Source organism: Ambystoma mexicanum, chromosome 10 (assembly GCF_040938575.1).
Source record: "Ambystoma mexicanum isolate Mex_15411 chromosome 10, UKY_AmexF1_1, whole genome shotgun sequence".
In the NCBI taxonomy this organism is placed as follows: Eukaryota; Metazoa; Chordata; class Amphibia; order Caudata; family Ambystomatidae; genus Ambystoma; species Ambystoma mexicanum.
In genome coordinates, this window is record NC_090932.1 from 1614771278 (window position 1) to 1614843366 (window position 72089).

Below are 72089 nucleotides of genomic sequence, written 5' to 3' on the forward strand. Positions count from 1 at the left end.
GGGTACTCACAATATATTTTTGAAATAGAATGGGCCTCGCCACGGATCTGGTCAGGTTTTAGACTGGACTCTGGTCTGGTCTCGGCACTTCACAGTGATCTGGGTCAGCTCTCTGGTTCTGCTAACAGTGGTGTGGGTCAGCTCTGCTCTCTCTCTGGTTCTGGATATTGATAGATTTGAAGTCTGGATCTCTGGATGTGGATAGATTGAAGTCTCTATGTTGGCTCTCTGAAGGTTGAGGAGGTAAAGTATGGATTTTCCCGGCAGAGCGTCCCGCAGCAAATGGATTTGAATGTCTCTATCTGTCCTGACTGTCTGCTTTTATGTGTTTTGAAAGTGGGTGTGTGTGCAGCATCACTAAGCTCTACCCCTCTCCACTTGTCATTGGCCACTTCATCCTCTTCCCCTTGATTGGGGGAATGAAATGAAGTGTCATCATGATCTGTTTATGGTACAGAGAACCCACCCCTGTCAAATTACACACAATCTATATTTTGACCCAAAAGACATATTTGCACAGGTACACATTTGTTTAAAATTACATGCACCCATCACATATCACAGGACGTATACCCTGTCCAAATCTGCTCTTCCTGGGAGCTTGCATTCAGAAATGGCGACATTTGCACTTTTTAACTGGTTTCGCAATATCGGACATTACCCCAAATTTACACACATGTGCGCAAGGAGTATGGACATTACTTGATGAAGTGTCAGATTTTTAACATGCATACATTTTAAGTAATACCCTCTTAACTGCTAGCTTGCCCCCAGATCATGCCACCGGTTCTAAAAAACCTCTTAAAATGTGGGCAGAAAAATCACAAGAATTATGGTATCATTTAAATAATTATGACAAGTCCGTACTATGAGTTATTCATCTTTTTCTAAAACCATATTCTGGCTACAGGGGTGTGGTTTCCCCCCAGCACAAGGTTGAATTTCTGGTTTTTCCAGTTCTGCCAAGCCAGCTTGCTCTCACAGGCAGTGCTCCTCCCCTTTGCTTCCAGGAGGAAGCCACTTTTTACGGCCCCCATAATAAAACATTTGCCTGAGTCAGGACAGGGCTTTGTTCAATTTCCTGCAGAGCCCAGGTAATTCAATCAGGGAAGTGTCATATCCCTTTTGGTGGGAGCAGCAAAAGGGCAGCTAGGCCTGGGAACACAACTGTTGTGCAAGTCTCACCTCCTGTCGGGGGTAGCTGGTGGGAAGAATTCAGTTCCTTAAGCCAGGCCCCAGCTAATGTCACTTTTAGTTACCCAGTCTTCTGCATTCAAATAAAATTAACCATTTTTACATATGCAGCTAGAATGCTGATTCTAAGTTTACAACTATGACATTTAAACAATTGCAACCTATGTGACACTCAAACGTAGGTCACTCATTTCTTTTAAACATTTAGATTTTTAGTGTCTTTCAGTCCAAATTTACTTAAACTGCTGAAATCCACAGCTCAGCCAGTCTTGTTATAAACCTTCAAGTCACTTCAGAATGTAACTTTACATTGTATCCACCTCTCAGTAAGTCTTTCTTTGGCATGCTCTGGGTTCATTTATTCAGTTTTACACAAAGTCTGGTGGTTTTAAAACACCGGCTTTCTGATAGTGGTGAGTACTGGTAATGCAACCATTTTTGGGATTTAAGAAAATGAATTCCCCACAATTCTAGGTTGCTTTTGGCAATCAGCATTGCCATTCCCAATGGTTTCAGACTACTGTGTGGGTAGTCCAATGGTGGTTTTAGGCAGTGCCCTTCTGTGCCCATAACATCAGCAAAAATGAGTGGCAGCCTATTCTTCATGCACTTCCCTGTGCATTTTCTGGGAAGCTCTGGCCATCATGATGTTTTCCATGTCAGTACTGTACAGTTTTGAGGTAGGGCTCGGATGCATGGGTAAGAACATCCTACAAGCCCCCCTCTTGCGATGGCCATTCTGTTTCACTGATGGGACTCGCAAGACCTGGGATGTTTCCTCTTCTTCCAATAGATGGCACAGTTCAGCATCTTTTCCTCCATCCGGTACTGATCGATCGGTTCTCCTCGCCGGTCCTGATGGGAATATTGGGCGGTACACTGGGCCCTCTTGCGTCTCTGCTCCCGGTCTCCGGATCGTCCTCCTTGGCCCGTCTCCAGGTTTTCTTTCTCCTAGGACGACAAAGGAAGAGCGGCAATACCTATACATAGACATTTTTCCCCCACCATTGATATAGTGGGGTGGCATATAAATTTATAGTCAAAACATATGAACATGCACATTTCTTTTTGCATTCAAAAACGAAAACACCCACATTGAGAAACTCAGAATTTGATAGGCGATAAGTAGGATATTTTAAGTTAGAACTGAATTAATCTGAGACAGTACCCTCTAGGATTCCAGAGGATTCCTCCAGTTGTTGCAGAGTGTGCCTGGGATGGCAACACTTCAACTGTTTAATGTGGACCCACTTGTCTTCCCCCTCTGCCAAACCGCCTTTGGGGATGCGGATCTTGTAGGCCACGGGGGAGATTTTGTCTATAATCTCAAAGGGTCCCTTCCATGTAGGCAAAAATTTTCGCTGTTTGGCCTGGTTCCTTTGGAAATTGTATAGATAGACCCGGTCCCCCACCTGATATTCCTTCCTGGAAGTCTTCAGGTCATAGTGGGTCTTCATGCTATCAGCTGATCTTTCTAGATTCCGCTGAGCATAAGCAAAAGCATGTTGAAGGTGTTTCCTTAAATTCACCACATACTCATGAGTTGTGGAGGCATTTATTAGTGTCTGCTCTTGGGTCCTGTAGAGCAAATGCTGCAGAAGCACCATCTTGTGCCCAGTCATCAACTCAAATGGTGACATTTTGGTTGCAGATGAAGGGGTAGATCTGATGGCCATTAGGACCAGAGGTAATCGGATATCCCAACTTGGCCCAGAATCTGCCACAAACTTCTTTAATATGCTCACAATGGTTTGGTTATATCTCTCTACTGCCCCAGAAGAAGCTGGCCTGTAAGCAATATGCAACTTCCTTTTGACCCCCAGTATCTCCCACATCTTTGTCATTACTTCACTGGTGAAGTGGCTACCCCTGTCTGACTCAATCCTTTGAGGTAGACCGAAACGGGAAAAGATGTGGTTAATCATCAGGGCAGCTGCAGTTTCTGCCTTGCAATTTGGGGCTGGGAGACATTCCACCCACTTGGTAAACAAGCATGTCACAGTCAACATGTACTTATTCCCCCTAGCAGAGCGAATCACGGGGCCTACAAAGTCGATTTGTAAATCTGACCATGGCAGTGTCATCCCCCTCTTTTGGAGAGGCGCACAGTGTGTGAGGGATGATGGCTGAAATTGTGCACACACAAGACACCCCTTCAAGTATTGGTCGAGGTCCTGCCCCATGTGTGGCCAGTATGCAACCTCTCTTAAGATTTCCAATGTTGTGTGAAACCCCCTATAACCGGCGGTGGCCGCATCATGGGCGTGACTTAACATCAGGCTTCGGAATGAGGTAGGAACCACCCACTGATCGTGGCCAGCTTTGGGTTTCCTTACCAACAAACCGTCTTGGATTCGGAACGTTTTTGGACATTTCATCAACACTCTTAGGTCCTCTTTCCCAATGTAATCGGTATCCGTCAGGGGAAAGTTCTCAGGGTCCTCAAGGTGTTGGTAAAACTTACCAATAATTGGATCCCCCTTCTGAGCTGTAATCAAATCAGCATCAGGGGTCTCCTTGCTCCATTGGGCAGTTGAAAGATCACTGCGAGCATTTGTCTGGGACCTAGTGATAGCAGTGACCTGGATTTCCCCCAACAGGGACTCAATCTCAATTAGATCCCCTTGGATGGCCCCGGTTTTGGCCAGCTGATCAGCTAAGTCATTTTCAGTTTTGTCTGGTCCCTCTACTTTGGAATGACCCTTGATCTTTTTCCAATAGATGGTCATCTCATTCGAGGTGACCAGATCATCAATGTTTTGGATCAACTTCCCATGTTTCAAGGGTTTGTTGTTAGCACATAACATGCCTCTGGCTTTCCAATTAACCAGGTGCTCCACGAACCCGTTCCGTACATAATCTGAATCTGTGATTATGACCAGTTCGTGGAGTTGATGCTGGACAGCAGTGAGGATGGCCTGATGCACAGCCATCAATTCTGCCACCTGACTACTTCGGGGACCAATTTTGTATCCAGCGGAGGGTTCTGGGGACTCATTCACCCATGCATTCCCTACGCCGGCCACCAGTTCTTTCTCCCCGTGGTTGTCAACATGGTACGAGCATCCATCCACATAGACAGTGGGCATCCCCTCACACTTGTCTTCTTCAAAGACTTTGTGTGGGGAATTAAGGTATGCCTCCGTGTTGTCCTTGATTTTTAGACTTTCGTCCTCGAGACAGTTTTCTCTGGCACAATCATGCAAGCCAGCCAGACCTTGCGCGAGGCGACTCTTCTTGTTTTGGCCATATCTGACCTCCACAGGAAAGCCTTGCATTGACAGAATCCAGGAAGTAATTCGGGAATTACTCACATTTCCGGCCCGGATTCTATCACTTTGGAGATATTGCAGAGGCTGGTGTGGAGTCTCCACTATGATGTGTTCCCCCTGGATAAACGGGCGGTAATTCTTCAAAGCCCACACCGTTGCCAGGAGTGCCTTATCACAATCGTTGAATTTTTCCTCCACAGAGGATAAAGTTTTGCTCGCATAGGAGATTACTTTATTGACCTTGTCATGCTTTTGGTATAATACTGTCGTCAAGCACGTATTAGAGAACCCCGCCTCCTTGTTTCTGACAGGGTAAGCTAGGCAGGGCGCTTGTGAGAGGCTTCTTTTGAGTTGTCTTACTGCCTCGGCTTGTTCTGGACCCCATTCCCACTTGACCCCCCCTTTCAAGAGATGAATCAGGGGTCTGGTGATCTCTGCGTAGCCCTCAATGAACTTTCTGCTGTAATTAGTCAGTCCAAGGAGGCTCCTTAGTTCCCGCAGAGTTGTGGGGTCTTTCAGTTTCTGAAGTGCTTCCACTTTCTTTTCCTGGGGACAGAGACCCTGAGGAGTAATCTCATGCCCCAAGAAATTAACACGGGTTCTACACCACTGTGCTTTCTGAAAGGAAAGTTTTGCTCCGGCGGCCCTCAACTGCGTCAGAACATAACGGATCTCCGCTATGTGTTCCTCCACAGATGAACTTTTGATGAGGACATCATCTACATAAGCCAGGTTACCCCTCGCACCCAGGTCGGGCATGGCCTTATGTAGGAAAATATTGAACTCATTACCGGAGTTAAGGTATCCGAAGGGAGTCCGGGTCCATGTATACTGCTGGCCCCCAAAGGTAAAAGCCAGTTTGTATTGGTCCTCCGTACTGACAGGCACAGTCCAGTATCCATTGGTCTGGTCTATTGCAGTGAATACCTGTGACCCCTGAATCTGGGCCAGCCCTTGGTCAATGTAGGGAAGAGGCCATCGGGAAGTATGGACCCGTTTGTTGAGCTCCCTAAGGTCAGCGCAGAGTCTCCACTGGCCGTTTGGCTTCAATATTCCCAGCACCAGATTATTGAAGGTGCTGTGGACTGGACGGATTATTCCCCGGGACTCAAGGTTCTTAATTATTTCAGTAAGGGACGCCATTGATGCGAGAGGCAAGCGATATTGCTTCACAAACACAGGAGTCATGCCAGGGTCCGTGGGGATTGTTGTTGTGTGGATGTCAGTGCGACCACAGTCATATGAGTCTACCGCAAAGAGATCTTGGAAATCTAAGAAAACTTGTTTCAACTTTTGCTTTTGTTCCAGAGTCACACAGGGATCAGCTAGGTTGACTCTCTCTTCCACCATCTGCCTGAAGCCTGGAAAGACTTCTGGTTTGGCTATTTCAACGGCCTCCTCCAGCTGGGTGGAGAAGTCCCTGGTCAGAGTGCTGATTTGTACTGGAGGCTTCAGGTGGGAAAGGCAGCCCTCATGGACCTGGAAAATCACCTCATCCCTCCTGAAGTCACAAGTCACATCTTCCTTACCATAGGGGCAGGAAGTGTACACCAGGAAGTTCCCCCCATGCCGGGTAAAAATCCTGTCTGGTGTCGTATTGTCATCACTGTCACTGTCAAAGCAGTCCTTGGTGATTGGCCCTAACAGTTCCTTACCTAAATCAATGGAAAAATGTCGGTCATCAACCGCCATTCCAATAATGGTGCCTGCGGCTAGAGTAATACTCTTCAAGTCGCTGTTATCCACCTCTATTAGAATGGTGTCATGTTCTATGTTGACTAATGGAGTTGGGTTTACCCCCAACCCTTGCTGTTGGAGAGAAGCATTTAGATGTATATAAGCATCAGGGTTTTGCAAATATTGTCCTCTTTTAACTTTCACTTCCAGGGAGAATTGTCGGGTCCTTTCTGGGATGGTGACTTCCTCTTTAATCTGAATTTCAACTGCATAAGGTAGCAATTGAGCTGACCTAAGTGCTTTTTCTGGATCATCAAAACCCATGGGATTATCCGCTAATCGGGACCAAGCTTTGAAGTTTATTAGGTCCAAACTAATGGCAAAGCGATTGAGAATGTCACTGCCTAGGTAAAAGGCGGCAGTGACGTCTCGCACGACCCAACAATTATGGACTATGCTCTTGTTGCCAATGGAGATTTTGAGCATACACCTGCTTGGCAGGAGATGTTTGGAATTGGGTGCTTCCAGGTCCATTTTCCATTTGTCTATCAGTTTGAAGGTGGGAATGGCTGGATCTTTTGGGAGTTGGCGAAACATGGCTTCGCTGATGAAGCTCTTACCGTTGTTCACACACACTCGAGCGAGAACAGATTCCTTCCCATCATTTAATTGGACAGGGATGGACAACTGCTCTCCAATTTGCTGAATATCAGCCAGGCTCTGAGCTGATTTCACATCTTTCTGGACTATAGGAGTGGGAGTTTCTGATTGTGGATTAGTATAGAATCTCAGAGTGTTTCCTTCCAGCGTGGAGTAGCACTTTAGACTGGAAGGAAGGTTGATTTTCAGAAATAGAGAGGACCCTCCATCACCAGTCTGTTGTCCTACTGCTATTACTGTCACGTCTGGAATTTGGCTATTCTGGAAGTGAAATTCTACTTGGTCAGATTTTTGTTCAACCATGTGGCAGGTGCCGTTTAAACTAACATGGTTGACACTCTGTTTTAATTTTATTGGTCGGCTAGTCTGGGTCCAGAGGACCTTGTTTACGCAATATAGTAAGGGTGACAACCTCCTCAGGAGGTCATTCCCCAGTAAACAAGGGTTGCCCTCTGGAGTCACTACTATGACCGGGTGTTTCACCTTGTGTCGCCCGATCTTAATGTCCAAGTCTGCAGTCCCCTCAACGGGAATTTCCTTCCCGTCAAAGTTCTGCAGTTGTCCAGGAAGAGAGGTGAGAGTAATTTGGTAATTCTCTCCCCTTCCTGCATTCAGTTCGTCAAAGGCCCTTCTGGACAGAAGGGTAGCTTGAGATCCAGTGTCCACCAGTGCCAAAATTGTACCCTGCCCCTGTACTTGTACCGGGGCATAGTATCTTCCCTCCTTCTCCTCAAGGGGGCACAGATAATGCACATTTTTGGACAACTGGTGGGCTAACTTTCTGGTTTTGGACAACGCTAGCGAAGAGATTTGGGCAGAATTCTGTGGAGAGCCTTGGGAATCTGAAAGAAAAAGTTGGCAACTGGAGATCAGAGCCATTGTGGGTTCCCCTGGCTCCGGTTCATGGCCGCCCCCCCCCTTTTTGGAGGCAGTCACCAGGATGGGTTTGAACCAGGGGCTTTTCTTGCTGTTGGTTCTGGGATGAGATGGTGGGTGGCGGTAGCTCAGTCTCCACATCTCCCCAGTCTGGATTTGCATCCCTAGGGACCCATTTTTCTTTGGGAGGAGTTCCCCCCTCTGTGAAGGAGAAGATCCTTTTCCCAGGACCCTCTGAGGATCCCTCTCCCTCAAATTGGAAGATCTGTACCTCCTCCTCAAACTGAGTCTGTTTGGGTCCTTTGTTTCTCCTACCCCCCTCTGCTCCTTCGGAGGCAGACTTTCAGGGGCAAGAGATTTTGTTTCCGGTTCCTGGGTTTCCAGGGGCTGTTTACAAGTGAGGGAGGAAGCTTCCTCCAAGGCTTTACACCCCCTTCCCTTTGTGCCTCTTCCCTGGGAACCGGTGAGTTATCGGGCTGCTGCCCCCGTCATTGTTCTGGGGCACCAGGTCCAGAGTTGGGTGCGTTCTGCGCCGGCATGCCGATCTGAGGGTTCTGCTGAGCCCTCAGTACGTGACCCAGATCCCGCGCCATGTTTTGAACCTGGCGCTCTAACTGGGAAACCCGCTCAGGCTGATACGGGGCCCTGTTTTCTCCCCTGGGCTGATCCCGGGAAGGGTAGCTATCCCTTCTTTGGTAGTACCCCTGGTTGGGAAGATTTGGATACCCCTCCACCCTTGGCCTCCCCTCTCCCGGATTAGGTTGTCTGGGCTCAGGGAATTGGGGAAAGAAGGATGGATGATTTTGGGGTTGGAAGTTGGGTGGATACCTGGGGAAAAAGTTCTGCCCAGGATTTGGAGAATTTCTGCCCTCCGGTGGGAAGTTAGGAGGGAAGTTCTCTGGGTTAGGTGCTTGGCTGGATCCCCCCCTTGGGCTGGAGGAGTCCACACATAACCCAGGATGGGTCGATTTCCCTTGTAACGGGGACTTACATAATCAGGAGAGCGAGGGACCCCATTTGTGGGGCTGCCTCCCTGGCTCCCTGTCTGTGACTGGCCCGAGGACCTTCTGGGCCTAGCATTATTAGGTGCAGGTAGGTTTTTAGGCCCCCCCATCTCCAACTCTAAAACGGGGGTGACCTTTACCTCTGCCACCTTGGCAGCAGCATGGGTGTTGTTGACTTTGGGGTTTTTGGGCGCATTTTTTTTATTTTCTATTGGCTTCTGCACCTCATAGATCCGGGTCGCCTGTTCAATGACCCAGTCTAAAGATCTTTTCTCGTGAAAATCCCTCACGATCTGGGTCATTATGTATTTGGGCAAGGCATGGAAAAACGTATGAATAAATTCTCTGCTATCCGTGCGCACCCTTCTTGTGGTCTGTGCAAAAGCATGCTTTAACTCCTGCACAAATTCTTGTGGGGCCTGATCCTCCCCACATTGTAAATTGTAGGCTGCCTTGCGAGCCTCTTGAGGATTTCTATGAACAGAAAAATGTTTTAATATGGCCGCTCTTTAGGTGGACCACCTGGAATGATTTTGGTCCTCCAGCCCTGCAAAGAAACTGGAGTACTCTGGGGAGAATGTCCACTTTACATATTGGATACAGCTTTAGCTGTCCTTCAAATGAAGAGTCTCCATCATTTGCTCATAGAGCTCCAAGTGCTCCCAAACAGGGTACTTGGCGTTCTTATGATAAGGCGTGATGACATTCCTGATTGCCTTAATCTGTTTCAATGGGTCCTTAATCAAGGCCCTTTTTTGCCTTATTGGCCTTTTTGGTTCGGGTAACCCTTGTCCATTCGTCCTCTGACTCAGAGGCACTGCTCCCAGAGGTTCCTGTCTGATCTTCCAGGTTTTCCCGGATTCTGCGAGCCTGGGAATGGCTGGCAGAATGTGGGGACCTGGTCTCCTGTGTCCTGTACCGCTCAGAGGAGTCTTCAGATCCCTCCTTGCTGCCAGGATTTGATGGGTACCCCCCCTACTGACCTAACTGGGCAGAGGTTTTCAGGATGCCCTTAATGGGCCTACTCTCCTGGGGTTCCCCATCAAATTGCACTGTGCTTGGGTGCCCATACCCGGATGCCCGCCCCTCCATTCCTGGGTGGTACTGGCCTATGAGCCCCATGCTTCTAGCTGGATAGTAATCTGCCATCCCTGTGGCCCTGTGCTCATGTGCACCAGGGGACATGGGGGTGGCAGATTCCAGGGACTGAGAGAGATAAAGGCCTCTGGTACTAGGACTCCTGGTGTTATGCTCAGGAGTTTCTCTTTCCCAGCGAACCTCATCTCTATCCGCCCATGCTCCCTGTTGCAATGCAAGAGCCTGCGCCTTCAGTTCCTCAGTTAAGGCCTTACTAGACTCTATCAGTCTTTCCTGCATCGCTACCTGTTGTTGGAGTCTATCATTGTGCTGGCAGAGAGCCTCATTCTCTCTCTGTGCATCCTGATTGGTCCTGGAGCACTGGGCCAGTCTTTGCTGCAGGAGGGTTACCTCCTGAGCTGTCTCCCTATTGGCCTGCTCCTTTCTTGCTAGAGCATCCTCCACCCTCCTGGTGTGCTCTAACAAGTTCTGGTGTTCTTTTTGGAGGTCACCCAGTCCCTGGTGGGCCAGGTGATTTTCTTCCATTTTTCTTTTTAAGTGGCAGACTTCCTGGGTTAAGGTGTCCCTTTCCTGACTAAGAGTCTGCATCTGTGCCACCAGGTCGTCCCTTTGCCTTTGGAAGGCACCAGATTTCTGGCGCTCCTGATCAAACTCTGCCTGGGTATCCAGGTCTTTCAGAATCAGTTTATTGCTCTCTGCCTTCTCCCTATCTAGGTGGCTTTGCAGGGTGACTACCTGCTCAGCACATACCCTATTGAAGTCTAACTGTTGCTCCAGCTTTTTCTGGCTCTGCAGTAGGGAGTCCAAACCTTCTTGGTACTCCCTCTGCAAGGCCAGAAATCTGGTATCCTGGTCAGCCTTTTCCTGTTGCAGGATGTCCATATCCTTCTTTATTTTAATGATGTGCTGTCTACTCTCATTTTCTGACTCCTGGCTCCCCTGCAGCCTCTGCTCAGAAGAGACCAGGTCAGATTGGACCTTCTCTAATGCCATCTGTCGCTTATTCGCCAGATCTTGGCTTTCAGTACATTTATCCTGCATGTCTCCCATATATAGGTACAGGTACGCCGCTATCCTAACCATCTTGTCTTGTTCATCCTTAGCTTTAGGAGCCATGTATAGTTCACTCAGGGCCACATGTAAGGGACCCTGATCTCTCCATTTATCTGACCCTGTTTCCGTGACCTGCTGCGTGATGGCCTGCAACCAGACAATGCGGTCCTGGTGAGTCCAATGACCTCTCACAAATAACTTGTGTAAGAAGTACTCTCTGGCTATTTTCATGTCTACTAAGGTCGTCATTCTGGAATTTGAGTTCCTTCCTGACTTACAGAAGTTTGTGTTTTATTTTTGCAAAACAGACCTTTTCCTTAGAGCGTTCCTTTGAGGAGTGCTTTACAGCGTAACACAGCGTGGTGATCCGACCGGATATGTGTATCTGGTCAGCTGGCACACTGTATTAATCTGCACAAGTGATAGATCTAACCCAAACGTCCCGGACGAGCCCCCAATTTGTAAGAAGATTCAATTCAACACTACAGCTAAATCAATGCCTAGTCTGGGATACTGAATGGAAACCCTTATTGATATATCTTTATGTCTAGTTCATGCGTTCTGGATGACTACCACTATATAACACCCCTCTCTTGGAATCCCCCTGACCCCACTGAGCCAAGAAGTAGTTCTGTTTTGCAAGTTAAAAGGTTTATTTGATAATTTAAACAACAGATATATATATCACACTTTATAATAATTTAATAATTGAATATGACATTTAATATGAGCAGTAATCAATAATGGATAGTCTGGCACTGGCACACTTGTGAATAGGAACAGAAGAATAAGGTGGTAGAGAATGCTTTATATAAGTTCAGATGGATGTAATGTTGAATGAAAATGCAATACAGAAAATACTCAATATGATTCAACAAAACAATGTAATCACTTTTCTCTGGCAATCCCCTCCCCCCTTTATGCAATGCAAGGAAATGGAAGGAAAGCACACAGTTCTCAGAAATGCAATCAAATGTAATTCAGTTCACCCCAGCAAGCTTAGACTACAGAAGTTTGAAACACAGGCCCAAAATGCTTTTATATGTGCTGGCAATGAAGTGAAAAATATGCTAAAATGCTTTTAATTCCCTCTTGAGGTTCAGGGTGAGTGGTATCAAGTTAATATTAGTCCAGGCTCACTCTAGCAATGATTCAGGGATGGTTCTTAAGAGGCAAACACATTTTTAGCAAGGAAACTAAGGAAGCTTCTGTTTTCACACGTGGAGAAATTTGCAAATCGCGGCAAATTCGCGAGTGTGTTTTTTTCACGATTGCGGCAAAACTATAGGGAATCGGAATGCGGTTCTAGGTTCAGAGGAAAGTTACTGCAAGTTCCTAGCACAAACGGTTACAGAATTATGAACGATTTTGTGAAGGTTGTTTTTCGGATTTGAAAAACGTGCAGCTAAAAAATGACAGGTGACAGCTTTGCAAATGACAGGTGACAGTTAGCAGGCAGTTCTGGTTAGATTAAAATAGATTGAATTATATTATTTTAACTAAGAGATTGGTTCTGCACAGTTCTGCTGGGTATTCACAATATATTTTTGAAATAGAATGGGCCTCGCCACGGATCTGGTCAGGTTTTAGACTGGACTCTGGTCTGGTCTCGGCACTTCACAGTGATCTGGGTCAGCTCTCTGGTTCTGCTAACAGTGGTCTGGGTCAGCTCTGCTCTCTCTCTGGTTCTGGATATTGATAGATTTGAAGTCTGGATCTCTGGATGTGGATAGATTGAAGTCTCTATGTTGGCTCTCTGAAGGTTGAGGAGGTAAAGTATGGATTTTCCCGGCAGAGCGTCCCGCAGCAAATGGATTTGAATGTCTCTATCTGTCCTGACTGTCTGCTTTTATGTGTTTTGAAAGTGGGTGTGTGTGCAGCATCACTAAGCTCTACCCCTCTCCACTTGTCATTGGCCACTTCATCCTCTTCCCCTTGATCGGGGGAATGAAATGAAGTGTCATCATGATGAGGTCTGTTTATGGTACAGAGAACGCACCCCTGTCAAATTACACACAATCTATATTTTGACCCAAAAGACATATTTGCACAGGTACACATTTGTTTAAAATTACATGCACCCATCACATATCACAGGAGGTATACCCTGTCCAAATCTGCTCTTCCTGGGAGCTTGCATTCAGAAATGGCAACATTTGCACTTTTTAACTGGTTTCGCAATATCGGACATTACCCCAAATTTACACACATGTGCGCAAGGAGTATGGACATTACTTGATGAAGTGTCAGATTTTTAACATGCATACATTTTAAGTAATACCCTCTTAACTGCTAGCTTGCCCCCAGATCATGCCACCGGTTCTAAAAACCTCTTAAAATGTGGGCAGAAACATCACAAGAATTATGGTATCATTTAAATAATTATGACAAGTCCGTATTATGAGTTATTCATCTTTTTCTAAAACCATATTCTGGCTACAGGGGTGTGGTTTCCCCCCAGCACAAGGTTGAATTTCTGGTTTTTCCAGTTCTGCCAAGCCAGCTTGCTCTCACAGGCAGTGCTCCTCCCCTTTGCTTCCAGGAGGAAACCACTTTTTACGGCCCCCATAATAAAACATTTGCCTGAGTCAGGACAGGGCTTTGTTCAATTTCCTGCAGAGCCCAGGTAATTCAATCAGGGAAGTGTCATATCCCTTTTGGTGGGAGCAGCAAAAGGGCAGCTAGGCCTGCGAACGCAGCTGTTGTGCAAGTCTCATCTCCTATCGTGGGTAGCTGGTGGGCAGAATTCAGTTCCTTAAGCCAGGCCCCAGCTAATGTCACTTTTAGTTACCCAGTCTTCTGCATTCAAATAAAATTAACCATTTTACATATGCAGCTAGAATGCTGATTCTAAGTTTAAAACTATGACATTTAAACAATTGCAACCTATGTGACACTCAAAAGTAGTTCACTCATTTCTTTTAAACATTTAGATTTTTAGTGTCTTTCAGTCCAAATTTACTTAAACTGCTGAAATCCACAGCTCAGCCAGTCTTGTTATAAACCTTCAAGTCACTTCAGAGTGTAACTTTACATTGTATTCACCTCTCAGTAAGTCTTTCTTTGGCATGCTCTGGGTTCATTTATTCAGTTTTACACAAAGTCTGGTGGTTTTAAAACGCCGGTTTTCTGATAGTGGTGAGTACTGGTAATGCAACCATTGTTGGGATTTAAGAAAATGAATTCCCCACAATTCTAGGTTGCTTTTGGCAATCAGCATTGCCATTCCCAATGGTTTCAGACTACTGTGTGGGTAGTCCAATGGTGGTTTTAGGCAGTGCCCTTCTGTGCCCATAACATCGGCAAAAATGAGTGGCAGCCTATTCTTCATGCACTTCCCTGTGCATTTTCTGGGAAGCTCTGGCCAGAATGATGTTTTCCATGTCAGTACTGTACAGTTTTGAGGTAGGGCTCGGATGCATGGGTAAGAACATCCTACATCGCATACACGGATTTCCGTCCATATTGGTCTCTGACCGGGGCAGCCAATTCATTTCACATTTTTGGAAAAAATGCTGTCAATTGGTGCTAATCGATGTGAGGTTATCGACCAGTCACCACCCCCAGACCGGTGGTGAAACGGAGAGGACCAACCAGACTCTCGAACAATACCTGCGTTGTATGTTACATCAGACTGAGAGTAATTGGAAAGACATTCTATGGATCGCTGAATATGCATACAATAATTCAGTACACTCTGGAACTGGACAAAGCCCCTTTTATACCTTCTATGGGCACCATCCTCGAACCTCAGACCTTGACTCACCCCTACACTTAGAAATGCCCGCAGTGGACCATCTGCACGCTACGATTACACAAGCCTTTAAGGAAGCAACTACACATTTAAAACAGGCGAAAGAAAAATACAAGAAAGATGCTGATCGGCATAGAAGTGATACTCGACAATACCAGATAGGGGACCAAGTATGGTTAGCCACAAAACATATACCTCTAAAGGGAACACTGACCTTTAACCCCAGATATTTGGGACCTTACTCTATTAAGGCCATTGTCAACCCGGTGGCTGTCAAGTTGGATTTACCTGCTAATATGCAAATTCACCCTGTCTTTCATGTGTCACTTTTGAAGCCAGTGCAACCAGGGACAAGACTAACCAAGCCACCAGACCCTATCCTTGTAGACGGAGAACCCGAATTTGAAGTTAAGAACATCCTGGACTCCAAGCTGATAAAGTCAAAACTCTTTTATTTAATCGACTGGAAAGGTTACGGACAACAGGAAAGGTCATGGGAACCTAGTGACCATGTTCATGCACCATGAAAAAATTCCACCGAAATTTCCCAGACAAACCGAAACCACAGGGAAGAACGACTTTAGGAGGGGCCTTGGGGGGGAGTGCTGTCATGATGCCTACCCCCTGGGACCAAGACCTAGTCCACCAACCCCGGAACAGGCATCAAGTAATCCTAAGCAAGCCCAACAACCCCTGCTAGGGGCTATTTGGGTCCAGTCCTGGCGCCTATGGCGCCAGGCTCATATGGAGAGTCAGTCCTGGCACCATAGGCGCCAGGCTCATAGATTAAAACTTACCTGATGCAGACCATGCTGCAAGAGCTCCAAGCCAAAGGAGGCTTGGAAGGGACTACTTTACCGTGGGACTATTTATTTACTCGGGCGGGGCTGGGAAGGAATAATTACCTGGGACTACTTTGGAGGCTATTTAAACCACGCACGAAGAGCAGCACACGCTTCGCATTATTCTGCATCCAGTAGCGTAACACTTACCGTGCCTGCAAGTCTGCATCCAGCCTTCTGCCACGCCCGCCTCGAGTTTGGAGCTCCTAGAAAAAGGGAGAAAGAAGGAAAAAAGGTTAGAGCAATACCTTTGATCCTTACCTGAATTCCCGATCCATCGCGCCTTCGAGCTGGAAGAAAGAAGTTATTTTATGCGCATCGCCTCGCCTGCTGCAGCGCCGCGCTGAACTCACCGGCCTTCGCAGCATCTTCACATTCCACCGCATCCTCCTGCATGTTCCCGCCGCACTCAGGCACCTAAGGAGAAGACAAGAACCGCAAGGTGAGTCAAGGGAATACACAGAGGAATATAAGTTATCCCCCATAGACTTACCTGATTTTACCACCGAGGGTACTATTCCTCTTCATGGGTCGGCGCAGCTTCCACTGCATCTTCGCCGAACCCAGGCCCCTAAGAGGAAACAAAAGGACAGCAAGGTGAAACAAAGGGACTAACAAGTGGAACCCTCCTCACCACAATAGACTTACCTGAGTTTACCGCCGGAGGTATTATTCCCCGAGACTTCATACTTTCTCTCAGCGCCTGAATAAGGGAGAAAGCAACAGGTTACATATTGACATTATTTTATCGAACTGTGTTTGAAAATACAAATCCTTACCAGAATACTACCGGGTGCCACGAGGAACTCTTCATTGGGGTCAAGCTGCAACCTGCAAGGAATCGGAGAAGAGTAAAACTCAGGCATTTGAACTCTTACGAACTTTATACTTACGGCGTCTTACCGGGAATCTCGGAGTCAATAATGTTCTGGAACTCACCAATTCCTTCAAGCCAGTGAAGCAACTGGTTATTAATGCGCCCCTGCGCTCAAAGCAGGATGGAGAGCTCATCTTTTCAAACCATCATGTGAGACTATAAGAGGGGACTTCAAAGGTGATCTGTGGGGAGAACCGAGAGAGTGGGGGTTTTACGCTCAACTCCACAGGTGGTTAATTCCCTTTCTCCATTTTCAGAAGAATATTCCTACGGGCCAAGCAAACGAAGCTAGGTGGGCCAGTCCAGTCCATCATCTTGGCCCTATGCTTCACATTGGTGGAGACCGCAGCTGTCCAGTTCCGATCGACGGCTCTGTGGGAGCCAGGTGAGCGTAACAGTAAAGCAGATGCAACCAAAACAGATTCTGCACTTAAAAGAAATGAAATAGCCTCTCTGTAATGGCGAATCTTAGTTTCCCTAAGGACTGGAATTATTGTCGCTCTCCGTATCCCTATGCACCCCAGGCAAAATAGTAACAAAGGCACCACATTTTCAGTAATATACCCACACAACGGACAAACAGCAGTATCTGGATATCCTTTCCAGTTCACTGTGTTCCCCCGCAAACTGAGACAATCGAACCTTGCCCTAGTGATTAGCCACCGATCTTTTTTATACGAACCCCAAATTAAGTAGGGTTGAATGAACAAAGGCCGACTAATCATTGCGTGCAATTTAACAGTGTTATTTTCGTACTCTAAAAGTATTCTCTTCCTGGCAAACACTTGGCCCAAACAGGTTTATAACCATTCACCTCTGTTTTATTTAAAAGGGCAGCTGGAGGAAAATAAATACTTAAATTGGCCTCTTCTAGGGCTTTATCTATATAATCAAGCCATGGAATTCTTTGCCACCTCGTCCTCCCTAATATGAAATGGCAAAGAGAGGCATGTACATTCGCCCACATCTGGACCCCGAAGAATATTGGGGCCAACGCCCACTGATCCTCCCAAAATTCCAGACCCATGTCCCAGAAGTATCATGAAAAATTGGTTGTCCTTTACTTGTACCTCATCCGCCTTCTGGAAACCCCACAAAGGTGCCCAATATAGTGTAACTGCCTTTGCTTGTGCTACATATATCTTGGCTACCACATCAAGCGGTTGACCCTCACAGCGGGACATAAAATGAAAAATGCCCCCTATTTGTTGGCTTAATTTAGCCAATTGTTTGATAAGATGAGACTTCCCAGTGAGAGCTTCTGAAAATCTAATCCCTAGGTAATTAAAACCTTCACCCTGGGGATGACTTCTCCATCACATATCATGGGTTGCATTAATGCCAGCCTCTTTCTACCCACCAGGGCTCAAGTCAAGTGTACACGAGGGGGGACGGAGTCCATCCACTTTTTTCAGAGGGTGGACTCAGTCCCCTAGAGCTGAATTGAGAAACATTGAATGTCGTCTGTGACATGCATTAAAGCCAACCATGGGGATCGAACCACAGTTGTCAGATTTGTATGCTTAACACTTCACCATTGCACTATATGACTTGACTAAAAATAACAAACAACTAAAGGTAAAATGTCCCAATTCGGTACTGCAAGTCCCAGGGAAAACATTTGTATTGGTTCTTGGAGTTTCAAAACATGCACACCTTTTAACATTTTCAAAAACACTATTAGAGGAAAATATCCTTGTGTGTGCGTGTGTGTATGTGTGTGTTGATTTTATGAAAGGAAAATGCCATTCATCCTGGACAATTTGGGTGGTTATGCAAAGCCAATGTAATGAAATGTGTACATTTCACCTTGATATGAAATGATTGTTTATTTATAACGCGCTCAATACCCAGAGGTTTCTAAGCGCGGACACGGGGATCGAACCTGTGTTGCTCCACGTCATCTTGCTTCCGAGGCGAGCCTGTTGCCCCTGAGCTATTCTACCTAATATGCTCATTTCTGGTGACGTCACATCCCATTGCATTTGTTGATGAGTGGCCCCACTTTAATTTTTAGAACTTGACCCCTGCTACCCACACAGGTCATTACAGCCCCAAAAAATACCCCAGTATGAAGGGTGTGCCTCGTTTTGCTTCTTAAAGCGTGTACAGTCCATTGAGCTCTCATTGGATAGGAAAAAGCACTAAAAGTGCCAGAGTTTACCTTCAATAATGGGATATAATATCACTGCTGCATACAGCTTCAAAGACGTACCGCGTAGTCTGTTTGTGGTCACCATTTTGCAATCATTTAAATAGTGCTCATAGCATCATACATATTACGTATGATGTCATAATTCTTACGCTAATGTTTACATTGTGATTGCAGTGAGTATGCAATGCCCCAATCATGTTAGATATGATGTCATCAATACCAAGCTGTTATTTGCATAAGGGTTATAGTAACTGCATAGTGCTTCATGTCTCCATGTGTATTCAATTTTACTAATCATTCTCCAGATATATGAACATTTAGCTTATAGCAACTTCAATACTCTGCCGATAATAACTTAGTGTTGCTTCTTTTTTCTTTCTTGTAATATGGTAATGATAATGATGTGTTATTTATATAGCGCCTTAATTCAAAGCGCTTTACAGAGCATATGTATATTGGATATCATGTTTTATCTGGATATATGTGTAATACGAATAATAATGGTGTTCAGAGTTTTACAGATTGTGAATTATGTATAAATGTTTAATTAAGTGTGTTAAAGTTTGTATAAACTAAGTACACAATTTTGAAAAAATAACTTAGTATTTATATTTGAAATCAAAGTTTGTTAAATGTTGTTGGTATGGAGGTCACTTGTATTAGTATCAATTGAAATAAAAGCACACATTTCATTATCGAGAATTCCATGGTATATATTACATATAACTAGACAGCCCTGTTTGAAATACAGTTACGAACATCAATTACTGAAATTGCATTTTCAAATGCTGTACGTATTGTCACAATATAGGCCATGTGGTGCTCTATGATGTCATGTGTGCTTTTTCTATTTTAATTGATAATAATATGCAGGTATATTTTCCCTAAGGTAGAAAGAACCTTCATACCACCATATTTAATACATTTCGATTCCATATCAAAACATTAACAGGGTAATTCATAGAATTTCGCAGAAAAGTGTCGCAAGCGGCTGGCGCAGAGTGTCCGCGTGCGATTGACTGCGCCAGGCACGTGCGCTAAAACCGATTTCCGTGCACAGCGTATTCATGGATTTCAGGCTCCCAAACCAGCCGTGGCGCAGAGTATCGCAGCGACCCTGCAGCAGCGCCAGTAACGCCCCCAAGAACGCCCTCGCGCAAGGAAAAGCCATCAAAATCGCTAAATCATCGCAAAGGGCAGCGCTAACCCTGGACCAGTCCACAGGGCTGGCAAACAAGGAACGCAAAGCGGGTAACGTGCATATCAGGGGTACGCGTGAAGTTTTACACGCGATTAGCCAGGGCACGTGTATCACAGGGGTACGCAGGAATTATCACACGCGATTTGGCTGGGTACGTATATTACAGGGGTGCGCGGGAATGATCACACGCGATTTGGCTGGGTACGTGTATTCCAGGGTGCGCGGGAATTATCACACGCGATTTGGCTGGGTAGGTGTATTACAGGGGTACACGGGAAGTTCTACACGCGATTCGGCTGGGTACGTGTATTACAGGGGTGCGCGGGAATTCTCACATGCGATTTGGCCAGGTACGTGTATTACAGGGGTGCGTGGGAATTATCACACTCGATTTGGCTGGGTAGGTGTATTACAGGGGTGCGTGGGAAGTTCTACACGCGATGGGCCAAGGTAAGTCTATTACAGGGGTATGTGGGAATTATCACACGCGATTTGGCTGGGTACGTGTATTACAGGGGTACACGGGAAGTTCTACACGCGATTCGGCTGTGTACGTGTATTACAGGGGTGCGCGGGAATTCTCACATGCGATTTGGCCAGGTACGTGTATTACAGGGGTGCGTGGGAATTATCACACGCGATTTGGCTGGGTAGGTGTATTACAGGGGTGCGTGGGAAGTTCTACACGCGATTGGCCAGGGTACGTGTATTACAGGGGTATGTGGGAATTATCACACGCGATTTGGCTGGGTACGTGTATTACAGGGGAACACGGGAAGTTCTACACGCGATTCGGCTGGGTACGTGTATTACAGGGGTGCGCGGGAATTCTCACATGCGATTTGGCCAGGTCGTGTATTACAGGGGTGCGTGGGAATTATCACACGCGATTTGGCTGGGTAGGTGTATTACAGGTGTGCGTGGGAAGTTCTACACGCGATTGGCCAGGGTACGTGTATTACAGGGGTATGTGGGAATTATCACACGCGATTTGGCTGGGTACGTGTATTACAGGGGTACACGGGAAGTTCTACACGCGATTCGGCTGGGTACGTGTATTACAGGGGTGCGCGGGAATTCTCACATGCGATTTGGCCAGGTACGTGTATTACAGGGGTGCGTGGGAATTATCACACGCGATTTGGCTTGGTACGTGTATTACAGGGGTGTGCGGGAATTATCACACGCAATTAGGCTGGGTGGGTCCTCACAGGTGTTCCCTGTACACCCTCCACAGCCCCTGCAGGCAGCCCACAAAACAGGGGACTACCCTGCACACCTGCTCATGTCCCCCTGCACCCCCACCCCCCAGCAGTGCAGGGGCAGCCTCCACCAGGCCCCCACTCATGTCTCCCACCACCCCCACCCCCCAGCAGTGCAGGGGCAGCCTCCACCAGGCCCCCACTCATGTCACCCACCACCCCCACCCCCCAGCCACCAGGGGCACCCTCCACCAGGCCCCCACTCATGTCTCCCACCACCCCCACCCCCCAGCAGTGCAGGGGCAGCCTCCACCAGGCCCCCACTCATGTCCCCTATCACCCCCTCCCCCCCCGCCACCAGGGGCACCCTCCACCAGGCCCCCACTCATGTCTCCCACCACCCCCACCCCCCAGCAGTGCAGGGGCAGCCTCCACCAGGCCCCCACTCATGTCCCCTATCACCCCCACCCCCCGCCACCAGGGGCACCCTCCACCAGGCCACCACTCATGTCTCCCACCACCCCCACCCCCCAGCAGTGCAGGGGCAGCCTCCACCAGGCCCCCACTCATGTCACCCACCACCCCCACCCCCCAGCCACCAGGGGCACCCTCCACCAGGCCCCCAACCATGTCTCCCACCACCCCCACCCCGCAGCAGTGCAGGGGCAGCCTCCACCAGGCCCCCACTCATGTCTCCCACCACCCCCACCCCCCAGCAGTGCAGGGGCAGCCTCCACCAGGCCCCCACTCATGTCTCCCACCACCCCCACCCCCCCGCCACCAGGGGCACCCTCCACCAGGCCCCCACTCATGTCTCCCACCACCCCCACCCCCCAGCAGTGCAGGGGCAGCCTCCACCAGGCCCCCACTCATGTCCCCTATCACCCCCACCCCCCCGCCACCAGGGGCACCCTCCACCAGGCCCCCACTCATGTCTCCCACCACCCCCACCCCCCAGCAGTGCAGGGGCAGCCTCCACCAGGCCCCCACTCATGTCTCCCACCACCCCCACCCCCCAGCAGTGCAGGGGCAGCCTCCACCAGGCCCCCACTCATGTCTCCCACCACCCCCACCCCCCAGCAGTGCAGGGGCAGCCTCCACCAGGCCCCCACTCATGTCTCCCACCACCCCCAACCCCCCGCCACCAGGGGCACCCTCCACCAGGCCCCCACTCATGTCTCCCACCACCCCCACCCCCCAGCAGTGCAGGGGCAGCCTCCACCAGGCCCCCACTCATGTCCCCTATCACCCCCACCCCCCCGCCACCAGGGGCACCCTCCACCAGGCCCCCACTCATGTCTCCCACCACCCCCACCCCCCAGCAGTGCAGGGGCAGCCTCCACCAGGCCCCCACTCATGTCTCCCACCACCCCCACCCCTCTGCCACCATGTGCAGCCCCCACCAGGTCCTCACAATCCCCAATCATGTGCGTAATGGTCAGCCTCCACAGCCAAAAAGCCCTACCAAGTAACCCATTCACCCACATGGAAATGGAAATCACATGTTACACCCCCAATGTTCATGAAGCAAATGAACCCATGTCCGTCACACACATATTTTCCAATTGAATGGGAAAACACACAACATGACATGCATGAAACCAATGAGATGAAACCACACAGTGAACAATGTAGAAAAAAATACGAATGCTAAAGAAAGAAAACTAACTACAATGTAAATGTGAAAAAAGAAGCTGCATGTCCGCATAAAAACACAAAACTAGAAAATCTAATCCAAAAAATTTTTTCCAAAGTGAAATGTCAAAACTCTCCGTGCAACAAAGAACTATGTACAAAAATAACAAGGGTCCATCATCACAACAGAACTAAGGAAACCTCATAAAAAACCTACCTAAATATCAACTATATACAAAAAGTGGAGCAGTGTCCGTCGACTCCAAATCATAAGAAAAAACAAAGGAAACCTAAAACTAAAGAACTATATACAAAGGCGACGGGCAAGTCCAGCGGCTCACTCTGTGGTGTTCCGGGCCAGGGCATCATCGAACTCCTGTTCGATGTCCCGGAGGCGGTCCAGTTCCATGGCCCCGAGGGTCCGCAGGGACGACGCCGTGTCCTCCTCCAACCCCCTGCGGATTGCCTCGAGGCACTCAGCCCGCCTCAGGGCCCTCCGCATGGAGTTCTCCGCCCTGACCATTGTGAGCCGCGCCTCTTCCGCCCGCCGCCGCTCCGCACCTATGGCGTGGCCCAACCGCTGCCACACGGAAGACACTCTCTGTCCTGGGTCCTCCTGCCCTCCGGCCGATGCCTGCCCCTCCGATGTCGAAGGCCCCGAGCCTTCATGGCTCCCACCATCTTGCTGCTGCTGCTGCTCTGCCTCTGCCCGTGCACTGCCTCCTGCTGCCTGCACATCCTCCGCCGGCTGGGGTGCACCTGTTGATGTGGCCACCCCTGCTGGACGTCCGACTCCCGACTGTGGCAGGGATGCCTCCTCCACCAGCCTGGCCGCACTGTCAGAGGCAGCTCCACAGGGCACCCAGGTGACTGATGGGTGGGAAGATGGCACAGAGGACGACTGGCGCGTAGGGGGTCCAGTTGAGGAGGGGGTCGGAACAAGCCCCATCAGACGGAGGAATCCGGTCTGGGTGACCTGTCCCAGCAGGCTGACGTGGTCAACGAGCCATTCGAGATGACGTGCAGTCTCTCCATGAAAAGACTGCAGGTCACCTCGCATGGCCCGTTGACGCAACGCCACACCAGCCAGGACAGGCTCAACCCGGACCTGGATAGCCACGTCCGCAGGCAGAGGAAGGCCAGTTGACGTCAGCTCATCCCCTGCCTGAAAACGGGTCTGGACGTAGGCATCCCTGCTGGTGCAAGATGATGCAGGGACAGGATCGGGGACAGGATTGCACACAGGCACCTCCGCGGCCGCCTGTGCTGCCTCCTGTCCCTGGTCCTGGACTGCACCACTAGCACCAGTGGGATCCCCACCTCCAGACCCCGTCTCTGGTGCTTGCACGGCCTCCTCCTCCACCAGACCCCCCACCAACCTGGATGACTCTGTGCCATCTTCCCCTGTTGGGCCCTGTGGGGTCCCAGCTGCCCCTTCTGCTGCCGAGGAGTCCAACTGCAACCTCCGCCTCTTGGACCTCCCCCCGGCAGCTGCGGCCTGGGACGCGGCACCGGACTCCTCACTCCCCGACGAGATGACAACACGGGAGGGGAGCCGGGCCTTGCGTCTCCGGCTGGCGGTCGGATCCCCGCCGCTGTGCTCCACAGCACCTTCTCCGCCCTCTTCATCAGTTGACGCTGCAGACAGGGAGAAACAAAACACAGGCATCAGGGCACTGTACAATGGACACATACACGCATGACAGTTGCACATGAGTGGCATTGGCAAACCTCAGACATGTCATCACAATCCCCAACACACATGTCATTGCAACTGGCACACATGAGCCATACCACAGCCATATCGCAACTGCCACCACCATCCCTACACATACAACAGCATCAGCAGCCAAAGGGGAGCCAGACATCACATGCAACACAGGAAGTGCACCACACATGTACACACACCACCACACTTGCATGCATGTCTACACCTCTGCCAAGTGTCGCACTGTTCAGACGGGCATCCATGTCACATCTGCCAATCAGGCTTCCACATACCGCTGTCACATGCATCCATGTAGCATCACTGTTGCACCTTTGACAAATACACACACATGCACATGTACACAGTGCTCATACATGCAGCCGAAAACAACATACATGCCTGACATCACGGACATGTCTACTTACATACACATTCATCCAAACATGTGTGCACGCACAACTGCAGATGCCATGCAAGCCCACACACACAAGCACCATCCATGTCTCACACATTACAGCCCTCGCATGTGTCAGCCCCACGGCCCTGTACACCCCCACCCATACTCCACCCCATACAAACAGATGTGCAACCGGCACAATGGGGAATGATCACCACACGCCCTGCTCAAGACCAGGATGCATGTACACTCACCGCTCGACTCCAGACGGCTCTGCTTCTCTAGGACCTGGACGTGGAGCGCTGGGGATATGCGTTCCAGGACCCCCATCTGTTCTTCCGACAAGTGGCCCCGGCGCCCCTTGGCATCCGCTGCCTTCAAGAGGCGCCGGGCCTTGTTCAGGGTCCTGGACCTGAAGTCCTCCCAGCGCTTCCTGACATGTTGTAAGTCCCGGACTGCCACCCCCTCCGCGTTGATGGCAGTCACGATGTCTGTCCAGATCCGAGTCCGTCCTTCCTTGTCGGCGCGGGAACTTCCAAAGAGGGCATCATACTGCCCCAGGACTTGCTCCACCAGGACACCAACTTCGGTGGCACTGAAGCTGGTGCCCCTCTGCCTCTCTGGCCGGGGGTTGTCAGTGGTCACAGATGGTGTTAGCCCCGACATGACAACCCCAGAGGCAGGAGTGGGTGGGCAACTGGGTCCTGGGGCTGGGCTGTGGAGCGATGGAATTCCAGTCGGGAGTCTTCTGTTCCAGCAGGGGTGGTCACAGCAACAGCACCCCTGGCTGATGTGCAGGCAGCAAATGGCAGTGCACGTGGGCAGCAGGCAGTCAGGCAGCAGCAGATAGCAGGTGGGAGCGTGCTCGGGGCTCTGGGGGGCAGTAATTCGGCCTTCTGGGCAGGAGCGTGGTCTCCCGTGTGCTCACGCGTGGCCAGCTTGGTACGGAGTGAATTGGCACGTGAAAATCCTGCACGTCAGCGTGAAAAACCGAGGAAAGGCCCTTAGCGCGTAAGCGCGTCAGCACGCATACGCGATTCCATTGGACCAAAGGCCCTCAGCGCGTAAGCGCGTCTGTGACGTGACCCGCACGGGTGTTTCCCACACAGCACTTGATGACAGAGCACACGTGGAAAGACTGCACGTCAGAGTCTCATCGCGTGTAATTGGACAAAAGTGCGTGTACACGCGATTGGCCTATGTACGTGTATATGAGGTGTGCGCGGACACTTACACACGCAAGTACGTCAGCGCACCTGTATCCCGGTGTACGGCCATTTCCACCAATCACACGCAATGAGACTCTGACGTGCAGTCTTTCCACGTGTGCTCTGTCATCACGTGCTGTGTGGGAAACACCCGTGCGGGTCACGTCACAGACGCGCTTACGCGCTGAGGGCCTTTGGTCCAATGGAATCGCGTATGCGTGCTGACGCGCTTACGCGCTAAGGGCCTTTCCTCGGTTTTTCACGCTGACGTGCAGGATTTTCACGTGCCAATTCACTCCGTACCAAGCTGGCCACGCGTGAGCACACGGGAGACCACGCTCCTGCCCAGAAGGCCGAATTACTGCCCCCCAGAGCCCCGAGCACGCTCCCACCTGCTATCTGCTGCTGCCTGACTGCCTGCTGCCCACGTGCACTGCCATTTGCTGCCTGCACATCAGCCAGGGGTGCTGTTGCTGTGACCACCCCTGCTGGAACAGAAGACTCCCGACTGGAATTCCATCGCTCCACAGCCCAGCCCCAGGACCCAGTTGCCCACCCACTCCTGCCTCTGGGGTTGTCATGTCGGGGCTAACACCATCTGTGACCACTGACAACCCCCGGCCAGAGAGGCAGAGGGGCACCAGCTTCAGTGCCACCGAAGTTGGTGTCCTGGTGGAGCAAGTCCTGGGGCAGTATGATGCCCTCTTTGGAAGTTCCCGCGCCGACAAGGAAGGACGGACTCGGATCTGGACAGACATCGTGACTGCCATCAACGCGGAGGGGGTGGCAGTCCGGGACTTACAACATGTCAGGAAGCGCTGGGAGGACTTCAGGTCCAGGACCCTGAACAAGGCCCGGCGCCTCTTGAAGGCAGCGGATGCCAAGGGGCGCCGGGGCCACTTGTCGGAAGAACAGATGGGGGTCCTGGAACGCATATCCCCAGCGCTCCACGTCCAGGTCCTAGAGAAGCAGAGCCGTCTGGAGTCGAGCGGTGAGTGTACATGCATCCTGGTTGTGAGCAGGGCGTGTGGTGATCATTCCCCATTGTGCCGGTTGCACATCTGTTTGTATGTGGTGGAGTATGGGTGGGGGTGTACAGGGCCGTGGGGCTGACACATGCGAGGGCTGTAATGTGTGAGACATGGATGGTGCTTGTGTGTGTGGGCTTGCATGGCAAATGCAGTTGTGCGTGCACACATGTTTGGATGAATGTGTATGTAAGTAGACATGTCCGTGATGTCAGGCATGTATGTTGTTTTCGGCTGCATGTATGAGCACTGTGTACATGTGCATGTGTGTGTATTTGTCAAAGGTGCAACAGTGATGCTACATGGATGCATGTGACAGCGGTATGTGGAAGCCTGATTGGCAGATGTGACATGGATGCCCGTCTGAACAGTGCGACACTTGGCAGAGGTGTAGACATGCATGCAAGTGTGGTGGTGTGTGTACATGTGTGGTGCACTTCCTGTGTTGCATGTGATGTCTGGCTCCCCTTTGGCTGCTGATGCTGTTGTATGTGTAGGGATGGTGGTGGCAGTTGCGATATGGCTGTGGTATGGCTCATGTGTGCCAGTTGCAATGACATGTGTGTTGGGGATTGTGATGACATGTCTGAGGTTTGCCAATGCCACTCATGTGCAACTGTCATGCGTGTATGTGTCCATTGTACAGTGCCCTGATGCCTGTGTTTTGTTTCTCCCTGTCTGCAGCGTCAACTGATGAAGAGGGCGGAGAAGGTGCTGTGGAGCACAGCGGCGGGGATCCGACCGCCAGCCGGAGACGCAAGGCCCGGCTCCCCTCCCGTGTTGTCATCTCGTCGGGGAGTGAGGAGTCCGGTGCCACGTCCCAGGCCGCAGCTGCCGGGGGGAGGTCCAAGAGGCGGAGGTTGCAGTTGGACTCCTCGGCAGCAGAAGGGGCAGCTGGGACCCCACAGGGCCCAACAGGGGAAGATGGCACAGAGTCATCCAGGTTGGTGGGGGGTCTGGTGGAGGAGGAGGCCGTGCAAGCACCAGAGACGGGGTCTGGAGGTGGGGATCCCACTGGTGCTAGTGGTGCAGTCCAGGACCAGGGACAGGAGGCAGCACAGGCGGCCGCGGAGGTGCCTGTGTGCAATCCTGTCCCCGATCCTGTCCCTGCATCATCTTGCACCAGCAGGGATGCCTACGTCCAGACCCGTTTTCAGGCAGGGGATGAGCTGACGTCAACTGGCCTTCCTCTGCCTGTGGACGTGGCCATCCAGGACCGGGTTGAGCCTGTCCTGGCTGGTGTGGCGTTGCGTCAACGGGCCATGCGAGGTGACCTGCAGTCTTTTCATGGAGAGACTGCACGTCATCTCGAATGGCTCGTTGACCACGTCAGCCTGCTGGGACAGGTCACCCAGACCGGATTCCGCTGTCTGATGGGGCTTGCTCCGACCCCCTCCTCAACTGGACCCCCTACGCGCCAGTCGTCCTCTGTGCCATCTTCCCACCCATCAGTCACCTGGGTGCCCTGTGGAGCTGCCTCTGACAGTGCGGCCAGGCTGGTGGAGGAGGCATCCCTGCCACAGTCGGGAGTCGGACGTCCAGCAGGGGTGGCCACATCAACAGGTGCACCCCAGCCGGCGGAGGATGTGCAGGCAGCAGGAGGCAGTGCACGGGCAGAGGCAGAGCAGCAGCAGCAGCAAGATGGTGGGAGCCATGAAGGCTCGGGGCCTTCGACATCGGAGGGGCAGGCATCGGCCGGAGGGCAGGAGGACCCAGGACAGAGAGTGTCTTCCGTGTGGCAGCGGTTGGGCCACGCCATAGGTGCGGAGCGGCGGCGGGCGGAAGAGGCGCGGCTCACAATGGTCAGGGCGGAGAACTCCATGCGGAGGGCCCTGAGGCGGGCCGAGTGCCTCGAGGCAATCCGCAGGGGGTTGGAGGAGGACACGGCGTCGTCCCTGCGGACCCTCGGGGCCATGGAACTGGACCGCCTCCGGGACATCGAACAGGAGTTCGATGATGCCCTGGCCCGGAACACCACAGAGTGAGCCGCTGGACTTGCCCGCCGCCTTTGTATATAGTTCTTTAGTTTTAGGTTTCCTTTCGTTCTTATTATTATTTTGAGTCGACGGACGCTGCTCCACTTTTTGTATATAGTTGATATTTAGGTAGGTTTTTTAGGAGGTTTCCTTAGTTCAGTTGTGATGATGGACCCTTGTTATTTTTGTACATAGTTCTTTGTTGCATGGAGAGTTTTTACATTTCACTTCGGACATAATTTTTTTAATTTGATTTTCTAGTTTTGTGTTTTTATGCGGACATGCAGCTTATTTTTTCACATTTACATTGTAGTTAGTTTTCTTTCTTTGGCATGTGTATTTTTTTCAATACATTTTTTTTTCCATTGTTCACTGTGTGGTTTCATCTCATTGGTTTCATGCATGTCATGTTGTGTGTTTTCCCATTCAAATATGTGTGTGACGGACATGGGTTCATTTGCTTCATGTACATTGGGGGTGTAACATGTGATTTCCATTTCCATGTGGGTGAATGGGTTACTTGGTAGGTCTTTTTGGCTGTGGAGGCTGACCATTACGCACATGATTGGGGATTGTGAGGACCTGGTGGGGGCTGCACATGGTGGCAGGGGGGTGGGGGTGCAGGGGGACATGAGTGGGGGCCTGGTGGAGGTTGAGCCTGCACTGCTGGGGTGTGGGGGTGGTGGGAGACATGAGTTGGACATGGGTGGGGGCCTGCTGGCAGGTGCCCCACAGTGCTGGGGGGTGGGGGTGGTGGGAGACATGAGTGGGGCCCTGGTGGAGGGTGACCCTGGTGGCTGGGGGTGGGGGTGGTGGGAGACATGAGTTGGACATGGGTGGGGGCCTACTGGCAGGTGCCCCACAGTGCTGGGGGGTGGGGGTGGTGGGGGACATGAGTTGGACATGGGTGGGGGCCTGCTGGCAGGTGCCCCACAGTGCTGGGGGGTGGGGGTGGTGACAGACATGAGTGGGGCCCTGGTGGAGGGTGACCCTGCACTGCTGGGGGGTGGGGGTGGTGGGAGACATGAGTTGGACATGGGTGGGGGCCTACTGGCAGGTGCCCCACAGTGCTGGGGGGTGGGGGTGGTGGGAGACATGAGTTGGACATGGGTGGGGGCCTACTGGCAGGTGCCCCACAGTGCTGGGGTGTGGGGGTGGTGGGAGACATGAGTTGGACATGGGTGGGGGCCTGCTGGCAGGTGCCCCACAGTGCTGGGGGGTGGGGGTGGTGGGAGACATGAGTTGGACATGGGTGGGGGCCTACTGGCAGGTGCCCCACAGTGCTGGGGGGTGGGGGTGGTGGGGGACATGAGTTGGACATGGGTGGGGGCCTGCTGGCAGGTGCCCCACAGTGCTGGGGGGTGGGGGTGCAAGGGGACATGTGTTGGTGTTCATTAGTTCAATGAGACATGTGCCTTTGCTGGGGGGCATGCCCATGTTGGGTGGGCTGCCTGCGGGACATGACCAGGGATGCAGGGTAGTCCCCTGTGGTGTGGGCTGCCTGCAGGGGCCGTGGAGGGTGTACAGGGTACACCTGGGAGGACCCACACTGTCAAATCACATGTGGGACTCCCCGGCACCCCTGAAATACACGTACCGTGCAGAAATCGCATGTAAAACTTCCCGCGCACCCCTGAAATACACGCGCCCAGGCTATTCGCGTGTAAAACTTCCCGCGCACCCCTGAACTACACGCGCCCAGGCTATTCGCGTGTGGAACTTCCCGCGAACCCCTGAAATACACGCGCCCAGGCTATTCGCGTGTGGAACTTCCCGCGAACCCCTGAAATACACGCGCCCAGGCTATTCGCGTGTGGAACTTCCCGCGCACCCCTGAAATACACGCGCCCAGGCTATTCGCGTGTGGAACTTCCCGCGCACCCCTCAAATTCAGGCGCCCAGGCTATTCGCGTGTGGAACTTCCCGCGCACCCCTGAAATACACGCGCCCAGGCTATTCGCGTGTGGAACTTCCCGCGCACCCCTGAACTACACGCGCCCAGGCTATTCGCGTGTGGAACTTCCCGCGAACCCCTGAAATACACGCGCCCAGGCTATTCGCGTGTGGAACTTCCCGCGAACCCCTGTAATACACGTAGCCCGCTCCCCCAGGCCCGATCGCGTGAGGAACTTCCCGCGCACCCCTCAAATTCACGCGCCCAGGCTATTCGCGTGTGAAACTTCATGCGAACCCCTGAAATACACGTAGCACGCTCCCTCAGGCCCGATCGCGTGAGGAACTTCACGCGAACCCCTGTAATACACGTAGCCCGCTCCCCCAGGCCCGATCGCGTGTGGAACTTCCCGCGCACCCCTCAAATTCACGCGCCCAGGCTATTCGCGTGTGAAACTTCACGCGAACCCCTGAAATACACGTAGCACGCTCCCCCAGGCCCGATCGCGTGTGGAACTTCCCGCGCACCCCTCAAATTCACGCGCCCAGGCTATTCGCGTGTGAAACTTCACGCGAACCCCTGAAATACACGTAGCACGCTCCCCCAGGCCCGATCGCGTGAGGAACTTCACGCGAACCCCTGTAATACACGTAGCCCGCTCCCCCAGGCCCGATCGCGTGAGGAACTTCACGCGAACCCCTGTAATACACGTAGCCCGCTCCCCCAGGCCCGATCGCATGAATGACTTCACGCGAACCCCTGTGATGCACGTACCCTGCAAATCGCGTGTGACACTTCCCGCGCACCCCGGTATACATGCACACGTATTTTTTGTCAGCGGGTGTCCGTGTTTGTGGGTACCCCTTTGCACGTCATTTTTCCTGGAGGGCCACAGTATGGGACATTCATCATGGCAGTATATAGGTGCTATTTGTTGGCGCACCTTTTGGCGCACATTTCTTACAGCCGCAGAGACGCTACCGCCTCCTTTCTTGTGGCGGTCGTGTTTGTGCCTGTGCGCTGGTTTGAGCGTGCGCTTTTTTCCCCTATTCTATTCCATGAATACGTGTTGTAGGCGAGCGTGTGGGCGTTCCGCGCACTTGTGCCCTGTACTTCCCCCGTGACGCCCACGTTTTGGCAAGTTGTTCCCCATTCCGAGTGTTACGCCCGTGTTCCGCCTACTTTTATTGCGTGCGCCGCGCTATGTGCGAATTTCGCTGTGGCCTGTGCGATTTTCGCTGTGACCTGGCGCACGCTGTTAGATGGCCTGTGCGCCAACGTGCGCCAACGTGCGCCGCGCACATTTTTATCGCACATCCGCTGGTTTTCTCGCGCACGGCCTTCCATGAATCGACGTGCGCTGCTTTTCGTGCGATTTTCGCACTTGCACTGCGATTTTCGCTATTCCACTGCGATTCGCACGTTTTTGCCCACTTGCGCCGCGCTAATTATTCCATGAATCGGCCTCTAAGTTAGTATGGGCAGATTATTGAAGTTGCTACAAACTAAATGTGCAAATATCTGGAGAATGATTGGCCAAATTTAACACAGTTGGAGCAGTGTTACCACAGAAGAGGTTGAGCAACTCTATGCCTGCATTAGCAGTCACCAGACAAGACAAGCGTCCAACTGGGCCAGCACTGGAAAACAAGGTCTTAGGTAAAATTATCCCCACCAATAATATCGCCATATATATGGTTGTGGGGTAAGGCCATAGGTGATATTATTAGTGGGGAATAATTTGTGGGGTTATTGGGACCGGGGATTGCAGGGGTGTGCACTGCAGATTACATGGCTCAATATCGCTGCACAAATATGGCAATATTTTTGTATAGTGATATTCTTGCGGGAATATTAACACGTGGAACTGAAAACAAGGTACATGCATCTCAGGTGGTTAATAGCCACGCATGGGGAGAGTCTGAAATAGCATGGCTTCCGGGTTATATCCCTACAAGGGCTGAATATGGACATCCAGCATAAACCTCCAATGCACCGGGCAGCAGTAGGTGTGTTCACCTTGAAGTTGAGCCGGACCATTGCCACCCATCTTTTTCGGTTGAGAGTGTGTGACAGAATGTTATCTGGTAGGGGCTCAAGCTTTTTGGATTTTTCTTAAATAAAATGAGGCAGGTGATTCTGTTTCTGAAAGGGAAGTTTGCTAATCAGCACCCCTTTCATACATCTCCCTGCAGAAAGCAAAGTGCATTCATGTGCCTTTGCCATGCCCGTCTCCCGAACCAGCCATCTACAGAATCAGCCCTGCAGTGACAACAGGGCAGGTTAAATTATCTGCACCTCTGATTCAAAGCATAATAATTGTGTAACCTAGTCAGCCTGTTGGCAGGTTAATCTGTAAATATAGGCCATGCTTGGTTATGTCATGATGGATTCTAACTTCACAATCATGTACAGCTCTGACATGTTGGTATAATTTCTATTTCCCCACACATAGCCCTGCCCTCCTCCAATCTGATCACCCATCTTTCCTAATCGTCCTGTCCTTTTCTGGAAACCTTGTGTAACTTCTTTTTTCAACTCCCACCATTTCAATATTTGAACCATGTAAGGTGCTCCGAGAATCTCTGGGTACGGTCGGTGCTCAATACAAATTCAAATAAAGAATTAAAATAAAATACTAGTGTCCGATTGGCGAGCAGTGTTCACCTATGCCAGGGATGTGCATTAGCTGTCTGGCCTTGGTGACTCCACAACAGCCCATTGGGACAATGGGCATGAAGCTGCCTTTTGATCCTTTGGAAGGAAGGGCATCACTTTCCTCGCAGTGCACAGGAACCCACACCAGGAAACCCCCTGCAAATCACTAGTTCAAAGGATGTACTGGCATAACAAAGACACGCCCACATCAGGGTACATACCACTGGATCCCTTTGAAGTCAGCAGACATTGCAATAGGGTGAAACTAGAGTAGCAAGGGGGGTGAGGTAGACTGAGGTAGGATTCCATGTATTCTAGGGCCATGAAGCAGTGCTTGTCTCCCTATTTTCTGCAGACAGGGCACTCTGGGTGCCTGTTATCTTCTCTATGTATAACCGTTGCATTTTTGTTTGCCTGTACTTACTTTATTGACTCCCTCCCACCCAATTTGTTCCTTCTGGCTACCCATTATTTCTTATAACCCACGACTGCTTTCTTATTCTCTCTGCTCGTCTTGATCTTTCGACTTTCACTGATTATCCTGCTCCTGTCCCCTGTCCATGAGCTGTGGCTCCACTATGCTGCTTTTGCTACTCTCACCATGATCTCATATTTTACATTCCGTGTACGCGGGATCTGCTTTGTTGTCACCCGTACACCGTGAGGCGAGGCTCTATGATCCTGTGCACCCTCTCCAATGTGCTTCTTTCCTGCCTTGTTGTGTTAAACCTGTCACATGTACTTAATGTACCTTTCTCCCTCCTTCGTCCTTAGTATTGCTCGTCCTCCCTTCCTGCCCCACCCCCACCATTTTATATTTATGTTACAGCACTTGCACTGTCCGAACGGTCTCACAACCTAGTAGGATCGCTCCTTGGTTGTTTTTCTCCTCCCTTTTCTCCGCTCCCTACAACTCCCTACCCCCACTCCCTCCATTTGATTCCTGTTACATCGCTTGCATGATTTGAATGTCTCAAGACCTAGTAGGAACCTTTTTGGTTATTATTTTATCCTTTGCTGCTCGCTCCTTGTCTTGATGCGCCTTGAAACACTTTTTGATGTATAGTCACATTATAAATAACCAATAAATACATAAATAAATAAAAAATAGAAGGCAAAGGACACTTGTAACAAAGGCCTTTTTTTGGATGCCTGACACGACAAATCCCATGTGACATTTTGCCTTTATAAGGAGGGGATATGTTCCCCTTTGTTGATTCTCACAAGAAGAAGATGGATTCCCTGGATTCCCTGCAATTCTGCTAGGAATGCAGCCCTTTCTCGAGTGATGAAGCATGTGTCATCCAAGGCAAATGTAAGTTCTGATCCCTAACCATGTCAAGGGAACAGCGGCGATGATACTGCTGTGAGCCAAGTCCTCCCTGTTGCCTGTGCACTGAAATCCGAATACTGCTTACCCGAGTTGAAGGACCTCCTGTAGGTGCCAGGCAGGCCTGGTGGGGAAGTGAGCAAATAAGGACTGCTTTGTGCCTGCAGACCTAGGATTGGGCCTCCTAGCTGCCTAGAAGTCCAGAAGCAGCCTGAACCCTGCAGAAGCATTTCATCGAATTCCAACTCGTCCCAATGGGAGGGAGCACGTACATCGAACAGACTCAATGCCGACTTGCCAGAGGGACCACGTGACACAAATGTCTTGACATTGGCTGGATTACAGTTAAAGCTCATAAAAGCCTGGGTTGATGCTGTTTGGTAGGCATTTCATGAAATAAAGGTATTTTGAAGAGGCCCTGTCTCCCTAGCCTAATTTAAGGGAACATAGTGACTTTTAAGCCCCATTCTTTGCATTTTCATAGAACATACCATTGAACATTGACATAGCTCGTGATGTTTTTTGGCTGAACACCTGTCTGCATACCGTGCGTTTCTCTTACAGGTGTGGGTCGTAAGTGTTTTAATACGTTTTGTCCATTCATTTTCTTTTGATAAAGTCGCGTTTTCATAGAACCTTCATCGGACATTCTTGTATTTTGGTACAACTGTTTTGTGTGGCATCTAAATGACCTCACCCGCCACGCGCCCATCTCAAGATATAGCATGCCCGCTGGCATGTTAACAAAAGAGGTGAATGATCAGATCACCCCTGGTTTACTAGTAAACAATCCGCTGCTTTACTAGTAAACACTACTCATTGCTGTCCTCCTGCAGAGCAGTGGTCCTTTCATCACAGAAGGGGAGTACCATGAAGGAGGTACGCAAAGGAGAGGACAGCCTAGACATGTCTGCACACCAGTGCCCCAATATTTTTCCAATGATGCCATCATCAGACATTATAATCATTACTATACCAATGTATAGTCTGGGGAGGATAGCTCAGCAGCAACGTGCTCGCCTTGGAAGCAAGACGACAGCGAGTAACACAGGTTCAATCCACGGTCTGCGCTTAGAAACCACTGGGTATTGTGCACGTTGTAAATAACCTATCACATCATATCATGCAATCTGCAAAAAAAGACCCTAAATGTTAGTAAAAACGGTTTAAATTGGTTGTGAAAGAAATGGAGCCAGAGAAAAAATAACCAAATGTAAATAAAAAAATAATCTTTCTGTGGGCTCAATATTTTTCTGTGTTTGATATCCTTTTTTAAAACTATTATTTTAGCTTTACAAAATTGTCCCACTGTGTTCCTAAAAGGTGGTCATACTACCTGTTCACCTTCACAACTCCATGTTGCAAACAATGGACCTGAACGCAGGGGTGTTGCCAGGTCTGGAAAAGATCAAAGACTAAGCTAATGTCGGAACTGTCGGGGCTCGGGGCTAGTGTTAGCCTTTGGGTTGTAGTCCCTGAGATTATACCCAGAGCTACAACCAAAAGACCCAGGGCTATAACCCCCTCAGCCCCCCCCCCCCAGCAATGCCTCTGCCTGAACGAATGGATGAATGAATGTGGCTGCAATGAAAATACAGTGCCTTTACCTACTACTGTGCACCCCTCCGTTGCCCGTGGTACTCCAAACACTCGGCTTATAATTAAATCAACACAGCTCTGCCCACTCCTGCAGAAGGCACAAGACAATGTTGAGCAGTCACATGACACACCAGAGCCTGGACGCCAACTGCTTACCACTGGCGGCGCCAGCTTACTGCCTTATGTGAGCACAGAGCCAGCAGCACAATGAGAGCCGCAAGTCAACAAAGCCCAGCAACTCTTTCATCTTGCGTCTTCCTCAGGGAACAGTTGCATCTGCTAAATTCTCTGATTGCTGTGTGAAAATATTCTGCTCTCTCCGTGTCATCATCGCCGCCAGCTCCTCCGCAGACCTATAAGGGCATGCGTCCAGCATTTTATTTCTGCAATGCAGGAAAGGCTTGGAAACTGCTCTAATGGCTCAGTGAGAACCATATTGGTGTGACTGCCCATTGTCTTAGGGGCTCTACACATTTCATGCATTCCAATCTAGGGACGCGCAGACCTTGAAGTGCTCAACTTGAATATTGGTTCGAAAATTTGAAGAACACATATATTTATTTATGTTATTGGATATTTATAAGGTGCTTATACAGCAAGACCTTGTTTCAAAGCACCACAAGGCAAAAAGGGAAGGGAACAAGGGAGCATTTGCACATTTGAAAATTGAGAATGAATAAATAGAAACACAAAACGGTCTGTCTGGGCCTTGTGACATGCAGAGCGTGCAAGTGCAGTGAAAAGAAAAAAGGGGAGTGGGGGTAAGTGCTATTTCAGACACCCATTAAAATTGACACAAGATGGTTGAGCCTCTTTGAGGATGGCTCGAATGACTGAAATGGCTTGAGCCGTTTGTAAACGTTTGTAATAGGTTTGATTCTAACTCTGCAGCTGTCCTCATTCTACTTGATCTCTCCTCTGCTTTTAACACGTTCAACCACTCCATACTCATAAAATGGCCCCACAATACCCTCGGTATCTGGAAGCGGGCACTGGACTGGCTGACATCCTTCCTCAGTGACCGTCCCTCCCAGATTATCATCGGCTCTTCCTCCTCTCCCACCTCTATCTCCACCTGTGGTGTCCCACGGGGCTCCAACCTTTCTCCCTGATTCTTCAACATGTATCTCGATCCACTTGCACATCTAATTTCCTCCTTCTCCCCTTACTTCCAGTTTTATGCAGATGGTACACAACTCTTCTTCAAACTTCCCTCTGATACTCTCTCTACTTCCTTCTGGTGTGCCTCTGATGATCTTTGCCTCAATGACACCAAGACTGAGATCCTTCCCATTAGGACTCATGCTCCCTCTTTCTTCCCCTCACTCTGGCCACCTTCTATGGGTTCTCCCCCTTCTCCTTCATGTGTAGCCAAAAACCTTGGAGTCATCTTCGGCTAATCTCTTTCCTTCCTCCCTCAGATCCAGGACCTTGCCAAGAAGGCCCACTTTCAACTCAACCTCCTCAAAGGAATACTTCCTTTCCTCACTTTCCCCCAGAAGCTCAATGTCCCTAGAGCTCTGGTACTCTCTAGGCTGGATTACTGCAACAGCCTCTTCCTTAATCTTCCCTCTTCCTCTCTACATCCCTCCAGCTAATATAGAATAGGGCTGAGAGACTTATACTTGTCCTCAAGCCCAGGGACCACATATCTCCAGCCCTAAAATAGCTCCACTGGCTCCGGGTTGCTGCAAGGATCAAATTCAAATCCCTCTGCATCACCCAAAAGGCTGCCTGGTGCCAGGGAACACGCTATCTACAACTGGCTCTAACTGTATACTCTCCCTCCAAATCTTTGCTTTCCTCCGGCACCAACTCTCTGTGTGTGAAGCGCTTCTCTAAACAGTGAGCTGGTGGCCGATCTCTTTCCTCGGCTGGCTCCATCCTATGGAACAGCCTCCCACTTCCTCTTCATCTTGAGCTGGATCTACACAAATTCCCAGAAGCCCCTCGAGATTTTCCTTTTCACCTCCTCCTTCCCCACTTTCCTCCTTTGTTAAACCCCACAGTCACTGAGATTGGTGACAAGGGCCCTTATGTGCCCACCTGGGTCCTGGCCTCCCACCCCCAATCACCTTGAGCCTCCTCCCACTACAAGCACTTGCTTTGAGCGTCCACTGGCCTGTGCTTCACAGGCCTGCACTTATTTATTGGCAGTTGACTACTCTTACCAAGTGATCTCTGCCATTCGCTTAACATTCGCTTAACAGCTGCGAGAAACTTATTCCCTAGCACTTCCCTCAATGGTACTCCTAGCACCTACGTCCCTCCCGCATCCATTCTCTCTCTCTGCACTTACACATTCTGAATGCTCACAAGGCCTAGTAGGACTGCCTCTCTCCTTTCGTTCACATGTTCCCTCCTCACTGCCCTGTGGGTGATTTGAAACACAACTTACTTGATGTATAAGCGCCTTACAAATGCACAATAAAATAAATACACTTTTGGCTCACGAATCAAATCGAGTCGGTAAATGTCTGATTTGGCTTGAGTCGGTTCAAGCAAATTTGAGCTATAGATCAATAAAAACTTTTCAAATCGATGTGGATTTTAAGTTAGGATGGGGCAGATCCCCAAACCTTATTTTGGTGCAAGTGACGAGATGGCTTGCACATCCCATCCCTTGCACATCTCATCACTTCTGTCAACCAAAAGTTGTGCCCTTTCTGAATTTGGTCATCACTTCAACGCAGGTTCAGATGGGCATGTCAAAACGCCTCCCGAAACCACAAAAGGGAATCCTCTTTGAAATGCACAGAGAATAGTTACATTTCCCTCTGAGTATTTGTGATAAGTGCAAACAGAACCGCAATGTATGAACGGATAATTTCAGACCATTTTTTTAAACATTTCCCAAAGACGAGCCCTTTCATTTCCCATAATTTTGTAATGAGCTCCAAGCAGCCACATGGTTGCGGCCTGATATACAGGAGCACTATCCCGGCATTAATGTATGCCAGGCTGTTTACCAGTGCTTTATTTGCACACTTGACACCCCCCCCCTGAAATGCGCAGGTCACCGTTGTGGATAAGGTGATTTGCACATTTCTAAAAAGAATACAAATGAAACAAGCTCAACAACTGTGTTATTTCATTGGCGCCCATTTTTGTTTTCCTATTGCATCCTTTCCTGAGCTACCAGTAATACTGAAGAACCTTAGGATACTGTCCAGGAAGCCTAGCATTCAGTGGGCCTCATTTCGAGATTGGTGGTAGTCATGGCGCTATTTGCGCCATGACTGCCACCAATAACGGGTACGGCACCAGTGTTGTTCAATGGGGACTTACCGGTGTAGTTCGACCCTGGCGGGACCGGTAAGTCCCCATTGAACAAACCATTCCGCATTCCCATTTGAGCCCCCATAGGGATCAATGGGAATGGGGAGGGCTCTAATAACGGGCTAGCAACTTGCAAGCCCGTTATTAGCGCCCTGGTCCCTTAGCGGGATCCGTAAGGGATGTGTGGTCAGACCACACTTTCCTTATGGTCCCCACCAAGGGACCTTGGAATAGGGCGGTAAGGGATTACCGGCACCGGTCTCCTTACCGGTGCCCGGTATCCCTTACCGCCCAAGTCGTAATGACCCCCTATATCACCATAGAGCTGCATTCGAGCAGAGTGGAACCATTAAAAACGTTTTGAACCATTTTAAGACGCATTGGCTTAGATAGGCTCGCATTTTCAAAAAAAATAGTTTGCCCAAGCCGTTTCCAATCATTAATCTATTCAGAAGGTTGCATTGTGATGTTTGCTTGTGCCAAAGGGTTTTGCTGTAAACCTGAAAAGCTGCTGATGTGGTGCCAATGGTTGCCCAGGGCCAGGTGTTATTACTGCTGCACTGCCTGTTTACAGTCGACAGTACTTGAAGACTGAAAGTCCCCGAGAGAGGTGCTGTCACATGCATCCAAATCCTGGACTTTGCACAAAGGCATAGAAACATCCCTTTCCAATCCCTCTATGGATAAGAGACAGCCCGTTCCAGTCCCTAAATGGATAAGAGACAGCCCGTTCCAGTCCCTAAATGGATAGGAGACAGCCTGCTGTTGCAGTCCTAAATGGATAGGAGACAGCCGTCCGTGCCACACAGCCACTATTACAATCAGCATCTAAAGTGGCACCACCTTTGGAAATCTCAGAAGATATGATATGATATTTTATTTATATCACGCTCATACACAAGTGTTTCAGAGTGCGACCAAGCAAACGGAGGGGAACAGGGGAGAACAAAAATAAACGATCTTACTAGGTCCAGTGACATTAAGGAGTGCATGGGAGAGTGAAAGGGGGAAAGTGCGTGGAATGTGGAGAAGTGGAAAGTGTGGAACAGAGGAGAGAACAGAATGAATTGTAAGTGAAATAAATAAATACATAAATGCAGTGAAAAGTGGTAGTGTGGCCAGCAAGTGGCAAGTGCTTGATTAGTCAGATAGGGTATATCTGATAAGTGCAGAGAAAGAATGGGGGACTGTATTGGTATAGATACAGATCCCAGTGCCAGGGGTGGCCCGGAGACAGTGCAGGAGGGAGGCAGGGTGAGCAGGTACCTGGGCCTGAGGGACAGAGGGTGGCCAGGTGCACAGTGCCAAGAGAGAGAGAGAAGCAGATCAGCAGGGGAGAAGAGGGGCAAAGGCAGAAGCGAAGATGAAGGTCTTGAGGTGCTTCCAGAACTGGAGATGGTTCTCCTCAAGTTTCAAGGTGGTCGGGAGGCTGTTCCAAAGGGAAGCCCCAGCCGAAGACAGAGATCTACCCCCAGCTCGTTTCTTTGAAAAACGACTGACCTTGAGGGAGTTAGAAGTAGAGGAGCGAAGAGCTTGAGAGGGGAGGTATTTACGGAGGGATAGTTGAAGGTATTTTGGACCCAGGCCCATGAAGAAAAGCAAAAGATTAACTGGACAATTAGCCTCTCATTTAGAAATGGGAAGATTTAACCAAATACTGCCAGTGAAAGTTACCCCATTCGTTGGTGGTATTTCTGGCAATTGCCCAATTCAGAGTTTACCATGGTTGGTGGCGGCATTTCCTGGGAGATGCCGGCCTTCTCACACCTTACTATGGCCAAGTCTGTAAATAATGTTTATTGTATTGAAAGGATGCACATACGCCTCTAGGGTGGAGTCAAAAAGATGGACTCTCAGCAGGAAATCCTTCTGGAAAACTGCTGGAGAGATTCACATGAAATGCCGCTGGCAGTATTAGAGCCAATCCTGAATTGGGCAAACGACGAATCCAATCATGTTTGGAAAATACCACTGGATTTACTGTTGCCACCAAACTCCTAATGAGTTGGGTGATGCTCTAACTTGGAACTCCACTGTCACACACTGGCGGGCAAGGGCAGAAGCTGTAGCCCATTATCTCTCCGCGATGCAGGAACTTGTGGGCAGTTTGAGGCACTTCCACGAGTTCGATGCACTTGATCCCTGAACTGTTACTGTCCACAAAATGAACTCTGAAATTCCGTTTGACACCTAAAGAGGGCTGTACATGTGCACTGTGCACTATAAAGAACTGCATACAAAAGTGCATTCATATTTCATACATGCATGTGTACTGTTGTATACATCTGTAAAGTGCTCCGTTATGCATTTGTACTGTTTTATACCTCTGTACATAACACAGCCTGGTCCCAAAGTAAAAATAGATCCATGCACACCATCTAGGTCAGAGGTCTGCAACCAAAAGGACTATGACGCCCAGGATGGCTGGCGAGTCCTGATGGGTGTTGTAGTCCATTACATCTGAGGAGCCAAACATTTCAGACCCCTGACCCATGGTGTGCAACCTACCTACTCCCTGCGCCTAATTATAGGAAGACCTATAAAAAGGGATGCACAGGTAAAGACCTTTAACAACAGTAGGAGCACAGCGTTGGCTATCAGTGGCTAATACACCTAGAAAGGAGAAATGGGTCTCCACATTCAAAAGAGTAAATAACGTAACCCCTAAACAATCAGGCTTCTCGTCAGAAATATAGATCCCATAGTGTGTTTAGAAAAAAAATTATAGTCCTGGAATGGAGATTACTCGTTCATATGTAGAAAACATATTTTAGAAAGAGAGGCACCTATAAAATCTGAAATGACAAAAGATAAACCACATCAGAATTGGTTTACCCCAGCCCTGACAGACTTTAAGAAAATCATAAGACAGGTGGAACGGGTTTGGATAAAAAACAAATGTGATGCTAATAAGATTGCATGGAAGCTACAGGAAAAAATATATCAATCTAAAATCTACGAAACTTTTTTTTTTATAATGAACACATTGAAAAGGCAGAGAATGACACAAAACACCTTTTTAAGATCTTTAGAAACGTGGAGAAACCGACAGTACAATCACAATTGTTTGTTCGTGGAAGAGAGGATTGTACTCGAACTCAACAAGCCTTCTTAGATAAGGATGATCTTGCTTGTACCAAGATTAATAACAAATTAAATATAGCAGAGATCCTTGACTAACCCAGACTAGATAAAAGTAAAGAACTGAAATTTGAACTAAAACCTACCAACACTTTTGATATGGAAAAGACCCTTCAAAAGATGCACCCTACTACTTTTCCTGGTGACATTCTCCCCTCCAAATTAATTCTAGGAAACATTAAGTCCTTTTCCCCTTTTCTTGCAAGGTTTGTAAATTCTGTTTTCACAAATCGGTACCTGATGGTATTAAGGACGTTTTGGTGACCAGATTACTAAACAAGAAAATAAAAAACAGCCTAAACCCCAAAGAGGCATTGAATCTCAGGCCAATTACAAATACCCAATGTTTGTTATAAATTGTGGCTACTGAACTTCAGGAATATTTAGAGGAAGCCAACATCCTTCACCCAAGACATTCAGGGTTCCAGAGTAATAATGGGACCGAAAGTGCCCTTTTAGATTTACCAACACACATGTTAAACCCCATCAATAAAAGCAAGACAGGACTATTGATATTACTGTACCTGTCAGCTGCCTTTGACATGTTGGACCATGAACGGTTATTGATGACTCTGGAAATTACAGGCAACTGTTCTGGGAGACTATTCAATGGAGTAGCTCCTTTCTAAGCAAGAGACGGTCAAGGATGTGTTGGGTGGAGGCCTCATCAGAATCAGCAGATACAATCTCTGGGGTTTTGCAGGGAGCATGTGTATCACTTGCCTTTGCCATATTTACATTAGGCCTCTGTGTGACCAATTGGAACACACAGGGATTAAATGTACGAATGATACAGATGAAATCAAGCTAGTGATGGAACTAATCAGGGATTATGAGAAAGACTCAGGAAAATTGACAAACATCTATAGATGAGTGTTGGATGACAACAAACTAGCTATTCCTTAATCGTACAAAAATACAACTTTTGGTCTACAGATCAAGGCAAGCAAGGGCAAAGCTAAGTCCTGAGTATGAGGCTTTAGAAGTGAAAAATATTCATATCCTGGTATATTACGAAGTAAAAACACTAGGTGATTTCTTTGAAGTCTCCCTTGGTGTGGAAGCTCATGTGAATGCCGTGGTAAAAAGTTCCCACTACCACCTCAAAGTTCTAAGGCAGATTAAACCTTTGGTAACAGGCAAAAACTGTGACACACTTGTCAGAGCAATTGTTTTTCGGAGATTAGATTATGGTAATGCCTTGCTTAGTGGCGCTAGCAAGAGCTGTATGCAGAAACTCCAAGTAATACAGAATGAGGCAATTAGGGTCATTAGGAAGGAAAGTTGCAAGAAGAGATCACATAACTAGTGCTAGGAAAGACCGACATTGGTTATCTGTAGCCACCAATATGCGCTTTGAAGCAATCTCAGTGACCCATAAATACCTCTACGGGAAAGCCCCACTGTATCTGAAGCAAAATTTGAAGTTGTATGAACCTAATAGATCTTTAAGTTCCAGTTGCACACTCTACCTAACCATCCCCCACATTAAAAGAGCAAGAGGCATTGGCCGGTCTTTTACGGTCTTGGCAGCACAGTCTTGAAATACCCTACCGGTGGACCTACGACAGGAAAACAGGCAACTGTTTTTTATAAAATGCCTGAAAACCTTTTTATTGAAGTAGATTGGGTTGAATGCAGAATACACAGGCCTTATATGGTGCTCTCTGTGTGTGTTGACTGTGCACCCTCATGCCCGCAGGCTTTTGGTGTGGGAAAAACAGATGCACAAATACAAAAATTAAGTAAAACAGTGGACAAAATACAAACACAGGAAGATGCTCAAATCCTTTACGCGGTAGAATGCCATTTGCGAAAGTCTACTCTTCTGAGTTGTTTTCATCTTTCTGAGAGTTGAGGTGCTTTTCTCCATGAAAGAGTACTCTACTAAATAGAAATGTCTAACATCTTCTCTGAGGTAAACAAGTTATGACGTTGGTTAGACCGGAGCTGGTTTCAGACTCAGTGAGGTATTAACATAAATGCCCTCATTACGACCCAGGCGTTGGACCATGGTGCTAATAGCACCATGGTCCATGCCGGTAACTTACTGACTCTGCCATGGCGGAATGGGGAATTACCGCCCCATTCCGAGGTTGGCGGGGCGGTAATTCCCCATGCCGCCATGGCCCTTCCCCATTCCCATTTTTGCCCCATAGAGCTCAATGGGACTGGGGAAGGCGCTAATTACGGCACCGTAAATTACGGTGCCGTAATTAGCTCCTAGGTCCCTTTGCGGGTTTGTTTTTTAACGCCTGCTAAAAGCAGGCGTTAAACTGCCACCCGCAAAGGGACCTCGTAATCAGGCGTTAAGGGTTTAACGGCGCCGCCACCTTTTACGGTGCCGTTAACCCCTTAACGCCTGGGTTGTAATGAGGGCCAATAACTGCTATTCATATAGTGCATAGTATCTGAAAATTGTGGTGGCCACAGTCTAGATACAACATTTTCATGCAGATTCACACGTGCACCAGAGAAACTCTGTCACAATTTTCATGTTACCCCACCCCCCTTTAAGAGCCCATGCGGCATTATGCAGTGGTCTAATTGTACACAGATGTCTATTGGCACCTTTGACCCTATGAATACTAAAAATGTGTGCCAAGGAAAAGTGTATCATTTAAGCAATAGGTCCAGAGCAGTGGGGGCATTACCACTTCAGGTAATGCCCTGGGACCCATAGTTTAGCCCATGCAGGGTAATGCCTCCTGTGCGAGGGGCTTATCGCTATTAGTAGCCTGGGGTACTAAAGGCATATTTGTTTTTCAAAATGCTCTACCGTTCCGAACAAGGAAAACAAAAAGCAAAGAAAATGGCCACCGAGGAACGGAAGACAAAGTTTGCTTTATCTTTCTTTGGTGGCCACTGACAAACAATAAAAAAGTAAACAAGCAAAATGGCCTTCAGGGAAAGGGAGAAGGGTCTACACGTAGTCCCTTCTGCCTTTTCGTACCGGCCATTAAAAAAAAAGGAAATAAGTAAACAAAAAAAGGCCGCCATGGAAAGGAGGAAGGGACTACACTTCCTTCCTCCTTTCCATGGGGCCTGTCGCAGATCGAGAGCGGACGAGCTGGATACAGAAGTTTTTCAAGCACATTCGCTCACGAGAAGCAGGTACGTGTGGTGGGAGGAAGGGAAGGGAAATGTGGGCGAGGGTGGAGGAAGAAGACTTACCGCATTCCCGAACAACGGGAATGTCATGGCCGCCAACCTTGAGGAGGCTCAGGGCAGCAGGATTACCATTTGATAACGCCCGCGTTCTGAGACTCCCCATTGGCTGGGATGCCACAACCCTCTCGCTGAGTATTAATATTCAAGAACGTTTGTACAGGACACAACTCATCCAGCAAAAACATGACTTTGTTTCATTTCATAGAGCCCCCTTGTTAAAACCCATGTGTATGTCCAATGTTCACTCTTAACTGGTGGCAGCGCCCTAGCAACCTACACATTGTATGCAAAGCAATTCGGAATATAATGCAACATGCTACCAAGGAGAATGACGCAGTAGAAACAGTGTAAGAAAACTGTTTTAACAGAAATGAATGTACTAAACTTACCTTTCACACCTTGGTTCTCCAGATGACAAACATTTACTGGGAAAGCGTTCCCCTTAAGAACGGATACCAAATGGGTTCAACCCATCCCAGTAAGCCATCTGTAGTCAAGAGTGAGTTTCACACATCACTAGAAAGTGAAGAGGAAGTCTTCTAAAGATTAGGGTGATCCCATAATAAACCCTTCAGCAGAGGATTATACGGACAGTGGGAGTGAATTGCAGGCAGAGCCATTGTTCTTAGCGAGACAGGGCATTGATATGCTTTAGGCAGCATGGGAGCTCTGGCAACGACAAGATAATCTCCACCATTTTGGAGTCTCTCTGCACGCTAGCTCTGTCCTGCAGTGACTCCACTAGGAGCAATGTACTCTGGGAATTACTGCAAACGACGGTGGACACTTGTCTAGCACTGAGCACCCATTGCATTTTAGCAGGGGAACTGGAAGCAACAAGTCCGCTGCCAGGATTCAGATGTAAATTGAGAAGACACTTTAAAATCAATGTGTTATTTCCTGGAGCAGCTGTTGACAGTGCAAAGCTGCACAACAGCCCCGTAGAATGAAACAGGCCACCTTTGTGCATAAGGAGATCTGCACATTTTTCAAAGTGATGCAAAGAAAAGAAAATCACCCGTTGCACATTTTTTATTTGCATGACTTTTTAGGAATCGTGCACTGTTTTGAAAGGTTAACATTTCTAAACAAAGAATGCCTTTTGGTTTCTATATTAAATGAAAAGCCAGGTGTAAGGCATTAGTCAATGCAATGAGACACTTTACTTTCTTTGAGCATTCCTGGCAGGCAAGCCTCTGAACATCTGATCTATCCCAATAATTGCATGCCTTGCTTTGAATGTCTGTTGCCAGAAAAAGTTCTGTTCTCTTGAATGCCTTGTGCACAGCAACATTTCCTCGCTATGAATTGTCATAAGCTTAACCCAATCTGTCATCTATTACCTCTTGCTGAACCCAAACGAATAGGAAGCAGTGAAAATACTGTGATTCAGGGTTAAGCACATTTTATTCACCTAGGTTTACGGATGAGATACAAACATGATTCCAGATACAAATGGCTTTTTCCTTTCATTTCTCTGTTTAGAAATAAACCCTGACATGCAGGGGCATTACCAGGTCATTGAATGCCCCAAGTCCGAAAGTTGCAGGCGTGTGTGACGCTAGGGCCTTAACGTGACCCCCAGGAGATAACCAGACCCTGCAATGCCCCTTCATAGAGGGCATGCTTACTGGGCTGCTAATCGTTTTTTAAAGCTGGGAAATGACATGGTTGCCATTTCCAAATAAAAACAAAAAAACACCACAAAACAAGATGGCTGCCATGGACAGGGGAGAAGTGAATTACACGTTGTCCCTTCTCCCATTTGAGGGGCCATTGCCAAGAGTTCCAGGTGCAGGCGGTGCAGGCGTGGAACGAGACAGCTGAATGAAAATCGGGCCTGGGTTGGGGGTAGGGGATTGGTGGGGAGTGGGCGGGGGAGATGGAGTTGATAGAGTGTTGGAGGGAGGGCATGCAGCTTACTTATCTATTGCATGGCAGGGATTATAGTGTCCTCCCACTGCTCAGGGGTCTTGGCACGTGAGCAATACCATGATGTAAAGTCAGCATTCTGCGCTCCCTTATTGGCTGGGATGCTGTGTAACACCCCCTTCTCGGTGAGGATGGAAAATTGACAACAAAGAAGTGATGATAAAAACACTGCAGGAAGGATTAGAGCTGTTCAAAGTGTGAAAGTGAGGCCAGGAATAGAAAACTTCAGCAGAACAGATAGTGGACCTGATTGGATGGAAGCCCACAGCTCTAGTGATCCTCATCTGTGACTTGTACAGGATCCACCAGTGATGCTGGAGTACCTGCTATGATATACCAATAAACTAGAATACTCATCAAAGTGCTTGACAAATGCCCTGTAGTCGACTGCTCTGTGTTGTGTGTACACTCTCTTGGTGTTCTGTGTAACACATTTTCCATTTTGGAAGCTGTACCTGAAGCCCATCCTACCTGGATTCAAATACTGGTGTTGAACGTGAAGCGCTCGCAAAGTGCTTGACAAGTGTTCTGCAGTAGACAGCGCTATGTTGTGTTTATACTCCCTTGGTGTTTCACGGAACTAATTTACAGTTTTGTTAGCTGTGCCTGAAACCCCTCCCACCTGGGTTCAAATACTGGTGTTGCGCACAAAGCTCTTGCAAAGTACTTGACAAGTGCCCTGCCGTCACCGTTCCGCGGGCGGTTCCAGCGGAGTGACCTGATCGGATTTCCTACACAGAAGCTGTTACAGGAGTTTATCAGATGATAGTTCAGGAGGGACATTTTGTTAATTAAGACAAATGTTCAGCTTGCTTAGCAGCACGTGAGCAGAAACGAAGCCTTGGTGTTTGAGATGCATCAATTCATTTCTTGTTTTCCCAATTAGTCCGTCAAATGTCATCGACCTGATCCTTCACCAATGTCTTCCGTTTTTAGTTGACCTTGTAGTCTGCTCACTGTTCTGGGACATTGTGGGGGTATGAACAGACCAATATTTTCATCTGGGTTTTATTGAATAGCCCTTGTTTTCAACTTCTGAGTAACATGTTAGGAGACCATGATTTTGTTCATTTCAGAGTCTTATTTAGGATTATTTGATTTTATAAACAACCAATTGGAAGCCGGCAGGTGAGGAAGCCGGCTCCTAGCACAAAGGCCCACATCTATGCCTTGTCTGCAGCCCGCAGATACCGGCAGGCAGCCTGCACCGACGCACAGGGGCATCCAGGCCACCTCTCCATCTGCATCAACTGTGTAGCACTGGTGGGTGACTTGTTTTTACATCACTGGGGCGTTGTCTGCCTCCCGTTCCCACTTGGGGATACACTGTTGAGCAGAGTCCGACTGAGCTGGCAGCACCGCACTAAGGCCTTTGTTCTTTTCCACAAGATCGGCTTGCACCGAGCCCATGGCCAAGCATATTCGATCAATGCTTTCTAAGATGCCCCCACCCCCGCTCAGCACCAGAGCGCTTCTGTGGGTAGCCATGACAACCATGTTGAGCTCCGACTAATTGGCTTGCCGCATAGTCTTACTGTCCAATAAGAAGCCATCAGGCAAGGAAGCCTGCCCCCAGCACAAAGGCCCACATCTAGGCCCAAGTCTGCAGCCATCATTTTTATTCCGGCAGGCAGACTGCACCGAGGCGCAGGAGCATCCAGGCCCTTACTCCATCTGCATCAACTGTGCAGCACCGGTGGGTGACATGTTTTTAAATTACTGGGCTGCTCTCTGCCTCGCCATCCTGCTTGGGGATACACTGTTGAGAGGAGTGCAGGGGCCACAGTGTTTTGTCCCACTAAGCTGGCAGCACTGCACTAAAGTCTGCACTCTTTTCCACAAGATCGGCTTGCACTGAGCCGGTGGACAAGGCGATTCGGTCAATGCTTTCTAAGATGGTCACCGTGCTCTGCACCAGAGCGCTTCTGTGGGTAGCCATGGTGACCCTGTTGCCCTTTGCCTGATTGGCTTGGTGCACCCTCTTACTGTCCAATCAGAATCTGTCAGGTGAGGAAGCTGGCCCCCAGCACAAAGGCCCACATCTAGACCCTGTCTGCAGCCGGTAGCTTTATTCCGGCAGCAGACTGCACCGAAGCAAAGGGGCATCCAGGCCCTCTCTCCATCTGAATCAACTGTGCAGCATCGGTGGGTGACTTGTTTTTACCTTACTCAGGTGTTGTCTGCCTCACGTTCCCACTTAGTGATACACTGTTGAGCGGGGTGCAGAGGCCACAGTGGTGTGCCCCGAGCCCGTGGCCAAGGCGATTCGATCAATGCTTTCTAAGATGGCTGCACCGCTCGGCACTGGGGCACTTCTGCAGGTAGCCATGATGACCATGTCGACACTCTGTCTGTCCCCCTTCCTCTTCGTCTTGAGCCAGACCACCTCAAATTCCAGAAGCTCCTCAAGAGTTTCATTTTCACCTCCTCCTCCCCTTCTTCCCTTCTCTGCAAATCTCACAGTCCCTGTGATTGGTGATCAAGGACCTTATGTGTCCTTCGGGGCCCTGGCTTCCCACACCCAATCGCCTCAGCCTCTGCCTACACATATCACTTGGCTACACCACTGTAGGCCTGCACTTAATGAATAATTGCAGCTAAACGCACCCTAGCATTTACATCACTGAGCACTTACATCTGCTGCTCACCCATCAGCACAGACACTCCAGCACTTACTCTCCATTCCCTCCACCCACTTCTCTCTTTGTGCTCGCACGCTTTGAATGCTCACAAGTCCTAGTAGGTCCATCTTTATCTCCCAGTGTATGAATTGTTTTCATTCTCTTGTTCCCTCCCCGTTGCCGTGTGGGCGTTATGAAACACAATGCACTTGTTGGATAAGCGCTTAACAAATGCACTGTAAATAATAATAATACATGCACAATAAATAAATAAAATAAGGTGCCATTACCCTCTCTGGCCTTTTGAGACCTGCTCACTCCTCCGCACGTAGGCTTTTGCCCTCGTGATTGTTCAGTACTTGGCACTTGCAAATTGTTCAGTACTTGGCACAAACAAATTGTTCAGTACTTGGCACTTACAAATTGTTCAGTACTTGGCACTTGCAAATGTCTTTGTCTCTCCTAATCTTAGCAGAAATATGTCTTACACACGCGGTCCATTCCTTCGACTCCCTTTGTGCTTTGCACCCATCTCTTCAAATAGCCTTCTTGATCCTCAGGCAAGGTACTCCCTTATTCTGCACGCGAAAACAGCCTCTTCACCAGTTTTTCCATTTGCAATCCTAAGCTCGTCTCTTGAGGTTACAGGGTTGATTCTTAACACAGGCTATCGTCCATTTTCCTCCAATGGCCATTGTATGTATACCTCCCTTTAGAAAGCTTCTATGAATCTTTTCTACCTTGAATTACAGCGTATTTAAAGTTATTGGTCAGCACATTATTGCATCTTCTTATATCCACAATTACTTTGTCTTTAGGTACATGTTCTCTTTGTGCTTCAGTTACATTGGCCGTTTTAAGTATTTTCATATCTTTTCTGGATAGGTTCATACATCTCCGTTATGACATCATTCTGTCATCTTCATTACTCATAATCGCATCCTGACATCTTGGTAGTGGGAACCCTGCCAGGATCATCCTTCCACTGTGTCAACATGAGGGTATCTTCTGAATGGGTGTCTGAGTGCATATTGTCTTTCATACAATCAACGCGGCATGGACATGTCGCATGAACTTGTGCATTGGTTTCCAATTGTAGCTCTTCGTCTGCTACTCCAATTCGACGGTGGTGAGGGGGCGAGTGACCAAAACAGAGGAATCCCCCTGCTCCTCTATAGTAGAACCTGGAGAGTTGTTTTAAACCTTCCAGTTTCATTACCCATTTATGTATTTATTTAATTTTAATATATTTACTAATTTGTATTGTGCCTTTGGCTCATAGGCAAACAGTTCCAGATACAAATAAATATTAACCACAAACAAACAAAAAGCCAAAAAACAGCACTGAAAACAACACAAACAATAGGAAAAAGATGTTTGGAGCAGCAAAAACTAAGGTAACAGAAAAAAGGAGAATACATACCAACGTGGCTGTGTTATCAATAGGATAAAGGGATGAAGTCCATATAAAATCATATAATGGCTAGAGAGTGACATTGCAGGGAAAAATGAATGCCCTTGCCTCAGCTAAATTCACGGCATAAACAATGTATAATCAGCCATCATTTTCATGCCAAAACTATAAATGCTTGGACCAAAAAGGCCTCCAGTACATCGACATCACAAACAACACAAGACTCATCAATATAAAACACTAAATCATAGAACAAGTGCAGCATACAAAGAATCATATCATAATGATACAAGTCCTGACCCACAGTTTTAAAGAAACATTTGACCAAACGCAGATGTCACTGGTACAGTAACTCAAAAACGAACTCCCCTGCATTGGCTACGTGTCTTCTGCATAGTCAACCACTATTCCCAAAGGTGATGGCACATTCAACAGACTTTTGCATATGCTCAAATAATGGGGAAGATGACTTTTGCCATATCCCACCATTATGCAGTCTCTACTGCTAAGGGAACACCATTCATCAATCTGTTCCCTATGAGGGACTTTCGGGTTATGCAATCTTGTGCACCTGTGCCCTACTTTCTAGTGCAACCAGGCTACAGCTCCTCAATTCTTGTAATGATAAAATTCAGGATTTGACCTCTTAGGTTTCTGTCTGTAATAACCGGTATGTGAGATTTTCCAATGCAGATGTCCCCTGGGATAGAAGACCTAGGTGACCTGCGTGTCATACTTACAGGTCTGGTTGAACGTTGATGAGGCATCAGTGCAGTTCCGCAAGGAATTTTTACTAACGCTGGGAATGACGTTGGTGAGAGAGATGAACACGGGGGACAATCTTGCCCTTCATTGATTTCTTCTATTTATCTGCTGTTCACTGAGGTGCCTTAATCACTCATTGTTCCACTTATTCAAGCCGCTGGCGAAACTCATTTATGTTATCAATCTGATTGAGCTTAAATATGATACACTCCTTAGTGAATTGCCAATTTGCAGGGTTGATCAGTTCGCAATCCATCTTAGCCTGTAATGACATGACACGCCGAGGAGTCTGTACGGAGACTTTGAAGGAACTCTTTCCAATTCTCTCATTGGAGACTGCGGTGGAGGGAATCACAGTTGATGCTATGCCATCTTTAGTACCTCCTTTAGTTCCTCCTAATAGATCCCCAATAGACAACTTTAGACCCTCCTGACTAACAACCTCTTCACCATAGTTCTTGTAGTTCTCTGGCATTATATGTACCTTCCCGGAACCCTTAATAATTCCAGACTCAGTCTGAGAGTTGTGGAATAGTGATAATGATGGACATGCAAACATTTCGAGCATGGTGGCTAGGTCTGAGCTGGAAGAACACTTAGGTATACAGTGGAGCTAGTTTCGTTAAAGGCCTGGTATCAGTGGAAGACCCTATCACTATATGGGAACATTATAGACCCCCAACATGACTCACTCTACATAGGCCTGGGACACGCGATTACTCTTAATATGTGGGGGCCTGTATATAAGTTTAAGATTCACGTAGAATTAATTCTGAATGATAGCCAGTAGACTGCTGAAATATTGTTACATAAGCCAATACTTGCTTAATAATTGTTGTTTCGTGCAGACTGGATTAACACAATTGCAAGAGCATGTTTGGAAAAATCCGTAATTTCTTTGCTGTGTGCAATTTTTATGTTCATGGATTCATTTGTTATTAACTGAGGAAATGTTAATGGTGCAATCTAAAGATACCATTTTACAGATGAGGTGTGTCCTTTATAACACAAAGCATGTGATACAAACAAGAGAGCATCTGTTAATCCAGTGTTGAGTTAAATGATACAACAGATGTGTTATTTGGGAGTTGTGTACATGACGTTACTTGATTAACTACTGCAGAATTCTGGGATAGGCTTGTATCTGGCCATGATATTTTGCTTACAGTTGCGTTTGTATAATTCTTGATTCAGGATGGCCTAATGAACCTTAGATGCTAAATTGCACTACTACTAATTTGAGATGTCTTTTTCCCTCCTTCAAGCACTTAATATATGGGGTTATGTTTTCTTTTTTAAATCTGTCTACTGTATTATTTGAAGAATCTGTAGTTTTTACTGATTGGAAATGTCTAATTGATGTATGAATTGTTTTAATGAAGTGTTGATTATATGTAATTTTGCTATTGATTGATAATGTTTAAGACTTATTGTTGAATGTGTAAAATTGACTAGTTTAACTGTATCACAATAAAAGGAAAATACTCAGCTTTAGGGTATTGTAAGTTGACATCTTTGAATGGAATCATCTCAGCTCTAAGAGGGGTGACCTTTATACAGCCTCCAGATAGAGCAGGGAAGGGAAGAGAAGAGGAGAGGAGAGGAGAGGAGAGGAGAGGAGAGGAGTGGAGAGAAGAGAAGAGAAGAGAAGAGAAGAGAAGAGAAGAGAAGAGAAGAGAAGAGAAGAGAAGAGAAGAGAAGAGAAGAGAAGAGAAGAGAAGAGAGGAGAGGAGAGGAGAGGAGAGGAGAGGAGAGGAGAGGGAAGGGAAATAGATCAGAATTGTGAAAATATGGCACTCCAACGTGAATGACAGGTGCAAGGGGTACAATATTTAAACCAAACGGGATGGTGACAGTCTAAAAGAGTTATGAATTGCTTTACAACAATTACAACTTTAAAATAGTCCAAAAGAGGCCATCCACCAATGGGGGAGGGGGTATTTATTTTCCGTACTCAGACACTCCTGCAACACTGTCCTGAAGCAATGTTGGATCTCTGCCATGCATCACTGCAGTATGGAGGTAGATCTCCCATTCCTAAGCAAGACACAGCTGCAGTATTTTCAGGGCTCATTGTGTGGACTGGTGGTAGTATGCTGCTTGGCTGGGTGCATGGGAAAGTATGCACTTCAGATCTTTTGACTTCTTCTCATGTCTGTGCCTGGTGCTGCAGCATAAAGGACTGCATAGATGTGGTCCCAAGCCTTCACTTCCATCAGCGCACCATTTTTTGGCACAGTGTGCAAGTGGCGATATGCGGTTGCTGTTCATTCTGTATGAAGTACTGCCACACTTTCGACTTTTGGTGTGGATGTTAGCAGTGCAGATAGAGACATGGAATTGTATTTTTGCTCTTACTGTTCAACTACCATCTGTGCGGTTATTCCCTGACTTAATATTATCTGGACCCCTCCCTTTTCTCCCCCTGAGATGGTGGATGGAACTCACGGCGTAACCTCTGATGTCAGTCTCAGTGTATGTTCATCCTCGTGGTTCAATACCCCGGCCTTTACTTGCACTGGTGCATGTACTCTAGAGCGACTTGTGCCAGGGCATGTGGAATGTGAGTTGGATGATAGCTTTAATGGAAAGCGTGCAGCTATGGCATACGCAGTGGAGAAAGCAAAGTCTTCTGCAAATGTTGAAAGACCACGAGTAGCACATCTCCCCCTGCCTCTAGCATGTTTGGTTCCTGACATGTGTCCTTCACTCATTGACAGGTTTATCACTTGTCTGTCGAAATCACTGCTACTTCTTCCCTCAAAAAATTATGCAAGTGTGAGCCTCACACTAGCTATCCCCAAGGATTCTCTGCTCCTCCTCCCATCTGTCACCCGATAGCATGTGTCTTGTCCTCTCAATTCAATGGATGGACATTGACTGGTCCATCACTAGCCTCCCTGAATATCTGATGGTTCCTCCTAAGAAAACACAGGCGTGAGTTTTGCCCTGTTTCCCCTCAGAGTTTCTCTGTTCCTTCTCCCAGATGTCATCAAGTGGCAAGCTTTGCATCCAATCACTTCCAGAGACAGACACTGGCGGGTGTGTTACCTTCGTCCATGTATCCCCCTAAAAAATCATGCAAGAGTGACTCTTGCACTGGGTTCTCTGACGGATTCCCTTGGCATCATCTGACCGGCTCACCTTATTAGTGATTCCCCCATGTCACCCCAAATTCACACACAATGGCACTTGTGATGTTGACCCACTTCAAATTACTGAATGTATCACACAGCACTGCAGAAGCAAAAACCCAAACATGCATCTAACTCTCTGGGTCCCCAGTGACTCCCTACCTCTGCCTACCCTTCTTTCTGCTGAACTACTCCAGCACCACTCCAGTTCTTGAAATCCTACCCTACATGTTTAAGCCTGTCTCAAACGATGAACTCCTGCCCTTCTGAAAGCTTCCTAAGGTTGAAAACAAGCTCCAATTATGGGTGCCCCTTTATAGGGTTTCATGGTTCCATTCCCTGTGCACTTGCGCAATCTCAATGTCATGTGGCCTAGTAGGATCGCTGTCTGTCTTCTCTCTGTTTCCCCTCCCTTGCCTCGTCGCGCCTTGAAACGCTTGTGTACTGGCGCGTTATAAATGCCATATCATATCATATCATATATCATTCAGTTGAAAATCCTAAAATGTTCCGGCAAATTTCGACCTGGTTGAGTCACCTTCAATTCTGCTTGTTTGAGTTTCTAGCAGCAAAGTTCGCCCACGCCTAGTGATCGTGTTAAGCAATGTGCACCACCCTGTGTGTGGATGTAAAGGTGTGGACAGCTAAGGCTAAATCAGCTGATATGAGAGTCTTGTGGTGGGAAATTAGTCCTGTGAGGGGATGGGCACCCCCAGCCCAGGCCATGCAAACGCCTCCCACTATCCAGCATAAGGGCTTTTACCATCCCTTTTATAATGAACGGCATTGCTTTGTCTCAGCTCCAAGGTGCCTTGAATGATCTTGGGCGCGGCGCGTATCCATGTGGACAACCTCTATGAAAGTTCAATTCTCTCACTGAAAAAAAAAACAAATAAATCATGTCTTTGTTATTTAACCGCGGTCCCCACAGAGCGTTCCCAGCTGCTGCTTAGTCGTTCCAGAAATCATTAACATGTATCAGAGGATAACTCGTCTTTGGCAGTGAGAAGGAGTCCTGATTAATGCGTCCTTACAGCAGCCCTCTCATCTCGCCGCACGCCTCCTCTCCTGGTGCCCGGCGTCCATTTGTAATTTCCAAATGAATGTTGTCACCTGCACAAGCGCAACAAGCTCCCGTTCCCTGGAACTAAATTGCATGGAGCCCTTGGAACCGGAACAGAGAAAGAAATATCAGCTCCTCAATGGATTTATTTGATGCTGAATTTTAATTCCCGACCCTGTTGCGCTGCCAGCAGCTCACAGCTGATAGTGTTGGCCATGCCCCACCATCTGCTAGGCGTTCCGCCCTATGGTTTGAGGACGGGCTGCAGATCAGGGAGTGAAATTTGATTGTGAATGTGAGCCTGTCTGGGTGTAACCCCCAACAGGGCTCCGAGCATTGTCCGTTGATACCTAACAGATGTTCGGCTATGTTGGAATAACTCCATAGCACTTTTGTGTTGGTTTGAGGGTTAGAAATGTGAGGCAGACAATTGTTTGAGGATTTATCAACACATGCCTTTTTATTCTTAAAATAAATATATTTGAAATAACTCACTATACCTACTCTACTGAAGATTACCCTGCCTAACCCAAAGCTAAGGGGAAACACTTTATAACACAGGATAACTGGCCCTCACACTAAGCAACACATACACAAAGAACATGTATGGCAATACAACATAACATGAATAAAGTTCACATTCTCTGAATAACCTTGTAATGGCCTGGCAGATTTCCCTTTCTCAGGATTCAAGGTTAAGTCTGTTGGTGTTCAAACAAAGAAATACATGTGTCAAATCAGTTCTTGACATTTCAAAGTCAATGCAATGGGTTGTTAACCTAAGTACCAATGATAGCCAATCTCATCTGCTTGGTGAAATATCCACGTTTTACTTCCACCAAATAGCACCAATGGTAATCCCAGACACAATGCTTTGCCAACTCTTCACGAAGACTTGCCACAGTTCAAAAGAAATGCAATATCCACAATTGTCAGTGATACACAGTTCTTTGTTAACGGTTAGTATTCTCTTAGTTACAGTTGTAGGATTCACAATGGTATATTTGCCAGAATTACTTCTCAGTGCTGGTGCTTCCACGTCAACAACTTCACTTCTACTTTCCACTTGGTTGATATTACGGCAATGTTGCCTTCACCGACTAGAGATACTGCCACAGCATCAGTACTTTGGACTACTACCACAGCTCCAGTGATTGCGACTACTACCACAGCTTCAGTACTTTGGACTACTACCACAGCTTCAGTGATTTTGACTACTACCACAACTTCAGTACTTTGGACTACTACCACTGCTTCAGTACTTTGGACTACTACCACAGCTTCAGCACTTTGGACTACTACCACAGCATCAGTGATTTTCATTTCTAGACAGGCTTCGATAAGATAAACTTCAAAGTGCTACAACAACTTCAAGCAGGCAAGGCGCTCTTTCTCTGAATAACTCTCTTCAAAAAGGGACAGCCTCTTTGCACTGCAAAGAGCGGGAAGGAGGGACCCTCCTGGAGCAGGAGGGCCATTATCAGCCTAAGAGGACCTGTCATGGAGAGCGGGAAGTAAGTCTGAGGAGAAGTTACCAATGTGATAAATTCAGTGACATGTGGCTCCTCGTCAATCCCATAAGTTAAAAATTTAGCCCCATTAAATGAGACCGAAATAAGAAATAAGAACATTGTCCCTGTTTCCATCTACCAAACAAGAGCACTTCAATTAAAGGGTTAGAAGACTAAAGCTCTATCAAAGCAACCATCATCTGTCCTGACGAAGGCCTCTCACAAAAATCGGGAAAACATATTTGAGGATGGGGTTTATCCCTTCACAATAGGCCGAAATGCAGTGCGTTGACATACCATGTTGAAAAACATCCAATTTGAACTAAGACACATATAGAAGTAACGGACATTCAGTACTTCAAAGAGATGTAGAATAGCAATAAAGAGACAGGGGTACAAGATAACTACACATGCATTTTCCTTTTTGTAAAAATAGATAATGTGCCAAATGGGCAGAGACTATTGATGCTAAAAGTTCTGTTACAGTAAGAAATGATCAGTATCAATACCTGACTGTTCCCAGAGTTTTCAACTTCTCTCTACAAAGATGTTAAATAACAAAGCCCTATTTTTTGAAAAAAACTTTTCTTTATGCTGCTGTACAATTCACGATCAGGTGGTGCAATGAGAAAGTCAGTCTGTGTTTTGTATACTAACCCATGAAGAATGTTTGTATTTGTATTTGTAACAATTATGTTGCCAATTATGTTTTTAGATATCATAATGTGTAATAAGGAAACTATTCTTTGAAACAAATTAACCTACTGTTTCCTTTACGTAATCAAAAAGGCTATGAGTCGTTTAGATACCTGATGACACAAGTCATCTGTTGGTTATTGTGTCTGGTCTGAATAATTGCACAATACAGGAGAAGGAGTAGTCTGTGTTTCATATGTGCCTCTCTTGACTGTCTGACTCACTTCTCTCTGTTTCCCACAATCTTTGGCACCACAGGTTGTACCAACTTCAAAATATTCTTTACAAGCAGCTGGTTTCCCTTCCCCAACCTTACCTGCACCTTTCTGCCAGTTATCAGCCAAAGTAATTACCCAGACGCCTTGTTGCCACTCTCTTAGCTTAAGGAAATGCTTGCAGACTTTTATCTTAGGCCAATAAACTGTTATGAACTTAACAGTACAGTTAGATTGCTCTTGAACTCCGAGAAAGTTTGGTTTCACTGTTAATATGGGGAGACTCTTGGATTGGGCAATGCTTGTTCTCTTCTTCAATAGTTTATACACTTTAACTTCCCATAAGTGAAAGGGTGCTGCATTAAGGTAAAGAATAGGATTCAGTCTTTTTTTAGAAAGCAGAATTAGGCTCACACAACCACTTCTTCATGTCGTTTTTAAGGATTATAGATTGAAATTGAATTTTATTCCTGTGCAAAAGTGAAGGAGAGAGTTCAGTCCTCCTTTCGGAACCACAATTAGGTACACACAACCATTACTTGATGTTGTTTTCACAAGTCAAACGTTTTAACAATTGCATTATCAAAGTTAGGTATTCTGTAATGATCTTAAGAGAGTTCACTTTCCTTAATTAGAGACACATGACCACTCCTTCAAGCAGTAGCAATCTTTTAAGGAATGAACAATGGGTTTAAGCAACATCAGCTTTTCGCGCGAGTAAAATGACTTTCACATTAAACACGAGTCCTACATTTCCATTCTTTGAGTATTTTAGCTTCAACAAACAACTTCTACTCGCTTTAAATCTTACACAAATCAACAGGGAACCGGATATTGTTGCCGGGCAATGCTTGTGCAAGGTGTTAGAACGCCGTACTAAACTCACTGGCTTCTTTGACACTTGCTCTTCGGGTCGCACTGCTTTCACACCTTCTGCCACAACTTCTACTGCTTTGGCTTCTTAGAGACCCACACCCTTCCTCTGTAAGGTGTCTTTGTCTGGCCACATGTATATGGAGCCCCTCTCACTCCTCAGACCCAGGGCTTGATAATTGCTCCACGCCTCGGTCTCCAGCATGTTTACTACACAGCAACCACAGCAATCATGCTCACACGTGGAAAGAGAGCTCTCTTGCACGCCTTCCGCTGTGCAGCCTCTGCAGTTCAGAGTTTGGGGGAATAAGACCCTCTCAGGACAAGCAGGTGAAATCTACTGTCTCCATGTTCCGGCGTCCCTCTTGTCTCCCACTTCTGATTGGTTTGCCAGCCTTGTGCCTTAATCCTTCTGCTTCTACTGCTACTGCTTGCATTCCAATCACAGTTCCAGCTCCTTCCATTCCTTCCTCCTGCTTGCACCTGAGGGGGGCTTGTATGCCTCCCAGGTTCCTTCAGGTGTGGGTTGTTAGGCTTAATTGCCTGACTGCTGCAGTTTGCCTCTCCAGCCCTCTTCCTCGTCCCAGTACTTCTGGGATTATGGGACTTGTAGTGACCTTCAACAAAGGTGTTTCTTTCAACTTCTGCAATTCGACAAACAGCCATTAAAAGTTTGGGTTTGGGGGGAAAGTTAAAAAGGGGGCAGGGGTTCCCAGTCTTGCATGATCAGTAATTAACCTGATCCTCTGTCCTGTCAAATAGTATTTCAAGTATGTGATTGCCCACTTGATAGCAAGGGCTTCCAACTCTAGAGTGGCATAGTTCTTTTCCCGATCAAATAACTTCCGGCTTATATAAAGGAATCAATGTTCTACACCATCATGGAGCTGATGCAAAAATGCTCCTAATGCAATATGGGAAGAGTCAGTTTGCAAAATGAAGGGTTGATTAAAGTCTGCCACTTTCAAAACAGGTTCACTCAATAATATACTTTTCAATGTATTGAAACACTTTGGATCTTCTGGTTGCCACTGTAATTTCTGGTGGGCTATTGTGACGAATCGGCGCACCAGTGGTTCAGGGATGAATATTTGTTTCTAAACCATCAATCAGCCCCACACCTTTAGTACACCAGAAGGGGTCTGAACAGATTGGAACACAAGTCAATCATAAACCTCCTTGCCAATTTTGGTAACATGGACGGAACACAAGGCTTATCTCTGCAAGGTCGTGGATCGTTGGTTAGTTGCATCACAACGAAAATACAATTATTACCCAATGATAAAAGGCACTGTCCAGTCAAGGATGTAAACAAATATCTACTTTATTATTATTACAGCAGACAGTTATAGCACACTACGAAATACAACCCACCCTGTAAAGGAACCAGAGGACAGTTTCACGAAGGAAAGGGATCCACTGTGAATACTGACAGGAGGGAAGTCGGTAAATCAATCAGTGTTAACTGTTCAAGGTTATTTTGTTTCAACACCAAGGGAGAAAGGTGTTGTAAATATCACGAGGGCCTTTGGATAAGAACCAGGGGGACAGGACCACAATGTACCTGGTGCTTGAGATGATCTTGATGCTCAAAACCAGGGTATCAGGTGGCAGGCAGTTCGGCTAGCGGACAGCTCCAGGCTGGTTTACACAGGGCTCGGGGTCAAGAATTGATGTTTTTGTGCTAGTTAGTGGATATGGAGGTGGCTATGGAATGCTGGTTGAAGTGTCTTGGACGGCTTTAGTGACTGCAGCGTGACAACAGTCAATGGTGGAGTCGGTCGTGGTTCGAGCACTCGGCCACCTCGAAAATGTCCTTAAAAGATGGATGCTGGTTGATGCTTGTGTGGCACTCCTCCTAACTTCTTCACATGGCTTGTGGTGTCCTTTCAAGGTGGATGGCCCAATATGAGGAGAGTGTTTGAAGGCAACAGCCTTGTCCTTTGTTCAGAGACTCTCTGGAACTTCCCACCTAGGAAGTTTGTTGGCAGAACCAAGCTGGGCACTCTGTGTGCTGGCTGGATACCAGTTCTGGAGCTGCTGGACGGGTCCTCTGAGTCTGATATCTCCCTCTGTTCCCTGGAAGATGTTTAGGGGAGGGATCTTGCTTCCCTCTTGAACATTCTGGCCTTCTTTCACTGGCGGAACCTGAAAAGTAGACTGTACCTTCAGCCAGAGTCCATTGCTGAGTTCCTCTTTCCTGCTTCTAGTGAAGCCTTCAGATGATCTGCTAAGTGAGGGGCACAGCCCTCTTTTAAAGCCAAATGGACCCCAGTGATTAGTGCAGGCTAAGCCTACCTTAAGGAACCAATCTGTGGTCCCTAACAACAATATTCTGTTATGCTTGAGTTCAGGCCCAGAGTGTTTTGCAACAGGAAAGGTATGAGGTGACATCATGAACTCCTAAATCCCACCCATCTTCTGGTCTGTTGTAGATCAAAGTCTCTCTCTGGTTAACTGAGCCCTCTTTGGCTCTTAATCAAAGCACAGGTCTCTGATGAAATTTGTGTGGGAGAACCGACTACTGCCTCCCTCAAATCACATACTTCGTCCCTCTGGAAGGGAGTTTGCATACTGTAAAGAGTTGTCCCAGACCTGATATTCACTGCCCTGCATACAGAGAGTTGGGAGCTAGCTTCAAGGTGACACATTGCATATCAAAGAGGTGTATGTTTTCCTGCCCATTTTTAAGTACTGTAGCCAGTCCCATTCACAGGTCTGCTTCAATTAACTCTCATCATTATGCACCGCAACCACACAGAACTTAGGCAACAGCATATGGGCGGCTCATTGAAGCCTTTGATATTTAATTAGGCTGGCCATGGGAGGAGGAAGGTGTTGCCCTTCTCCTCTGGATGTTTTCGTGCACCCCTCACTGTCACCTGTCAAATAAATATGACAGGGTGGACTGCGCCGGTAGGCTGTGTCCCCCATTGTGCAGTGGACTATGTGTTTGTTGTGCAGCGAGCATTAGAAAATGTGTGCGGATTCGGCCCACACATTTTCAAAGGTTGATTTCCATTCATTCATTTTCATTTTCAAAAAAATCAAGAAAGCCCAGGCAAGTGCGCACTCCCCGTTTTCCTCTTAGCAATATTCTTAAGTTTGACAGTGAGAGGACTAGAGATGAAGGAAACATTTGGAATACAACTTCTATAGTAGCCAACAAGACACAAAAAAGCTTGTAATTCTTTCTTTGTTTTAGGAGGGGAGGTTTTCATTACAGACTCAACTTTATCCAGTTGTGGGTTCACTAATCCATTCCCTACAAAGAAACCTGAGTATTTTACCGCTAATCGAGTTAAGCAGCATTTCTTTGGGTTAGCAGTTAGTCCAGCTTTTCTCAAGGTTCTAGTAATTTGGAATAAATGCAACGTATGTTCAGGCCAAGTTTTTCTGTATATTATGATATTATAAATATAGGTCCCACAAAAAGCTAACCGCGGTCTTAGAACGTTATCCATCAATCTCTGAAACGCGGCTGGGGCCCCATGTAATGCAAAAGGCAATACCTTGAATTCAAATAACCGAAGAGGAGTAGAAAAAGTAGTTTTAGTTTTATCAGTTGGATTAAAAGGTATTTGCCAATAGCCTTTAGTTAAATCAATAGTAGACAGGTACCTGGTATCACCAAATGTATCAATCAAATCATCTATTCTGGGCACAGGATAGCTGTACAATTGGGGCACATAGTTCCCCTTTCTGAAATCTATACAGAATCTCCAGGAATGTTCTGGCTTGGCAACTAAGAGAATCACGGACGAGCATGGACATAGTGATGGTTCAATGATGTCGGCCTTCAACATAGCTTCTACTTCTTCCTGAATAACTTGCTTTCTACTTTTGGGGATGTGGTAAGGCTTTTGATGTACTACCTGTCCTCGAGTTGTTTGTATATACTGCTATAACCTTTCACTCACCTTGGTTCAGGTCTGTAAACATCAGGAAATTGTAATAATTCCAATAAACCCCATTTCTGATTTCTGATTTCGGGAGAACTCAGGGAAGATTAATTGGTTATCCTGGTTTTCTTCTAACAGCAGACTAGTTAGCATGATGGAGGTACCTTTACCCATAGGTTCTTTCTACTCTTCCAGTAAATTGATTTGATATATATGGTTTTTAATCTTCAGATCAGGCTGTGATATTTTGTGATTGTAAGGTCCCATCAGTTCAATTGCTCCATAAGCTCTGTGCCATCTAGGTAGCATCTTGTTATCAGATGAAGTAAAAAAGAGCAACACATTTTGCCCCATAGAGAAAGATATCATCAATGCCTTCCTGTCATGACATTCTTTCTGCCGTTGCTGGGCTTTTACCATTTTGAGCAGGAATAGTGGCTCTCTCCCTCTCCTCCAAGGGTTCCCGTAACATGTCTAATACATCTTGGGATTCCCTTCCATACAACAACTCAAAGGGAGACAGTCCAGTAGATGATTGGGGAGTTTCTCTGATGGCAAACAATGGCCCAACACAGAGGTGCATTTACAGAAGTCCAAATCTCCTCCGGCATTACGTGCCCCCCATTCCGCACCATGTACAAGACGCGTCCCAGGACCTGTGCTGTACACGCAACACGCAGATAGTCACTTCCGCGTTCCAGCTCAACTCACTGGAACGTACCACGACGACCAAGAGACGTCATCATCCTGCTTCAGACGATGCAGGCACTACTCCACTCTCTTCCGCGTTCCAGCTCCGAATTCTGGAACGCTCCGCGATGTTCCATCAACGTCATCACTTTGCCACGAACACCATGGAAGGCACATCTCCGGCAGGCACCCGTAACTGCAGGGGCAATGGAAGCCTGCTGCCTGGGACACACCTCCTGCTGGTGGACTGCCAGCATTAGCGGGAGCAAGGGCATCCGCACAACCCACTTCCTGGGATGCACTTCCCACACGGCGTCCCCAGACAGTCTTTCGGGGGCAAGCACTTTCAGGACATATGGCTCCCTCCAGCCCACGGAGCCCTGTCACTCTGTGGCTCCCGAACTCCGTCAGTTGTGACTCCAGCACTCCGGACCAACGCACAACAGGAACTGCCCCTGCCAGCACCACCCGGCCTGCTGGAAAAAGGAACCGGTCCTCACATTACACACCAACCTGTGTGTCGCACATCCCCAGGCAACCAACCAGTGTGCCGGTCGGTTTCCAAGGCTCCAGCTGAGGATCTGCCAACCACAAGCTCCACCCGGCCAGCTTGGTCCTGATGGCAGACACTCTTCAGATTACTGCACACCGACTTGTGTGCCGGACAGGCTCCTTTATTCAGCACCACCCGGCCTGCTGAAGAACCTGCACAGTCCAGATCAAAACAACTCTGGACATCAACATGCCGAAAGCTTGGTACTGGACATGAAATCACTGGAGGGCAATGCTTCCTGAATCCAGACTGTCGCCTCCTCGACAGGATCCCACCCTCGTCGCCAGTGTAATATCTTGGTAGCTGAAGAACACCCGGACCAGCAGGTAGGATATTAAGTAGGTTTATTGTACTTCAATTGCCAGGAACAATATTGGAATGTCCTTTCCAAGCCAGCATACCTCTAACTCCAAGCATAGAATACAACTTCAGATAACAACACACCAACACTCCACTCACACTGACCTCACCACATTCCATGTACAGTGATGTCATCACCTCATCCAAGATACATTACAACACAGTCCTGTTCTGGTTTAGTTGCAGAGGGTGCAGAGTAGAGAAAGGCAGGTTGGAAATGAGGCTTCTGGGGGAAGTAAGAAAAGGTAGAGCACCTCTGAGGAGGTGCAGCTGGTAGTGGGCCTTCTTGGAAAGGTCTATGATGTGAGGAGAGAAGGAGAGGGTGGAGTTGAAGATGACAAAAGTTTGGCATTAAGGCAGCGATCATTGGAGGTGCACAACTGCTGAATTGCGGATAGACTTTCTGGAATGTGCGAGAGAGGAGAGGAGGCTGTAGGGAACCGGAAAGAGAGCTGTGTGTCATCAGCATACGACTGAAAGTTAGAGATGAAGGTGGAGATTATCTGGGCCAGAGGGGCCACATAGAGATTGAAAAGCCAGGGTGAGAGATTGGAACCCTGGGGAACACCACATGTGGAGAGAGAGGTGGTGGAGAGAAAGGACCCAGGTTTGACCTGGGAGGATCGGTCCAGGAGCAAAGAGGTCAGCCACTCGAGGGCCTGATCTGTGATGCCCAGGTTCTCGCAGAGTCGGTTAATCAAGATGGTGTGTTTGACCATTTCGAACGCAGAGGAAAGGTCAAGGAGGATGAAGACAGAAGGGGTGTTGGTGCTGAAATTGGAGAGCAGATCTTCACAGGTGTTCAGGAGAGCAGTTTGACAGTGTAAAACACGATACACGATGGAGCGCCATGTAACAATTGCAGAGCAAACTTATGGAGGGCACTTAGAGTACAATACCCTGACAAATTAGAAATGGGTGCGATTATGTTAAGGAAAATGGGTGAGGATGAAGATCCTGTTGCTTTCATTCAGGAGATTCAAGAACATCTTGAGATGAGGGGACCGTGGGATAAAAAGGTAGCATTATTCTATCATATTTTATGTTAGGGACTACTCGAGCCAGTGCAATGGCAGATTAAGAAATAGGTAGGGATGGAAGCAAAACCATGGCTAGAAATAGAGTTGACTATCTTACATCATTGTCAATTACTACAAGAGAAGAATAAGAAGAAAGCTGATTGTAGAAAGCAGGAGGAAGCAAAGTTAGTTCAGAAAATATTGTCAACATTTGCCCTAGTATAGCAGTGCTGACAAGTGGTGGATGTGTGGCAACACAAGAGTTTCGGCCGACCCAGCCAAGCAATGTAGGGTACCTTATCGATCAATGTGGGTAAAATGTTTGGCCAATAGGTAGAGGGAATGGACCAAGAGGCGGATTTCAAAACCCTCAAGGGGGTGGAGGATCAAATGCTTATGTTCGAAATACCTATGGATGACAAGAAAGGACAGGTTATCCCCTTAGAACTAGAAGCAGCAGTGGTAAGGGAGGAAAAGATGATTCTTCATCGGACAGATGATGAGGGAAGAGGATGGCAAGCAGTAATAGTTCTGGGTGAAAGATAGAGACTAACAGACTTGACAGATGAGGAATTGTTTAGAGATTATTATTCAGATGATGAATTAGTATTTTTTCTAAGTCTCACTCATTGGATTAAAGTTGAGAATAGAAAGATACCACAGAAAATGGCATGGTAAGAAAGAAACCATAATTTTTACAGGAAGATTTAGAAAAGTTGCCAAGTATCCTGTGAACCAACAGTCCACATGACGTGGGTCTTTTGAGTGGAGCAGGAGGAGTTACAATTAAGCTCAAGCCTGGAGAAATGTTGCACGAGCAAAGCAGTATCCCATGTCCAGAAGATCAGATGAAGGTATATTTGAAACCATGTCCACTTTAGTACAGCAGGGAATATGAGTCCCGTCAGAATCCCCATGTAACACAACTGTGTACCAAGTGAAGAAATCAACAGGGTGTTTTTGGAGATTTATTCAGCATCTACGTCCCGTAAACAATATTGTTCAAGCAGAGTTTCCTCTGGTTCTGAATCCAGCAACGATATTATGCAACATTCTAGCCAAAACCATTTTTTTTTACAGTTATAGGGGGTCATTCCGAGGTTGGTGCTAAGGGAACCACGATGCCGGTAAAGGAATACCGGCATTGATTACCGCTACGGACAATTCTGACCAGCCCGACCGCTATTAGCGGCATCGTAAAGTACAGTGCCGTTAATAGCGGTCTGGGCGCGGGCACGCGACCCACCATGCCGGGAATAGTGGCATGCCGTGAACTGGAGTAGATCACAAGTGAAGCAAACATGCAAATAACGGCTTCATGTAGGTGGAAAAAGTGCTTACCGGCATGCCGTAAATACCGTAAAATGCCTTGAGCAGTGTTCCCAATGGCCACAGGTGCACACAATCAGCACAGATGGAGGCAATGGAGTCTGGCCCAGTACAAAAGGAGCACACCCACACACCACACCCCCTCCCACACCAAGATGATTCCAATACTAGTAGCATTACTTGAGCTGGAGGACATGCTTGCATTTCCACAACATGAACAACAACAACAACAGCCAGCACCACAGAGGAGACGTAGGAGGAGAAGGAGGGTGAGACAGGCCCAGCATGCCCCACCAGTGCAGCCACCATTACCACGCAGGCAGCCCCCAATCTCTCGCATCAGAGCCATTCCTTTCAACCTGACCCCTGAGCAGATATACACCCTGTATCATCTGGACCGGGACACCATCACCACCTTTGTGGACCTGATACACGATGACATTGTCAGCCTCATTGAAATACGCACTGCCATCCCCCCTCTACTGAAGGTAGTGTCTGTGCTCCACTTCATTTCCACAGGCACCTACCAGCACACAGTGGGGAACATGCATGACATATCACAACCTTTATTTTCTCGGATTCTGAACCAAGTGCTGGATGGCTTCCTCAAGCACACAAGGGACTACAAATCGCTACCACGGACTCCCCAGGAGATATTTGATACAAAAGTTGGCTTCCATGCACTGGTAGGCATGCCAGATTGTGTAGGTGCCCTCAACTGCACCCACATGGAGTTGCCAGTCCGGCATGCTATGGAGGTGGTGCACCACAACCGCAAGCAATACCACTCCATCAATATGCAGATGGTATGCGACGCCAGCAAGATCATTACACATTGTTGTGCCCGATATCCTGGATCAACTCATGACTCTATGGTCCTGCGGAACTCCACGCTACCACGGTATATGGAGCGACATGCTGGACGACATGCCTAGCTGCTTGGTAATTTGCAGGACTGGTACATTGCATTGAAATGGGGGAAGAGATTCACACACCATGTTGATGTTACTGCACGATGTGCACATCACCAAATACTGTGCCCCAAAGCCTTACTAATGGTACATGACACCCAAATCCCATATGAAGGAAGTAAGATGTACACCTATCACTACATGACTAACAGGAAACCACCCCACATCCCACAACACATGCACCACTCATCAGCGGCCCTCTCCCTCTGTAACACCATCCAGCACCATGTAGTGCATATGCACTATGTTGCTGTCTCCAGCATATCACCACACAGGACAAGCATCCCTGGGAGTGCATCAAACTGAACCAAATAGGAAATCCACTGTCTGTCACAGGGCTGCCACAACCGCAGAAGTGCTGTATGTAACCATGGGAATGATCTGCGCTGATTTCCCAGACCACTGCCAACGCTCCCTCTAAGTAAATCTCACAGAACATAACACCTCACAAATTTCACACTAACACAGCTGTATGCGTACACGATGTATGAGCTACAAGACGGCAGAGCACACTGTGTATCATCTTGAAGATGCATCCCACACCATTAGTCCATGGCACAGGACACATTGAGGGACAGAAAATCACGTAAATACATCCAGGGACATGGGCATGTGGCCAACGATAATCTGCAGGCATGTGTGACTAATACAGCTGTCCACCATGAATTGACTAACATTTACCTTTTATTGCCTCTCATGCAGGTGATGGTGGCTATCCCTTGAAGCCGTGGCTCCTGACCCCTGTCCGAAACCCACAGAACAGGCACGAGGAGGACTACAATCGTTCCCATATCCGTACCTGTGTGGTCATCGAGCAGAGCTTTGGCCTGTTGAAGGCACGATTTCGCTGCCTCAGCCGGTCGGGTGGGGCACTCCTCTACAGGCATGAGAAGGTGGCCAAGATCATCATGGCATGTGTCATGCTGCACAATATGTGCATCTGCCGGAATGTGCCTCTGCCTCCTGACATGGAACTGCTACCACCTGGTGATGATGAAGGGGAAAGAAGAATATGTGTCTGGACATCATTGCAGTGCCAATGCACAGGAGGGACGTTCTGTGCACCAGTCACTGATTGCACAATATTTCTGACACACATGGCAGCAGAGGGTGATGTGATGGTTGGACAGAGGGCACTGGGTGTGGGGGTACATGTACAGTATGCACTGTAAATGAATAAATGACACATGCACAATGATGAATGTCCACTCAGGTCTTGTTTTTCACACAACAGAAGTATTAAATATAACAATGTAAATGTAAGTGCAAAAACCCTCAACCACCCTCCTCCCCCCACAACTCCCACACACACCCTCACCTCGCCTCCCCCCACAACTCCCCCAAACACCCTCACCCCCTCCCGCTCCCCCCACAACTCCCCCACACGTGTCCCGTAGAGTCACCAATGCCTACATGAGGCAGCCCTTACTATCAATTGGCACTCCCTGGTCCAGGTGGCGGAATGTCTTGCCGGCACAGGGTACGTGCCGACCTGCGGAGCGGGCTTGTCTTGGTGGAACTGGATGAAGACGGTGTGGCCACCTGCTGGTATTGTGAAGCGGGATGCCCTGCCTCCATGGCATCCGCTATGCGGCCTAAGACCTGGCGGAGGACCGAGACCTCCTTGCAGAGGCGGCTGGTGTTGTCTGCAAAGGATTTGGCCATGGAGGCAGTGTTGTCGTGATGGATCTGCCCAGAGAGGCAACGTTTTCACGCCACTCCTGTCTGGCCAGTCTGTTGTCCCCGACAAACTCCCGCACAAGGGCAGTAAGCATCTCAGACTGCTGCGGCCTTGCGGGTGCACCTGTGGAGGTTGTTGGCCCCTGCCTGTCCTGCCCAGCCTGCTCAGCCTCCCTAGTTGTCAAAATGGGACTGAAGTGCCCTTCCGACTGCTCCTGACCTGACTGCTCCGGGTTGGTGGCATGCTCTGTATCGAGTGGCGATATTTGTGGGGATGCCGGTGGACTTGGCATGCGGACCACTTCTGATACTTCGTCCTCAATGGGCACCCATATGTCGTCCTGTGGGTCCTCCACAGCTAGGGGTGCTGTGGCTGCCACCTCCCCAGCCAAACTGGACTCCTCTGACTGTGGTGCCTCAACTGATTCATCAGGGTGGCCGATGGGTGGTGGTAGCGCTTCGCCCTCTACGGGCCTTGTTGGCACCTTTGTTATGGCTACCTGGTGTGTCTTGCCAGTTGTTTCACAGCGGCCCCTGGGTGATCCTGTAGAATTCGAAGGGCGGTTGGCATCATCCCAGGACCTCTTCCGGGGTTGGGTCTGTGCAGGGGGTGCGTCCTGCCCATGGCTGTCATGGTCGGAGCCTGTGGGGGTCCAAGAGAGGGATGGCATGAGTGATGTTTTGATAGGCATTATACATAGATTTGGACAATTGATCATCCACAACATTGGGGGTAATAGGCATTTGTGTTTGGATGAGCATGTTGTTTGATACATGGGTGGGTTATGCAGGCATACGTCGGCGTCACTCATGTTGGCCAAGAGCAATGCTATCTGACATACATGGTATTTTGGGCCTGCATGCTGTGTGACTCATGGCATTTACAACTTTGTGTGGTATGTGTGAGGTACAGCATTGCCTTGCAGCAGGCATCTGCATGTGTCTGTGATGCGTCCACCTACTTTGCTGGAAGTGTGTGTGTGTTGGACCATGGCTTGACTCTTTGGACTGACATATTGGTTGACTTTCATCAGGTCGTCCCATCGCTTGCGGCAGTCTTTGATCGTGCGTGGGGTGTTCCCCACAGCACTGACCTTCTGAGCAACAATTGCCCAGATCTACTTCTTCTTCAGTACTGCCTCTCTCGTCATGTTATTTGAGAAAACTATGGCAGCATGCTCCTGCAGTGTGTCTGCCAGCATCTGCAGCTCATCCTCATTGAATCTTTCTTTCCGCTGGTGGGCAGCTCCCTTTTCAGGCCCTTGGGCATAGTGGTGTTATAGGTGGATCTTTTCATGACAACAGCAGAGTCCGAAGGGTCCTGTGTGGTCAGAATGGCAATGGATTGTGTTTTTAAAGATGACCACTGTGATCCTTCCCGTTCCTGTGCGATGACGCTACTTCTGGTTCCGCTTATTAGCGGTGACCGTGATTAGCGGTCACCGCTAATAACGGTCACGGCTAATGCTGCA